The following is a 51,018-nucleotide window of genomic DNA, read 5'->3' on the forward strand; positions in this document are numbered from 1 at the left end:
TTTCTTTTGTTATGTTTTAGATATTTTGTGTAAATAAAGCCAGTTTTCCTAATAAAAACATTATTTAATGGACCTCAATTCCAAAATGCTAAATTAAAAAATAATAACAGTTTAGATAAATGACTGATTTTTTAAATAAACTTCAAAAACTGATTTTCGTTTGAAGGCCTTCTTAAAGTCAACAGCAAACGTACGTTTATGTTAGTTTTAGCCAGAAAACACTTTCAAAATGGTATTTGTACAAACTGTTCATTGCTTAAGGTTTCATAAAACCGTTAGTGAATACTTTTGAGGTTCTTTAGAAAAACAAAGTTTGACTTAAAGTTGATTGCTTTTTCAGAATAAGTAGGAGTCTTCGATGGAGTGTTGAAATCTCTCCTAGTCCCATTCATTATTAAGGAAAAAATGAGAAGACTTCATAATTTAGTAAAAGGAGCCTTGTCTGGGAGTCGGGAGTCTCCTACTGAGTAATGGGCCTGGCTCTGAGGCTGATTTACTGGTTGACCTTAAGTCAAACATTTCATCTCCCGCTATCTCAATTTTCAACATTGGATAACACATTATATAACAATGCCTTATCTCAGTTTCCTCATTTATTAAAATGATGATGTCTTCCTGCAAGGTTGGCATGAGGATTAAATGAGTTAATACGTCTAAATCACTGAGAATGCCCGGCACACTGTAGCTAGTATTAGTAGTTGCAGTATTACATGTCTTCTCTTCCCTTCTAAATCATAAGCTTCTTGAGGGCAGATATAATGTCTTACTCATTCTGGTATCTCTCAAAATACCTAGCAAAGTGCCTTGCATATAGCAATTGTTCAATAAATATTTCAGTAAATATTTATTAAACTTCAGGACAGACTACGTATTATCTAGCTGGTTAGAGTTGAGTTCATTAAAATTTAAAAAAGAGTTATCTGGAAAAGATAAGAGAAAGCATCTTTTGGGAAAACATCTGTGAACTAAGCATTCCCATGAGAAAGTTTCCCTCAGGTTGGAAAAATACTTTTAAAAAAATCTCCTCCCAGTAAGTGTAGGAGACTTCTGGTCTCTCCAGGCTTCAGTCTCCACTCTCAGAACAGCCTGGAGTATACAACTGTCTCAAAGAGCCTAGCCTCTCTCTTGATCCTTTCTCTTCTTCCTTCTTTCTGCTTCCCAGTCCCACGCTTCTCCCCAACCTCTTTCCTATTCCTCTGGAGGCCTCCTTCTCCCAGGAGGGCTAATAGTATATTCTCTATTGCTTTAGCTTTATTGTTTTTCACTCTGGAAACAGTGTGCTTTCAGGCTGTAATTATTTTCCATTTATAAATATTATCACTAAGAGAATAGCTAATAGCTTTTTGGTAATGCTATCTGTAATGCTGTAGCTGGCAAATTTATGTGGCAACTCAAATCTCGAAGTAAACAAGGTTTATAAATGAATTCCTCTAGAATGACATAAGATCTTACCAGACCCTAATACTGCTCAGATAGGAACAGCTGAGTTCATCAGCTAATAAGCCAGCAGTGAAATTAAAATTATAGTGGAACATTCTAAGCAGTCTTTGAGAACCATGACAAAGTAAAAGTAAAACCCAAGATGTGAATGTCAGTCGAACTGTGAAGAAGTCAGGTTACACATCCTCCAAGAGCCCATGTGGTTTTTTTTCCCCCAGTTAGCTTTCCTCATAAAAGCAATTCAGATAGAAATATCATTTAGCCTTCACAGCAAAGAGTTCAAGTACTTGTAAAGAAGGATTTAAGTCTCAGGTAGCTCTCTGCCCTCTATATAGGAGAAGTAGATGGAAATTTTTCTCGAATAGAAGTTAATGTCCACTCTGACGCCCAAGTTGTAATGACGATGTCATGTCAAAGATAGGATGGTGGCTGGGACTTATACAGAAGGGCTCTTACATAAAACCATATGCAATGGCCTTCCCAACATAGAGGAGTATTAAATATTAGCAAACACCTGCATTCTTTACCTGTGGAGATTAACTTTCTCTGGAGAGGTTGCATTACGCAATGATAAAGAGCATAAGCTCTGAAGATAGAATTTCATAGGTTTACACCAAAAAATGGTTTGACCTTTAAACTTTTTGAAAATGAATGTTGAAAAGCAAATGCTTTTATTTGTAGGATAGATAATAGTTGTGAAGACTGGATGAGTTCATACAACTAAAGTACCTGAAACAGGACCTAGCACACAATAATCAATAAACATTTGCTGTTATTTTGCAAAGGATTAAGTGCTCTGTTGCTAACCTAAAGGTTGGTTGTTCAAACCCACCTAGGGAATCTGAGGAGAAAGAACTGGCAATCTGGTCCCAGAAAGATTACAGCCTAGAAAATCATATGGGGCAGTTATACTCTGTCACATGGGGTTGCTATGAGTTGGGATCAACTAGATGGCCCCATCAACAACAATGATTATCTTGCTACTCTTATTATTATTATTCTGTGTTCTGACCCTTTGCTACCTTGTTTAGCTCAGGAACTGCCAAGCTGCTGCCACCAACTTAACTGTCCTGAAGAGGTATTCTGACAACCATCTCTCCATGACCCCAGTAAGAACAATTCCTTTAGCCCTAGAAGAAAGGAAATATTATTTTTAATGAAATGACCAAGTAAGAATAAAAACAAAATATAAAAAGGCAGATAACACAGAACACAGCATTCCAAAGCAACTTGTTACTACTTCTAAAGAAACTCAAGTCCCTAAGGATTCTTGGTAATCCCTGGGGCCCCTCTACTCCTGGAGGCACAAAGAATTTATCCAGCTTTTCCCTCCTTTACTGAGCTGTGGCTTCTGTTCTCATCTACTGGGTTCCTTTTCCCTCATGATTGGCCTCAGAATGAATTGAAGTCCTCCCCCATACTTCTCTGATCCATGCTATTTCCCCAAATTAACACACAATGCTTTTTCATTTAAGGGTTATTATTGTTAGGTGACCTCGAGTCGATATGGACTCATAGTGACCCCATGTGCCAGAGTAGAACTGCTCTATAGGGTTTTCTTGGTTGTAATCTTTAAGGAAGCAGAACACCAGGTCTTTTGAAGCCACTGGGTGGGTTCAAACCACCAACCTTTCAGTTAGCAGCTGAGTCCTTAACCATCATCTAAGGGAAAGGGGAAAAAAAAGGCAAAACACCAGGCTTTAAATTTAGATATGACTAAGGACTGGCTCTACCAATTTCTAGCTGTCAGGTATTTCCATAGTTCTGAGCTTGTCTCATGAGGAATGCTGTCACCATAATGCCTTTTCCACACGTTTGTGGGACAACCAAGGCAGATAATGAATATAAAGTGTCGAGGATCAAGTCTAGCACTTGAAAGGCACTCAACAGATGGGACCTAGAATAATCAGTGAGAGGGAGAGAGGTGAAGTCATTCACTGGTGCGGGTCAAGCAACACTTTACTGATGGCTTGAACTTCCCCTACATCACTTTTTCATCTTATTTTGCAGAAAACATGCACGCACAAAAATGCTGTTATTAATAAAGTCAAATTGGCTGCTGGACCTCAGGTCAATAATTCTGCTGCAGACAGCCCAGGATGGGCATAATCATGAAATTAAGAATTTCAGCAAACATAGACTGCAGTTTCTTTCCCCATTCTGGCCAATCCCAGGTGTTACTAATGAACAACCAGCTGTCTGAAAGCTTACCTGATTCTGCCATAAGAAGAAAAGAAGCTTCTTAAAATGTGGTTCCCTGATTCTGTGTATTAGCATCCCCTCTTGCAGTGAGGAAACATTGATAGGAACAAGCAAGCAGCCTTCTGGGACTGGGCATCCTAAATACTACTCAGATTATTCCATTTAAAAAAAAGAAAATTTTTCCCTGTCTGGGATAAGATTAAAAACATATAGGCGGTGGAGCCAAGATGGCAGAATAGACAGAAGCTTCCAGTGAGCCCTCTTTAAAAAGAAGACCCCAAAAAACGAGTGAAAAGAGTATATTTATGACAACCTAGGAGCCCTGAACATCAAAGGCAAGCTTAGAAAATGAACTGAGGGGCAGGGGGAGGAAGAGACAGTGCAGAAGTGGTGAGGAGTTACTGGACCTGAATCGTGGGGAGCCCTCAGGCACCATTCCCAGGAGCGTCAGGGGCAGGCTGGTACTAGCGTTCCACCGCAGTTTCCTCAGGGAGAAGCAGCCAGTCACACAGCCTGTTCACACATTCAGAACCAGAGAAGAATGGTGCTCTCAGCAAAAGTACTTGCATATATTTTACTGCACCCATTTCCCCCTCGCCCCCCGCTCCCAAGCTGGCTTCACCCGCAGAATTCCCTGGGCCTAAGATAGGCCCTGCTGAGTGCCTAGAGCCATCCTCCCAGCCTTGAAGAATGAATAAATTTGCAACTGGGGAAAAAGATAATTTGCCTACTCTACTAACTGGGGGAGCTCAGGACAGAAGCAGCTGCTGTCCAGGCATAAACAGTTGGTGGACTTTGAGTATCTTTCCCTTCTGCATGGACCTGTGTGGGCCTATTTCAGGAAAATAGGCCCTTGTTGTCAGACTACAACTCTTTCAGCTGTGCGGCAGAGAGGTGGGTATTTGATGTTTGACATTGCTTTGCCTGTTAAACAGGGTCCTCACCTACCCACATCAGGGGCCTAAGGACTGGTGGCTCCACTCAGGTCACCCAGCCACCGGTAACAAGGGCCTAAGGATAACTGGTACCTGCAAGTCTTTACAACCAAAAACACAGGGTGCCCATGGTCTGTCCACAGAACCCACCCACCTGTATGTTCTAGGGAACAGGGACACGCTTTCCTCAGAGACACTCTGGAGGTTGGTTCTCAGCCCCCTGCCTTGTTCAGAGTGTGACCCCCTGCTGCAACCAGATACTGGTACCTACACCAATCACCCCTGCCCCTCTAAGACTGTAGGACAGAGCCTGTACCACACACTTGATGATCAGCTGCCTGGACACCTGAGCTGAATTCATACAAGAAAAGTGAATGGACTCCTAGACTGATATACCTTATAACACCTCTAGCCATCTGGGGACAGGATGTCAGAGCTCCGAAGGTGAAAATAATCAAGCTAGCTCACTCAAGCAACCCATTTGGGCATATCAAAACAAAACAGCAAACAAACATAAAATAAACTAATACAATAACTTATAGATGGTTCAGAGAAAACAGTCAATATCAAGTCACATACAGAAACAGACCATGATTGCCTCAACAAGCTCTCATAACAAAGAATCCAGGGATCTTCTAGATGAAAGTGCCTTTCTGGAATTACCAGAGGCAGAATACAAAAGATTAATATACAGAACCCTTCAAGACTTCAGGAAGGAAATCAGGCAATATGCAGAACAAGCCAAGGAACACACAGATAAAGCAATTGAAGAAATCAAAAAGATTATTCAGGAACATAATGAAAAAGATAATAAGTTGGAAAAAACCATAGACAGATAGCAATGAGAAATTCAGAAGATTAACAATAAAATTACAGAAGTAGACAACTCAATAGAAAGTCAGAGAAGCAGATTTGCCTTCCAGGCAGAATTTCTGAACTTGAAAATGAAGCACTTGGCACTAATATATTTGAAGATAAATCAGATAAAAGAATTTTTTTAAAAATGGAGAAACCTTAAGAAACACGTGGGACTCAATCAAGAGAAAATAATCTACAAGGGATTGGAGTACGAGAACAAGGAAGGATAACAGAAAATGCAGAGAGAATTGTTGAAGATTTGTTGGCGAAAAACTTCCCTGATATTGTGAAAGGTGAGACGATATCTATCCAAGATGCTCATCGAACTCCACATTAGGTAGATTTTAAAAAGAAAGTCACAAAGACATACTATAATCAAGCTTTCCAAAACCAAAGATAGAGAGAATTTTAAGAGCAGCTAGGGATAAACAAAAAGTCACCTACAAAGGAGAGCCAATAAGAATAAGCTCAGACTACTTGGCAGAAACCATGCAGTCAAGAAGGCAACGGGATGACTTATTTAAAAAGTTGAAGGAAAAAAAATTGCCAGCCAAGAATCATATACCCAGCAAAACTGTCTCTCATATATGAAGGTGAAATTAGGACATTTCCAGATAAACAGAAGTTTAGGGAATTTCTAAAAACCAAACCAAAACTACAAGAAATACTAAAGGGAGTTCTTTGGTTCAAAAATCAATAATATCAGGTATCAACCCAAGACTATAACACTGGGCAGAGCAATCAGAAGTCAACCCAGACAGGGAAATCAAAAAAATAAATCAAGATTTTTAAAAAATGCTCAAAACAGCATAACAGCAATGTTATTATGCAAAAGAAGACAACATTAAAAAAATAAAGAAGACTAAGAAATGTCGTCATAGATCTTCCATATGGAAAGGAAGATAAGGAGATACAAAGAAATAAAAGTTCGGTTTAAATTTAGAAAAACAGGGGTAAATAATAAAGTAGCCGCAAACGAAACAAACTATGCTACACATCAAAATAAAATACAAGAAAAAAATAGAGACTCAGCAGAAACAAAATCAACAACAACAAATATGAGGAAAGGACAATATATAAAGATAATCTACTCAACACATAAAATTAAGTGGGAAACAGAAACTACCAACAACACAAAAACAAGACATCAAAATGATACCAATAAATTCATACCTATCCATAATTATGCTGAATATAAATGGACTAAGTGCACCAATAAAGAGACAGAGAGTGGCAGAATGGATTAAAAAACGTGATCTGTCTATATGCTGCCTACAAGAGACACATCCTGGATTTAAAGACACAAACAAAAACTCAAAGAATGGAAAAAAAATATACCAAGCAAACAACAATCAAAAAAGAGCAGGAGCAGAAATATTAATTTCTGACAAAATAGACTTTAAATTTGAATCCATAATAAAGGATAAGGAAGGACACTATATAATGATTAAAGGGACAATATACCAAGAAGATATAACTATATTAAATATTTATGCACCCAAAGACAGGGCTGCAAGATACATAAAAAAAAAAACTCTATCAGTGTTGAAAAGTGAGATAGACACCTGCACAATAATAGTAGGAGACTTCAACACACCACTTTCGGTGAAGGATACGACATCCAGAAAGAGGCTCAATAAAGACATGGAAGATCTAAATGCTATAATAAACCAACTTGACCTCGTAGACATATACAGAACACTCCACCCAACAGCAACCAAGTACACTTTCTTTTCTAGTTCACATGGAACATTCTCTAGGATAGACCACATATTAGGTCATAAAGCAAGCCTTAGCAGAATCCAAAACATTGAAATATTACAAAGCGTCTTCTCCGACCATAAGGCCATAAAAGTGGAAATCAATAACAGAAACAGCAGGGAAAAGAAATCAAACACTTGGAAACTGAACAATACCCTGCTCAAAAAAGACTGGGTTATAGAAGACATTAAGGACGGAATAAAGAAATTCAGAGAATCCAATGAGAATGAAAACGTTTTCTATCAGAATCTTTGGAACATAGGGAAAGCAACGCTCAGAGGTCAATTTATATCAATAAATGCACACATCCAAAAAGAAGAAAGAGCCAAAATCAAAGAATTATCCCTACAACTTTAACAAATAGAAAGGGAGCAACAAAAGAAACCCTCAGGCACCAGAAGAAAACAAATAATAAAAATTAGAGCAGAACTAAATGAAATAGAAAACAGAAAAACAATTGAAAGAATTAACAAGACCAAAAGCTGGTTCCTTGAAAAAATCAACAAAATTGATAAACCACTGGGCAAAATGACAAAGAAAAAAAGGAGAGGAAGCAAATAACCTGAATAAGAAATGAGATGGGTGATATTACAATACACCCAGCTGCAATTAAAAGAATCATATCAGATTACTATGAAAAATTGTACTCTAACAAATTTGAAAACCTAGGAGAAATGGACGAATTCCTAGAAACACACTACCTACCTAAACTAATACAAACAGAGGTAGAACAACTAAATAGACTGTAACAAACAGAAGAGATTGAAAAGGTAATCAAAAAACTCCCAACAAAAAAGCTTTAGGCCGGACGGCTTCACTGCACAGTTCTACCAAACTTTCAGAGAAGAGTTAACACCACTACTACTAAAGGTATTTCAGAGCATGCAAAAGGACGGAATACTCTCAGACTCATTCTATGAAGCCAGCATATCCCTGATACCAAAACCAGGTAAAGACACTACAAAAAAAGAAAATTACAGACCTATGTCCCTCATGAACTTAGATGCAAAAATCCCCAACAAAATTCTAGCCAATAGAATTCAACAACATATCAAAAAAATAATTCACCATGACCAGGTGGGATTCATACCAGGTATGCAGGGATGGTTCAACATTAGAAAAACAATTTTTTTTACACCACATAAATAAAACAAATGACAAGAATCACATGATTTTATCAATTGATGCAGAAAAGGCATTTGACAAAGTCCAACACCCATTCGTGATAAAAACTCTAAGGAAAATAGGAATAGAAGGAAAATTCCTCAATATAATAAAGGACATTTATACAAAGACAATAACCAGCATCATCCTAAATGGAGAGAGCCTAAAAGCATTTGCCTTGAGATCCGGAACCAGACAAGGGTGCCCTTTATCACCACTCTTATTCAACATTGTGCTGGAAGTCCTAGCCAGAGCAATTTGGCTAGATAAAGAAATAAAGGGCATCCGGATTGGCAAGGAAGAATTAAAAGTATCTCTATTTGCAGATGACATGATCTTATACACAAAAAACCCGAAGGAATCCTCCAGAAAACTACTGAATCTAATAGGAGAGTTCAGCAGAGTATAGGGATACAAGATAAACATACAAAAATCAGTTGGATTCCTCTACACCAACAAAAAGGACATCGAAGAGGAAATCATCAAATCAATACCATTTACAGTAGTCCCCAAGACGATAAAATACTTAGGAATAAATCTTACCATAGATGTAAAAGACTTATACAAAGAAAACTACAGTACACTTCTGCAAGAAACCAAAAGATACCTACATAAGTGGAAAAACATACCTTGCTCATGGGTAGGAAGACTTAAGATTATAAAAATGTCTATTCTACCAAAAGCGATCTATAGATTTAATGCAATTCCGATCCAAATTCCAATGACAATTTTTAATAAGATGGAGAAAAAAATCACCAACTGCATATGGAAGGGAAAGAGGCCCCGGATGAGTAAAGTAAAAAGAACAAATGGGGGGCCTTACTCTACCTGATTTTAGAACCTATTATACCGCCACAGTAGTCAAAACAGCCTGGTACTGGTACAACAACAGATACATAGACCAATGGAAGAGAATTCAGAATCCAGACACAAATCCACACACATCTGAGCAGCTGATATTTGACAAAGGCCCCAAAAAAGTTAAATGGGGAAACAACAGTCTTTTTAATAAATGATGCTGGTATAACTGGATATCCATCTGCAAAAAAATGAAACAAGACTCATACCTCACTCCATGCACAAAAACGAACTCAAAATGGATCAAAGACCTAAATATTAAATCTAAAATGATAAAGACCATGGAAGAAAAAATAGGGACAACTCTAGGAGCTGTAATACATAGCATAAACAGTATACGAAACATTACTAAAAATGCAGAAGAAAAACTAGATCACTGGGAGCTCCTAAAAATCAAACACCTATGGTCAACCAAAGACTTCACCAAAAGAGTAAAAAGACCACCTACAGACTGGGAAAAAGTTTTTAGATATGACATTTCTGATCAACGTCTGATCTCTAAAATCTACATGATACTGCAGAAAAGGCAAGCCAATTAAAAAATGGGCAAAAGATATGAATAGACACTTCACTAAAGAAGACATTCAGGTAGCTAACAGATACATGAAGAAATGCTCGTGATCATTAGCCGTTAGAGAAATGCAAATCAAAACTACAATGAGAATTCATCTCACTCCAACAAGGCTGGCATTAATCCAAAAAACACAAAATAATCAATGTTGGAGAGGCTGTGAAGGAATTAGAACTCTTATACACTGCTGGTGGGAATGTAAAATGATACAACCACTTTGGAAATCAATTTGGCACTTCCTTTTTTTTGTTTAAAAAGCTAGAAATAGAACTACCATACGATCCAGCAATCCCACTCCTTGGAATATACCCTAGAGAAATAAGAGCCTTTATACGAACAGATATATGCACACCCATGTTTATTGCAGCACTGTTTACAATAGCAAAAAATGGAAGCAACCAAGGTGCCCATTAGTGGATGAATGGGTAAATAAATTATGGTATATTCACACAATGGAATACTACGCATCAATTAAGAACAGTGAGGAATCTCTGAAACATTTCATAACATGGGGGAATCTTGAAGGCATTATGCTGAGCGAAATTAGTTGCAAAAGGACAAATATTGTATAAGACCACTATTATAAGAACTCGAGAAATAGTTTAAACAGAGAAGAAAATATTCTTCGATGGTTAGGAGAGCAGGGAAGGGAGGGTGGGTGGGAGATAGTAGATAAGAATTACTTTAGGTGAAGGAAAAAACAACACACAATACCGGAGAGGTCAGCACAACTGGACTAAACCAAAAGTAAAGAAGTTTCCTGAATAAACTGAATGCTTCTGAGGCCAGAGTAGCAGGGACCAGGGTTTGGGGACCATGGTTTCAGGGGACATCTAAGTCAATTGGCATGATAAAATCTATTAAGAAAAGATTCTGCATCCCACTTTGGAGAGTGGCATCTGGGGTCTTAAACACTAGCAAGCAGCCATCTAAGATGCGTCAATTGGTCTCAACCCACTTGGATCAAAGGAGAATGAAGAATACCAAGGACACAAGGTACTTACGAGCCCAAGAGGCAGAAAAGGCCACATAAACCAGAGACTACATCAGCCTGAGACCAGAAGAACTAGATGGTGCCCAGCTACAACTGATGACTGCCCTGACAGGGAACACAACAGAGAACCCCTGAGGGAGCAGGAGAGCAGTGGTATGCAGACCCCAAATTCTCATAAAAAGACCAGGCTTAATGGCCTGACTGAGACTAGAAGGACCCTGGTGGTCATGGCTTTCAGACCTTCTGTTGGCCCAGGACAGGAGCCATTCCCAAAGCCAACTCTTCAGACATGGATTGGACTGGACAATGGGTTGGAGAGGGAGGCTGGTGAGGAGTGAGGTTCTTGGATCAGGTGGACACTTGAGACTATGTTGGCATCTCCTGCTTGGAGGGGAGATGAGAGGGTAGAGGGGGTTAGAAGCTGATGAAATGGACACAAAAAAAGAGAGAGGAGGCAGCAAGCGGGCTGTCTGATTAGGGGGAGAGCAATTGGGAGTATGTAGCAAGGTATATATAAGTTTTTGTGTGAGAGACTGACCTGATTTGTAAACTTTCACTTAAAGCACAATAAAAATTTATATATATATATATATATATATAGGAAGTTTTTCTCCTCTCTAATCTCAGAGAAAGCTATGCTTTCGTGGAATCCTTGACCATTGAGTTTTCTGTGTTGCATTTTTAAAGAGAGAACATGGATCCAACAGAAAGGTGTTTAACTTGCAAGTGGGAATCTGGAATTCAGATTTTGGACATACTTCTTTTTGCTATATATGTTTAAATACTCTCAGAAAACATTTTTTTTAATGAACTTTTATTGAGCTTCAAGTGAACATTTACAAATCAAGTCAGACTGTCACATACAAGTTTATATACACCTTACTCTGTACTCCCACTTGCTCTCCCCCTAATGAGTCAGCCCTTCCAGTCTCGCCTTTCCTGACAATTTTGCCAGCTTCCGACTGTATCCTCGCATCCCCCCTCCAGACAGGAGATGCCAACATAGTCTCAAGTGTCCGTCTGATATAAATAGCTCACTCTTCATCAGTATCTCTCTCCTACCCACTGTCCAGTCCCTTTCATATCTGATGAGTTGTCTTCGGGAATGGTTCCTGTCCTGGGCCAACAGAAGGTTTGGGGACCATGACCGCCGGGATTCCTCTAGTCTCAGTCAGACCATTAAGTATGGTCTTTTTATGAGAATTTGGGGTCTGCATCCCACTGATCTCCTGCTCCCTCAGGGGTTCTCTGTTGTGTTCCCTGTCAGGGCAGTCATCGGTTGTGGCTGGGCACCAACTAGTTCTTCTGGTCTCAGGATGATGTAGGTCTTTGGTCCATGTGGCCCTTTCTGTCTCTTGGGCTCTTAGTTATCGTGTGATCTTGGTGTTCTTCATTTTCCTTTGATCCAGGTGGGTTGAGACCAATTGATGCATCTTAGATGGCCGCTTGTTAGCATTTAAGACCTCAGACGCCACATTTCAAAGTGTGATGCAGAATGTTTTCATAACAGAATTATTTTGCCAATTGACTTAGAAGTACCCTTAAACCATGGTCCCCAAACCCCTGCCCTTGCTCCGCTGACCTTTGAAGGATTCATTTTATTCAGGAAACTTCTTTGCTTTTGATCCAGTCCAGTTGAGCTGACCTTCCATGTATTGAGTTTTGTCCGTCCCTTCATCTAAAGCAGTTCTCGTCCACTAATTAATCAGTAAAAAACCCTCTTCCACCCTCCCTCCCTCCCCCCCCTCGTAACCACAAAAGTCTGTGTTCTTCTCAGTTTATACTATTTCTCAAGATCTTATAATAGTGGTCTTATACAATATTTGTCCTTTTGCCTCTAATTTCGCTCAGCATAATGCCTTCCAGGTTCCTCCATGTTATGAAATGTTTCACAGATTCGTCACTGTTCTTTATCGATGCGTAGTATTCCATTGTGTGACTATACCACGGTTTATTTACCCATTCATCCGTTGATGGACACCTTGGTTGCTTCCAGCTTTTTGCTATTGTAAACAGAGCTGCAATAAACATGGGTGTGCATATATCTGTTTGTGTGAAGGCTCTTATTTCTCTAGGAGTGGGATTTCTGGGTTGTATGGTAGTTCTATTTCTAACTGTTTAAGATAAGGCCAGATAGATTTCCAAAGTGGTTGTCCCATTTGACATTCCCACCAGCAGTGTATAAGAGTTCCAATCTCTCCGCAGCCTCTCCAACATTGATTATTTTGTGTTTTTTGGATTAATGCCAGCCTTGTTGGCGTGAGATGGAATCTCATCGTAGTTTTAATTTGCATTTCTCTAATGGCTAATGATCGAGAGCATTTTCTCATGTATCTGTTAGCTGCCTGAATATCTTCTTTAGTGAAGTGCGTGTTCATATCCTTTGCCCACTGCTTAATTGGGTTGTTTGTCTTTTTGTGGTTGAGTTTTGACAGAATCATATAGATTTTAGAGATCAGGCGCTGGTCGGAGATGTCATAGCTGAAAATTCTTTCCCAGTCTGTAGGTGGTCTTTTTACTCTTTTGGCGAAGTCTTTAGATGAGCACAGGTGTTTGATTTTTAGGAGCTCCCAGTTATCGGGTTTCTCTTCGTCATTTTTGGTAATGTTTTGTATTCTGTTTATGCCTTGTATTAGGGCTCCTAAGGTTGTCCCTATTTTTTCTTCCATGATCTTTATGGTTTTAGTCTTTATGTTTAGGTCTTTGATCCACTTGGAGTTACTTTTTGTGCATGGTGTGAGATATGGGTCCTGTTTCATTTTTTTGCAAATGGATATCCAGTTATGCCAGCACCACTTGTTAAAGAGACTCTCTTTTCCCCAATTAACTGACACTGGGCCTTTGTCAAATATCAGCTGCTCATATGTGGATGGATTTATCTCTGGGTTCTCAATTCTGTTCCACTGGTCTATGTGCCTGTTGTTGTACCAGTACCAGGCTGTTTTGACTACTGTGGCTGTATAATAGGTTCTGAAATCAGGTAGAGTGAGGCCTCCCACTTTCTTCTTCTTTTTCTAGAGTGAGGCCTCCCACTTTCTTCTTCTTTTTCAGTAATGCTTTGCTTATCCGAGGCTTCTTTCCCTTCCATATGAAGTTGGTGATTTGTTTCTCTATCACCTTAAAAAATGACATTGGAATTTGGATCGGAAGTGCATTGTATGTATAGATGGCTTTTGGTAGAATAGACATTTTTACTATGTTAACTCTTCCTATCCATGAGCAAGGTATGTTTTTCCACTTAAGTATGTCCTTTTTAATGTCTTGTAGTAGTGCTTTGTAGTTTTCTTTGTATAGGTCTTTTACATCCTTGGTAAGATTTATTCCTAAGTATTTTATCTTCTTGGGGGCTACTGTGAATGGTATTGATTTGGTGATTTCCTCTTCGATGTTCTTTTTGTTGATGTAGAGGAATCCAAGTGATTTTTGTATGTTTATCTTATAACCTGAGACTCTGTCAAACTCTTCTATTAGTTTCAGTAGTTTTCTGGAGGATTCGTTGGGGTTTTCTGTGTATAAGGTCATGTCATCTGCAAATAGAGATAATTTTACTTCCTCTTTGCCAATCCGGATGTCCTTTATTTCTTTGTCTAGCCTAATTGTTCTGGCTAGGACTTCTAGCACAATAAGAGCGGTGATAAAGGGCATCCTTGTCTGGTTCCCATTCTCAAGGGAAATGCTTTCAGGCTCTCTCCATTTAGAGTGGTGTTGGCTGTTGGCTTTGCATAGATGCCCTTTATTATGCTGAGGAATTTTCCTTCAATTCCTATTTTGGGGAGAGTTTTTATCATAAATGGGTGTTGGACTTTGTCAAATGCCTTTTCTGCATCAATTGATAAGATCATGTGGTTTTTGTCTTTTGTTTTATTTATGTGGTGGATTACATTAATGGTTTTTCTAATATTAAACCAGCCTTGCATACCTGGTATAAATCCCACTTGGTCGTGGTGAATTATTTTTTTGATATGTTGTTGAATTCTATTGGCTAGAATTTTGTTGAGGATTTTTGCATCTATGTTCATAAGGGATATAGGTCTGTAATTTTCTTTTTTTGTGATGTCTTTACCTGGTTTTGGTATCAGGGATATGGTGGCTTCATAGAATGAGTTGGGTATTCCGTCATTTAGAAAAGCTCTTTATTGTTCTCTGCTTGCTCTTTTTTCTTAGCATCTTATTTATGGATATGAAATCTAAAATACCTGAGCACTCTTCCCACCCCCCCTTTTTTTTTAATCCTGTTTTTTCACTCCTGTTTAGTCATCTTTAGTTTTATCTCTTCGTATTTATGAATGAAAGAAAGCTGGGCATGGGGATCTAGTATAAGCACTCTCCCTGCCATATTGATTTCTGATATTGGTTTCCAGATGTGCTGCTTCACTGAGTGGAGATTTTGAGGGTGTGGTCTGCACAAACAGGTGGGGCTTGTGGAATGTCAGGCTTAGCTTTATAGAGAGAAGAGGTGGAGCTACTGTGTAGGTGGGGCTTCCCTAAAAGTTAAAGTGAAGAGACTTGACTCAGGCATGCCAACATCCCACTTGAAGCCTCATCTCTCTGGCTTACAAATGCCAGTGATAAGGGAGAGTGGAGAGAGGAGAATTTAACTAGCGTACATCTTCTCTGGATATATTTTAAAATAAATCCTTCTGTTACAGGCCCAAGACCAATCCCTCCCCCTGAGCCTAGAGTCCCTCTGGGATTCTGGTTAGTAGATCATGGTACCCTAGCTCCCACTTGGTCCATCATGGAATACTCCAGGCTGTGACTTCCTCTGCTCTGATCCTTCAGTATACTCCCACCTGTTTTCTGTCTTACAAGAATGTATTGAAATCTCTCAACTATTGGTTATTCTTTCCCCCATTCTTGCTGTATTCTTGATTTTTTTTTTAATGTGCTCCTGAATTATTTCATTGGTGTTTTTGTAGGTACAGCAGTAAGTACATATACTCAGTCCAGCATCTTGAACAATTTTGACAGATCCTCTTTAATGTTGAAATGTTCTTTTTTATTTGTGCTAATGTGGCTTTCTGATTCTCAGTAAAATACTCTTTCCTTCATTTGTGTTTGATGATGTTGGCCTCATGACATGGAAATTATTGCACATCTAAACTCTTTAGAGCAGGGATTTACAAAGGAGCTTGGAGATAGTTTCTGATCCTTTTGATCAATAAATCAAGAACTAGCTGAATACCTTCATGCACTCTGGAATGTGATATACCTTTTGATACATAGAAAATATAACATATGGTTGCTGCCTTCTGGGAGTTTAAATGATAGCAGCAGAAACAAAGTTAAGAAAAATAATAATACAAGACAGTCTATAATTAAATTCTAAATTGTATAAAATAGGCTGATTGCATTTTAGCAGAGTGAGATCCATGAGGACTGGAGCCTATGTAGAAGACCCATAGAGGAGATGGGACCTGAGCCAGATGGAGGGCATAGCTGAAGAGAAAGTAGGCAGATGGGAATGATCAATGCATATGCTGAGAACCATGAGGACCACAAGGAGGCCAGCCTATTATGGTCGGATGAATGAGACAAAACCCAATCGAATGCTTGGACCAATTCTCTAGTCAATTAACAGTGACTATCTTTTTTTAAAATTTTTTTATCTCCTAAGTGCAAGGTATGGTGTTTGACAATGGATGAGAAGCAGGACAGGGCAAAAGAGGTATGAAAGCAGTCTTTGTCCCTTATCAGTTTATGTAAATAGATACAACAAATGGAAGCATGAAAATATATGTGAAGAGAACTCCCGTTTTAGGTTTCTCAGTTTTGTCATTTGTAAAATAAGAGTAGATCAGGTGATAGAATCTCTATGCCTCCTGTTGATGATTATGTCTTGTTATTTCATAATCACATTTACTTGTTACGTAATAATCACATTCAAAAGTATCTAAATTTGCTGGGCTATTCGGTTTTGGACCTAGAAGCTTTCAAACTGCTGGAAATGAATGACAAGGGCATGCAGAATTGAATTCATCAATATTCATTAGTTTTTCAATTATAAATATTAATGGATAGTAATATAATGATTAATCTTCTTGTTGTTTTGTAACATTATAATACGGTATTATAACACTTATTACTAAAGCAGTCTTATGGTGAAGATACATGAATTTGGCCAGAGCTGAACTTACTATTCTTAGCAGATCAAACATGTGCAAAAGCCATTAGGAAAATGAGAAAGGGAGGGACATCATACCCAGGGGTTTAGTGAAAAGGAGGTTAATAAGAGGGTTCAAGCTCTCTCATGAAGGAGAAATAGGTAAATTTGTCAGACTATTTTCTTATTTTCTAACAGGGTAGGTTAACTCTTGTTCTGTGCCTAGGAGGGAAACAGACTGGAGACTATAGAGAAAATTTAAAAACATATTTTGGTTTCTAGCGCCCCATTCTTTCAGATCCAAGGTGCCCTGAAATATGTCTGTATGTCCATCCTCACTATAGAATTGCATAACTGCAATCAAGAATTGCAAAACTTTGGCATTTTATTATATCTATTGGTTAGGAATTTATTCAGTTGCACGTAACAGGAAATCTGTCTATAATGGCTTAAACCAATAGGGATTTTGTTTTTAATCATAAAAAGAAGACTGAGGATATATACCTGATGGTGTCAGATAAGTGGCTCAAAGATGTCAGGGCTGGTACCTCTGGGTTCTCATGCCCTTTCCTTCCTGCCTGCAAGATAGCTGCTATAACAACAATCAGTTCATCCTTCTTTAAGACAGGATGAGTGAAGAAGGGCAGAGTCACAATAGCCAGAAGCCACTTCGCCTTCCCATCCCCCACCACCCCCCCAGCAGACTTCTGCTCATAGATCAGAAATGAATCACATGGTTATCTCTATATGACAAGAAGTCATAAAGCAAGGGTTTGGCTTTTAGCCTCTTTAGAAAGAGACCACAGCCTGAAGGGTTTGAAAATAGTTTTGAGTAGTCCATCAATGATGTCTGCCCCATTATAGCATAAATCATGTTCATACTTTGAACAAATAAATTCTTCATCTTATGGTTTTCCCACACAAGTGTTTGCCAAGATAGTTTATTGATGATATTCATTCACTTATCTTTTGAAAACCAGTATTAATAAATCCTCAAAAGAGAAGTCAGAAATCTGGATTTGTAACCTTAGGTATGGGAAGGAATATGGTGACAAGACAGGGTTTTTTTTTTTTTTTTTTTTAATTCCTCCAAAAATATTCAAAGTTTATATCATCCATAGCCTTGAAAAAAGCTAGTGTATATGATCTGAATATGCTGTACAGAGTTTAAATTAACTAAAAAAAATTAACTAAGTGTCAGTAAATCCATCTGAAACCTCAGGTATTTTTCTAACATAGGTCACCACAAGAAACACATACAGATGGACAGATGTTGATTAAGGTTCTTCTTATTTCAGTAGTCATGGTGCCCAGAAGAAGCAAGTCGACTCCAACTCATGGTGATCCCATATGTTGTAGAGTAGAACTGCCCTCCATAGCGTTTTCATGATTGTGACCTTTTGGGAGCAGATCGCCATGCCTTTCTTTCAAGGTGCCTCTGAGTGGATTAGAGCTGCCAACCTTTCAGTTAGTATCTGAGTGCTTAACTGTTCGTACCACCCAGACACTAGTGGATGATAATGTATTAATATCGGTTCATCAGCTGTAACAAAACTACCACAGGAAAGCAAGATGTTAATAATAGGAGAAACAGGTCAGGCGGAGGATGCAGGCAAGCGAGTCTACATAGGAACTCTGTATGTTCTGAGTAATTTTTCTGTAAGCCTTAAAGCTTGTCTTAAAAAAAAAAAAAATTATCGTCAAGCCGATTCTGACTTACGATGACCCCATGTGTTACAGAGTAGAACTGCTTGATAGGCTGTAATCTTTTGTTTCTTTCTTCTTTTCTTTCCTGTCCTTTTTCTTTTTTTAATTGTACTTTAGATGAAGGTTTACAGAACAAACTAGCTTCTCAATAAACAGTTAATACACATTGTTTTATGACATTGGTTAACAACCCCATGACATGTCAACACTCTCCCATCTCGACTTTGGCTTCCCAATCACCAGCTTTCCTGTCCCCTCCTGGCTTCTAGTCCTTGCTCCTGGGCTGGTGTGCCCCTTTAGTCTCGTTTTGTTTTATGGGCTTGTTTAATCTTTGGCTAAAGGGTGGACTTCAGGAGTGACCTCATTACTGAGATAAAAGGGTTTCCAGGGGCCATACTCTCAGGGTTTCTCCAGTGTCTGTCAGGCCAGCAAGTCTGGTCTTTTTTTGAGTTAGAATTTTGTTTACATTTTTCTCCAGCTCTGTTCAGGACTCTCTATTGTGATCCCTGTTAGAGCAGTCAGTGGTGGCAGCCAGACACCATTTAGTTGTACTGGACTCAGTCTGGTGGAGGCTGTCATAGTTGTGGTCCATTAGTCCTTTAGACTAACCATTTTCTTGCATCTTTAGTTTTCTTCATTCTCCCTTGCTCCTGAAGAGGTGAGACCAGTGGAGTATCTTAGATGGTCACTCACAAGCTTTTAAGACCCTAGATGTTACTCACCGAAGTAGAATGTAGCACATTTTCTTTATAAACTGTGTTATGCCAATTGCACTAGATGTTCTTAGAAACCATGGTCCTCAGCCCTCAGCCCAGTAATTCATTCCCTCTGGGAGTTCGAATGTGTCTATGAAGCTTTCATGACCTTGCCTTATAGGCTATAATCTTAATGGAAGCAGATTACTAGGACTGTCTTCCTCTGTACTGCTCGGTGTGTTTGAACCACCAACCTTTAGGTTAATAGTCGAGGGCAAACTGTTTGCGACAAATAGGGACCTCTCTAAAAACTAAAGTCTACTAAAAAATGACTTAAAAATGTTTTCTGAGAGAGGTGGCCAAGATAGCTGTCTAGGTAGACGCTACCTCGGATCCCTCTTGCAACAAAGACTCGGAAAAACAAGTGAATCGATCACATACATGACAATCTATGAACTCTGAACAACAAACACAGATTTAAAGAGTTGACCTGAGTGACAGAGACGGAGAACGAACAACTACGGGGAAGCAGCGACTGTTTTCGGAGCCTGGAGCCAGTGTCCCAGTCAGGTAACCTTGGCGCCGGGCTCAGGACTGGGTGCAGGGGAGTGAACACAACATCCTGTGACAGCGCAAACACGGGGCGCAGCCCTACCCCCCTGAACTGACCCTGGGAGGGGGCCCAGCCGGTCCGCACGGGCAACGCGGCGACGCGGCTGGCGGGAGGAGAAGTCACCAGGAGCCAGCGACTGGTTTTGGAGCCAGGAGTGCAGCATCCCAGCCGGGGAACCTTGGCGCGGGGCTTTGGACTGGGCGCAGGGGAGCTGAGCAGGACATCCTGTGAAGGTGCAAACACGGGTCGCAGCCCTACCCCCCTGAACTGACCCTGGGAGGAGGCCCAGCCGTTCCACGCAGGTGGTGCAGCGACGCGGCTGGCGGGAGGAGAAGTCGCTGGGAGGCAGTGACTGGTTTTGGAGCCAGGAGTGCAGCATCCCAGCTGGGGAGCCTTGACGCTGGGCTTTGGACTGGCAGCAGAGGAACTGACCGTGGCTTCTACGGGCCAGACCCTAGGGGGCAATCTCTACCCAGCCAGCACACATAGGCGACACGCCCCTCGGGAATCTCAGATAAAATAGTCATCCCAAGCAAGATAAGCAACTTTGTCTATATTCCGGGGTGCTACTCTCTCCTGTTTTTCTGAACCCTCCCCTGCCCTTCCCAGGTGGCTTCATTAACATTGGAATTTCCTGAGCCAGAGGGAGAACGGCTCTGCGGCTTTTCTTTCCCCTTTTTTTTTTTGGTCTTTTCCTAACCCATTCTTCTGGCCTGAGAGAAGCAACCACAAAAAACCCAGGGACCAAAAATCCTTCCCTAATTGGACTAAAAACACAGAACCAGCTCCAGCCAAGCATATGTGATCCATATCTCGGGCTTTCATCCCTACAGGGAACAAGGTGGCGCTTATAATGCAAAGGCATTTCTGATAGGGATCTGACTGCATTTTTTTTTTAGCAGATTTACTGGAAAAACAAATTTCCCAGGTCTGATATCTCTGCATATTCAACAGAGCCCTAACTGACCCACAACAGGGAACTGAGGGCTGAAGCTCCCCCGAGACTACCTAGCCTCCTGCCTTAGGGGTCTAATGAGAGTGACACCTACCAATCTGTAGAGGTACTTGCATTGGGGGCCTAAGGTACAGCTGCAGAGCCCTCCCACCAAGGTGCTTTAGGAATAGAGACACACCTACCTCACTGACACTTGGGGGAAGCCTGCCAGCATCCTGCCCCCCTGGAGTGTGAACCCCAGCTGCTAATAGAATCTGGTGCACACAACTATCACCACTACTTCTCAAGGTGGATAGGTGTTAGGGTGCATCACACACTTGATGACCCAAAATCAGATTCTACTCAAGAATAGTGAATAGACTCAGGCATATATATCTGGCAACAGCCCAAACCAGCTGGTAATAGGTCATAAGTAAGTTAAGGGCTACAACAATCAAGACAGCACAATCTAGTAGCCCATGCACGTATATTGAAAGAAAACAAAACAAGATAAGACTCAGTGAGCAAATATAGAATAAATCACTACAATATCTTAGTGATGGCTCAGAGACAGCAGTCGATATCAAACCACATAAAGAAGCAGACCACGACAGCTTCTACAACCCCCCAAACAAAAGAATCAAAAACTTTCCCAAATGAAGATACAATCCTGGAATTATCAGATACAGAATATAAAAAACTAATTTACAGAATGCTTCAAGACATCAGGGATGACCTCAGAAATGAAATAAGGCAAACTGCAGAAGAAGCCAAGGAACACACTGATAAAACAGTTGAAGAACTCAAAAAGATTATTCAAGAACATAGTGGAACAATTAATAAGTTGCAAGAATCCATAGAGAGACAGCATTCAGAAATCCAAAAAATTAACAATAAAATTACAGAATTAGACAACTCAATAGGAAGTCAGAGGAGCAGACTCGAGCAATTAGAATGCAGAGTGGGAAATCTGGAAGACCAGGGAATTAACACCAACATAGCTGAAAAAAAATCAGATAAAAGAATTAAAAAAAACAAAGAAACCCTAAGAATCATGTGGGACTCTATCAAGAAGGATAACTTGAGTGTGACTAGAGTCCCAGAACAGGGGGGAGGACAGAAAACACAGAGAGAATAGTTGAAGATCTGCTGACAGAAAACTTCCCTGACATCGTGAAAGACGAAAGGATATCTATCCAAGATGCTCATTGAACCCCATTTAAGACTGATCCAAAAAGAAAAACACCAAGACATATGATCATCAAACTTGCCAAAACCAAAGATAAAGAGAAAATTTTAAAAGCAGCCAGGGATAAAAAAAAGGTCTCCTACAAGGGAGAATCAATAGGAATAAGTTCAGACTACTCAGCAGAAACCATGCAGGCAAGAAGGCAATGGGATGACACATACAGAGCACTGAAGGAGAAAAACTGCCAGCCAAGGATCATATATCCAGCAAAACTCTCTCTGGAATATGAAGGCAAAATTAAGATATTTACAGATAAACACAAGTTTAGAGAATTTGCAAAAACCAAATCAAAGCTACAAGAAATACTAAAGGAAATTGTTTGGTCAGAAAACCAATAATATCAGATACCAGCACAACACAAGGTCACAGAACAGAACATCCTGATATCAACTCAAATAGGGAAATCACAAAAACAAATTAAGATTACTTAAAAAAAAAATGCTGAAAACAGGGAATCATTGAAGTCAATATGTAAAAAAAAAAAAAATTTTTTTTGATCACAATAATCAAAAAGAGGGACTAAATACAGGTGGCATAGAACTGCCATATGGAGAGGGATACAAGGCCATATAGGACAAAACAAGTTAGGTTTTTACTTAGAAAAATAGGGGTAAATATTAAGGTAGCCACAAAGAGGTATAACAACTCCATAACTCAAAATAAAAACCAAAAAAACGTAACGACTCAGCAAACATAAAGTCAAATACTATGAAAATGAGGATCACACAATTTACAAAGAAAAACGTCTCAGCAAAAAAAAAGTAAGAGGAAAACTGAAATTGTCAACAACACACATAAAAAGGCATCAAAATGACAACACTAAACACTTACTTATCTATAATTACGCTGAATGTAAATGGACTAAATGCACCAATAAAGAGACAGACAGTCTCAGACTGGATAAAGAAACACGATCCGTCTATATGCTGCCTACAAGAGACACACCTTAGACTTAGAGACACAAACAAACTAAAACACAAAGGATATGGAAAAAAATATATCAAGCAAACAATAAGCAAAAAAGAAGAGGAGTAGCAATTTCTGACAAAATAGACTTTAAAGTTAAATCCACCACAAAGGATAAAAAAGGACACTACATAATGATAAAAGGGACAATTGACCAGGAAGATATAACCATATTAAATATTTATGCACCCAATGACAGGGCTGCAAGATACATAAATCAAATTTTAACAGAACTGAAAAGTGAGATAGACACCTCCGCAATTATAGTAGGAGACTTCAACACACCACTTTCAGAGAAGGACAGGACATCCAGTAAGAAGCTCCATAGAGACACGGAAGACCTAATCACAACAATCAACCAACTTGACCTCATTGACTTATATAGAACTCTCCACCCAGCTGCTGCAAAGTATACTTTTTTTTCTAGCGCACATGGAACATTCTCTAGAATAGACCACATATTAGGTCATAAAACAAATCTTTGCAGAATCCAAAACATCGAAATATTACAAAGCATCTTCTCAGACCACAAGGCCATAAAAGTGGAAATCAATAACAGAAAAACTAGGGAAAAGAAATCAAATACTTGGAAACTGAACAATACCCTCCTGAAAACAGACTGGGTTATAGAAGACATTAAGGAGGGAATAAGGAAATTCATAGAATGCAACGAGAATGAAAATACTTCTTATCAAAACCTCTGGGACACAGCAAAAGCAGTGCTCAGAGGCCAATTTATATCGATAAATGCACACATACAAAAAGAAGAAAGAGCCAAAAGCAGAGAACTGTCCCTACAACTTGAACAAACAGAAAGTGAGCAACAAAAGAATGCATCAGGCACCAGAAGAAAACAAATAATAAAAATTAGAGCTGAACTAAATGAATTAGAGAACAGAAGAACAATTGAAAGAATTAACAAAGCCAAAAGCTGGTTCTTCGAAAAAATTAACGAAATTGATAAACCATTGGCCAGACTGACTAAAGAAATACAGGAAAGGAAACAAATAACCCGAATAAGAAACGAGAAGGGCCACATCACAACAGACCCAACTGAATTAAAAGAATCATATCAGATTATTACGAAAAATTGTACTCTAACAAATTTGCAAACCAAGAAGAAATGGATGAATTCCTGGAAAAACACTACCTACCTAAACTAACACAATCAGAAGTAGAACAGCTAAATAGACCCATAACAAAAAAAGAGATTGAAACGGTAATCAAAAAACTCCCAATAAAAAAAAGCCCTGGCCCGGATGGCTATACTGCAGAGTTCTACCAAACTTTCAGAGAAGAGTTAACACCACTACTACTAAAGGTATTTCAAAGCATAGAAAATGACGGAATACTACCTAACTCATTCTATGAAGCCACCATCTCCCTGATACCAAAACCAGGTAAAGACATCACAAAAAAAGAAAATTACAGACCTATATCCCTTATGAACATAGATGCAAAAATCCTCAACAAAATTCTAGCCAATAGAATTCAACAACATATCAAAAAAATAATTCACCACGACCAAGTGGGATTTATACCAGGTATGCAAGGCTGGTTTAATATTAGAAAAACCATTAATGTAATCCACCACATAAATAAAACAAAAGACAAAAACCACATGATCTTATCAATTGATGCAGAAAAGGCATTTGACAAAGTCCAACACCCATTTATGATAAAAACTCTCCCCAAAATAGGAATTGAAGGAAAATTCCTCAGCATAATAAAGGGCATCTATGCAAAGCCAACAGCCAACACCACTCTAAATGGAGAGAGCCTGAAAGCATTTCCCTTGAGAATGGGAACCAGACAAGGATGCCCTTTATCACCACTCTTATTGTGCTAGAAGTCCTAGCCAGAACAATTAGGCTAGACAAAGAAATAAAGGACATCCGGATTGGCAAAGAGGAAGTAAAATTATCTCTATTTGCAGATGACATGACCTTATACACAGAAAACCCCAACGAATCCTCCAGAAAACTACTGAAACTAATAGAAGAGTTTGACAGAGTCTCAGGTTATAAGATAAACATACAAAAATCACTTGGATTCCTCTACATCAACAAAAAGAACATCGAAGAGGAAATCACCAAATCAATACCATTCACAGTAGCCCCCAAGAAGATAAAATACTTAGGAATAAATCTTACCAAGGATGTAAAAGACCTATACAAAGAAAACTACAAAGCACTACTACAAGACATTAAAAAGGACATACTTAAGTGGAAAAACATACCTTGCTCATGGATAGGAAGAGTTAACATAGTAAAAATGTCTATTCTACCAAAAGCCATCTATACATACAATGCACTTCCGATCCAAATTCCAATGTCATTTTTTAAGGTGATAGAGAAACAAATCACCAACTTCATATGGAAGGGAAAGAAGCCTCGGATAAGCAAAGCATTACTGAAAAAGAAGAAGAAAGTGGGAGGCCTCACTCTAGAAAAAGAAGAAGAAAGTGGGAGGCCTCACTCTACCTGATTTCAGAACCTATTATACAGCCACAGTAGTCAAAACAGCCTGGTACTGGTACAACAACAGGCACATAGACCAGTGGAACAGAATTGAGAACCCAGAGATAAATCCATCCACATATGAGCAGCTGATATTTGACAAAGGCCCAGTGTCAGTTAATTGGGGAAAAGAGAGTCTCTTTAACAAGTGGTGCTGGCATAACTGGATATCCATTTGCAAAAAAATGAAACAGGACCCATATCTCACACCATGCACAAAAAGTAACTCCAAGTGGATCAAAGACCTAAACATAAAGACTAAAACCATAAAGATCATGGAAGAAAAAATAGGGACAACCTTAGGAGCCCTAATACAAGGCATAAACAGAATACAAAACATTACCAAAAATGACGAAGAGAAACCCGATAACTGGGAGCTCCTAAAAATCAAACACCTGTGCTCATCTAAAGACTTCGCCAAAAGAGTAAAAAGACCACCTACAGACTGGGAAAGAATTTTCAGCTATGACATCTCCGACCAGCGCCTGATCTCTAAAATCTATATGATTCTGTCAAAACTCAACCACAAAAAGACAAACAACCCAATTAAGCAGTGGGCAAAGGATATGAACACGCACTTCACTAAAGAAGATATTCAGGCAGCTAACAGATACATGAGAAAATGCTCTCGATCATTAGCCATTAGAGAAATGCAAATTAAAACTACGATGAGATTCCATCTCACGCCAACAAGGCTGGCATTAATCCAAAAAACACAAAATAATCAATGTTGGAGAGGCTGCGGAGAGATTGGAACTCTTATACACTGCTGGTGGGAATGTCAAATGGGACAACCACTTTGGAAATCTATCTGGCCTTATCTTAAACAGTTAGAAATAGAACTACCATACAACCCAGAAATCCCACTCCTAGAGAAATAAGAGCCTTCACACAAACAGATATATGCACACCCATGTTTATTGCAGCTCTGTTTACAATAGCAAAAAGCTGGAAGCAACCAAGGTGTCCATCAACGGATGAATGGGTAAATAAACCGTGGTATAGTCACACAATGGAATACTACGCATCGATAAAGAACAGTGACGAATCTGTGAAACATTTCATAACATGGAGGAACCTGGAAGGCATTATGCTGAGCGAAATTAGTCAGAGGCAAAAGGACAAATATTGTATAAGACCACTATTATAAGATCTTGAGAAATAGTATAAACTGAGAAGAACACAGACTTTTGTGGTTACGAGGAGGGGAGGGAGAGAGGGTGGGAGAGGGTTTTTTACTGATTAGTTAGTAGATAAGAACTGCTTTTGATGAAGGGATGGACAATACTCAATACATGGAAGGTCAGCTCAACTGGACTGGATCAAAAGCAAAGAAGTTTCCTGAATAAACTGAATGCTTCAAAGGTCAGCGGAGCAAGGGCGGGGGCCATGGTTTAAGGGGACTTCTAAGTCAATTGGCAAAATAATTCTGTTATGAAAACATTCTGCATCCCACTGTGAAATGCGGCGTCTGAGGTCTTAAATGCTAACAAGCGGCCATCTAAGATGCATCAATTGGTCTCAACCCACCTGGATCAAAGGAGAATGAAGAACACCAAGGTCACACGATAACTAAGAGCCCAAGAGACAGAAAGGGCCACATGAACCAGAGACCTACATCATCCTGAGACCAGAAGAACTAGTTGGTGCCCGGCCACAACCGATGACTGCCCTGTCAGGGAGCACAACAGACAGCTCCTGAGGGAGCAGGAGATCAGTGGGATGCAGACCCCAGATTGTCATAAAAAGACCAGACTTAATGGTCTGACTGAGACTAGAGGAATCCCGGCGGCCACGGTCCCCAGACCTTCTGTTGGCACAGGACGGGAACCATCCCCGAAGACAACTCATCAGACATGGAAGGGACTGGACAGTGGGTAGGAGAGAGATGCTGATGAAGAGTGAGCTATTTGTATCAGGTGGACACTTGAGACTGTGCTGGCATCTCCTGTCTGGAGGGGGGATGGGAGGATAGAGAGAGTTGGAAGCTGGCAAAATTGTCACGAAAGGAGAGACTGGAAGGGCTGACTCATTAGGGGGAGAGCAAGTGGGAGTACGGAGTAAGGTGTATATAAACTTATATGTGACAGTCTGACTTGATTTGTAAACGTTCACTTGAAGCTCAATAAAAGTTAATAAAAAAAAAAGAGCTTTTCTAGATTAAAAAAAAAAAAAGTTGTCATTGAGTCTATTCGTACTCACGGCGACCCCATACATGTCAGAGTAGAACTGTGTTCCATAAAGTTTTCAGCGGCTGATTTTTTGGAAGCAGATCGCCAGGGCTTTCTTCCGAGGTGCCTCTGGGTGAACTCAAACGCCAACTTTTTGGTTAGCAGCAAGTGCGTTAACCGTTTGCACCACCTAGGGATTCCAGATTAAAAATAGGTTTGCCAAAAAATAAAATAAAAATCAATAGAATGATAGAAAAATGAATTCCCGGAAAGGTTCCAGAATGTCAGCAAAAAAAATAATGAGAAATATAAACATGAAAGAAAATGCAAGGGAAGTAGAGATTTATCTCAGTGACCCATCATTTGACTCTTTCCCAGAGACAGAAAACAGAGAAAATGAAGGAATCATTTAATTCTCTGTGCCTCAGTATGTTTTTCCCCTTCTGTAAGATGAAGGCAAGGGGCGAGCAGTCTAAAGTCTCATCCAGTTTCAAAATTCCCTAAGAATGTACATGGATGGTTTGTTTATATATCCACTTTATCAGCACCAGAATATGAAGCTAAACATCCACAAGATGGCAGTCTCAGTACAGTTCTGTATAGATTCTGCTTTTTGCTTTTTAATTCTTCTAGTCCTGCTGGTAGAAACAACACAGCGCAAGGAGCTCAGCTAGATATTTTGAGGAAAAGTTCATAAGGCCATAAATAACACCCATAGGCCAGGCTCACCTGCCCACCTGCAACCTCCAAGTCCTTCCTAAACCTCTCCGGTCACATGTAAATTGCCTTGCCACAGGTCATCACAGATAAATTGCCAAAGTCCAGATGTGAACAAACTTCCACAATAAAAATCACAAAACCATAATTCTCTGATTTGGACCTTTGAGAAGTTCAGTCTGCTGCTCACTCTTCTAACCTTTCCAGCTACTTCTGAAATCCCTGGTAGCCTGCTTCATCAATAGCCCATTTTAGCTCCTTAGTTTCTGTATCAGTCAGGATTCCACCAGAGAAACAGTAAGGCATATATTCATACATACATGATAAAGATATAGATATATATATAAAGAGGTTTATTGCAAGTGACTGACTTACGCAACCGTGAGAGTTGGCAGGCAAGTCCAAAATCCAAAGGGGTAGCTGCTAGCTATTAGGAAGGGCAGGCTGGAAACTGAGGCTGAAGCTGAAGCTGCAGTCCAAGGGTAGAATTTTTTTCTCTCTCAGGGCACAGCGGCTGCAACAAAGGCCTCCAACATAGCAACGATTATGAGGATGGTGCAGGACCAGGCAACATTTTGTTTTGTTGTAAGTAAGGTTACTATGAGTCGGTGCCGCCCGGATGGCGTCTAACAACAACAAAGAAACATCTGTTCTGCTCTAAGACCTTTCAACTGATTGCGTTGAGCCGACCCAAATTATCAAGGATAATCTTTATTTAAAACCACCTGATTGTAAAAGTCAATTAGATGTACTAAATACCTTCACAGCAACACCTAGAGTGGTGTTTGAATAATGTAGCCTAGCCAGCTTGTCACATAAAACTGATCATCACAATTTCCTTTGTGGTTTTTCTTTTCTCTTGCTTGAGCTCTTTGGGGCAATGACTACTGCCCAAAATTCAGTGTTGCTAATGCTGCTTATGTCCATGTCTGTGGGACACACCCTTCGAGCAACTGAAGCTGTACAACCCATGCTGTTGAATCTTCTCATGTTCCCCTGTGCTCTTAAAATTTCCCCCAGATTTCAGTGACACGGACTTTCTTTATACTCTCTCTTCTTTGGGCCTCAGGGCCCAGGATAATCTGAGTGGGAGAAACCAGGACATACTCAAGAACTAAGTCTACTTTGGTTTTTTTCTTCCATTGTATCAGAAGGGAAGACAAAAGATCACATTCTTAGCACAGCCTACAAGGTCCTACATTGTGCCTCCCCTAGCTCTCCAGCCTCATTTCACAATGGTTTCCTTAGGCTTCCCTACCCTCCTGCTTCATCAGTCTTCCTTCAGTTCCTTGAATTTACCAGGCTCACTCCTGCCTTGGGCCTTTGCATACGCTGTTCCCTCTGCCTGGTGTATTCCCGTCCACACTACACCTTCATTACCCCATCTTACGTTTTTACATATGTTACTAAATATTTTATTATGTTATTCTTTCAGATCTCAGTTGTCATTTCTTCAAAGATCCCTGTCCTGACCACTGTGTCTGGTTATTTCCCCCTTGTATACACTTAGAGTATTACGTACCATAATTAACTCTAGACCTTACCAAAGTTGAAATTTGATATTTACAGATGTCATTCTTGTTTAGTATATTTCTCCTTGACTAGGGTGTAAGTGCATAACAGCAGGGACCGTGTGTGTTTCGGTTCACCATTTGTCTCCAGCACTTAGCAAGAGTACCCGGCACAAATCAGGTGCCCAAAAATTTGGGGAATGAATAAATAACTGCCCTTTATATCCTTTTTAGGGTCTTAGTCAAATAATTGATACTAAAAAAAAGTTTGTTAAATTAATGAATTTATTTGAATTTCAAACAAAAATGTCATCATAAAGTTGAATATGTTTTAACTGAGTTCACATATATCTTATCTCCAGAATATCTCCAAACAATACTACTTTTTTGCCTTACCATTGAACTGATAATTTACACTAGATTAAGTCTTTTTTTATTTTTTGCAAATAGTAGGTGTAATGCTAAAAGCTTTTAAGTTGATGTTCAAAGACCAGGGTTTTAATCTTAGCTCTACTCTCTTAACTTCACTAAGTCTGATTCCTTTGCAATGTAAAATCATATTACTAATTCATATATTGTCTTGTTACTTTGGAAATTAAACTGAATTAACGTAAAGCATCTGGCACATATCCATACCCGTTGCCACCGAGTCAGTTCCGACTCATAGCGACCCTGTAGGACAGAGTAGAGCTGCCCCGTAGGGTTTCCAAGGAGCACCTGGTTGACTCAAACTGCCAGCCTTTGGTTAGCAGCTGTAGCTCAACCACTTAGCCACCAGGGTTTCCTTCTGACACATAAGAGATATTAAGTAAATATTAATTTATTTTCTTCCTTTTAAAATAACTTTATTATTGCCTTATCTGAGAAGGCAGACAGCGAGATAGCTTAGCTAGATGCTATGCGTCATTTGATTTCTTGACTGCTGCTTCTGTGGGTATTGATTATGGATCAGAGTAAAATGAAATCCTTGACAACTTTTTTGTTGTAGTTGTTTATCATGATATTGCTTACTGGTCCAGTTTTGAGGACTTTTGTTTTCTTTACGTTGAGGTATAATCCATACTAAAGGCTGTAGTCTTTAATCTTCATTTTCAGCAAGCATGTTTGTGTCATTTGCATATCGAAGGTTATTAACGAGTCTTCCTCCAGTCTTGATGCCAAGTTCTTCATATAGTCCAGCTTCTCTGATTATTTGCTCAGCATACAGATTTAATAAGTATCATTCAAGGATATAACCCTGACACACACGTTTCATGATTTTAAACTACACAATATCCACTTGTTCTGTTCAAACAACTGCCTCTTGAACTATGTACAGGTTCCTTATGAACACAGCTCTGCTCTGGAGTTTCCATTCCTCGTAATGTTGTCCATAATTTGTTATGATGTACACTGTTGATCAATAAAACACAGGTAAACATCTTTCTGGTATTCTCTGCTTTTAACCTCTCCTTCTAACCAAGATCCATCTGACATCCCTCACTCCACATCTTTTTATGAATCCAACTTGAATTTCTGGCAGATCTTTGTTAATGTATTGCTGCAACCATTTTTTTTAAATTATGTTCAGCAAAATTTTACTTGCACATGATATTAATGATACTGTTCAATAATTTTTGCATTCTGTTGGGTCACCTTTCTTTGGAATGGGCACAAATATGGATCTCTTCCAGTCGGTTGACCATGTAGCTGCCTTCCAAATTTCTTGGCATAGGTGAGTGAGTGCCTCCTGTGTTGCATACGTGTACACTACATATAAACCAAACACATTGCGGCCAAGGCAATTCCAACTCATAGCAACCCTATTGGACAGAAAAGAATCGCCCCATAGGATTTCCAAGGCTGTAATTGTTAAGGAAGGAGACTGCCACATCTTCCTCCTGTGGAACGGCTGGTGGATTCAAACTGCTGACCTTTTGGTTAACAGCTGAGCTCTTAACCACTACGCCAACAGAGCTCCTTAAACTATACATAAAGAAACATATACTATATATATATATATATATATATAAAATATATATATATATATATAATAGTATATGTATATTGTTGTTGGAAACCCTGGTGTTGTAGTGCTATGGCTGCTAACCAAAGGGTCGGCAGTTCAAATCCACCAGGCGCTCCTTGGAAACTCTATGCGGCAGTTCTACTCTGTCCTACAGGGTCGCTATAAGTCGGAATCGACTGACAGCACTGGGTTTGGTTTTATATTATTGCTGTTAGTATTGGTGGAACTGGCCCCTGACTCATGGTGACTCATGCACAATGGGAACATGATCAGACCATTGTGAATAGAGTTTTCATTAGCTGATTTTTGGAAGTAGATTTCCAGGCCTTTCTTCCTAGTCTGTCTTAGTCTAGACGTTCCAGTGAACTCTGTTCAGCATCACAACACCACACAAGCCTCCACTGACAGACAAGTAGGTGGTGGCTGTGCTTGTAGTGCATTGGCCAAGAATCAAACGTGGGTCTCTCACACCGAAGGCCAGAATTCTACCACTGAGCCAGCACTGCCTTCATATGTATGGACATGCTCTGGCCATGTTTCCTACAAATAACAGGGGAAAATCCTCAAGAGGAGCTGAGGTTTTGAGCCAGGAGTTGGTCTTCTCCCGGGTTTTAATTCATTCCCTGCCCTTAGCTTGCTCTGTGATCCGAGAGGATATCACTTACTCTCCAGGAATGACCTGTAAAATAAGACTATCCCACTTCAAAGAGTTGATGTGAAGGATCACAAAATTAAACATAAGAATGATCACAGCATCGAGACTCTAAAGTCCTATCAGATTCTTAAGTGTGAAATAAAATTGGCCATCACAATGCTTCCCTAAGCATGTTCAAAGGTGTTAACAGAAGTCTTCAATAATAGAAAATTAGAAGTAAAAAATGGGAACTTTGTTAGTTAACGCCATAATTAATTATCCCCAATGCCCTTTACTCCACCTCTGGGCAGTACGTTATATTGTAGAGTCTTTAATAGAAAACAAACAGATTCATTTAAAATATGTTGTTGTTTTAGGTGCCGAGGAATTGGTTCCGATTCATAGCTACCCTGTGTACAGAAAGAAACACTGCCCAGTCCTGTGCCATCCTCACAATTGTTGTTATACTTGAGCCCATTGTTGTAGCCACTGTGTCAATCCATCTCGTTGAGGATATTCTTTTTCTCTGACCCTCTGCATTTAAAATATGAGGATACTTAAAAGCATGGAGCTATAGGATTCTGCTTAACCAGTAAATAACACGCAAGCAAGGTGCTAGTAGATATGTTTTTGATTGACATTTCTTATGAAATTTCTTATGAAATTATTTTTGCAAAAATATTCTTCCCCAAGTAGGTAGCCATATATCCTAATACAGTGTATTGAATAATTGATTTTTCCTACCACTTTGTGGAATTGCTACATTTATCACATTTTTGTGCTTTCCATCAAGTTACACTGATCTATGTTTAAATAATTACAGTTTCCTGACTTTCAGGAAGATAGAGATTGTATGTGGAAGTTTCAGCTGAACCTACAAACATCTAGATCTGCATAGCATTTTGCTCAGTCCTAAAGTGAGCTCTCATGAATACAAGGCCAATACACAGAAGAGTGCTTTTAGGGTAAGAGATAGCCATGCTAGGCCCAGTGTATTTTATTCATTCATTCAGCGAATATCTATTAAGTGCTTACTATGTGCCAGGCACTGGGTGCACAGCCAGGAAAAATATCACAAGGTCTCTGTTCTCATGCAGTTTACATTCCAAATGCTGGGGAGAGAGACAGTATGGCTGTGATCTTAGAGGATGGATTGGCAGGGGGCAGGGGGCAGGGGGCAGGGGGCAGGGGTGAGAACAGGGAGATTATTTTGAGGCCATTATAGTTGTTCACCCATATGATGGAGAGCAGTGGATAGATACACCTGAATTATTACTCTTCCTGACATAGTCCCTCACCTTTGTCTCCTCTCCCCTCAACAGCAACTATCTGTGCCATCATGGAGCTGATGGCTTCCTTCAGTGTGATCTCATACCAAACTGTGTCCCTGTGCTAGGCTGCTGGCACTTTAAGAGCAGGAGCTTCGTCATGATAGGAAAGACAATAGCAGTCATAATATGACCATGGAGCACTTATTATGAGCCAGGCAGTACACACCTTATCCCATGTAACTGTCAAAACACACACACATGAAATGGGTGATGTTTTTCTCCACTTTATAGATGAGGAAACACATTTGGAGAGTTTCAACTTATTTATCTCTGTAGCTCCAGAGCCTGCCTATCTCGCTTATAGTAGACCTTAGAAAACATCAACTGGAAGGTTCAATAAATTAAAAATATAGCCAAAGAAGAGTACTTGCTTCTTTTTCCTATTCTGATTATTACCTTCCTTGCTTGTGTCTCGCACTCTCTACCATGACACCATTCAGGCAAAGGAAACAATCTCAAGGGGATTGGAAAATAACTGAATATATATGTATAAAAAAAAAAAATTGTATATATATATATTTTTTCCCCTGGCGAGTTCCATTTCCTACATTTAGAAGAATAATTTATTCTGCCCAGTGTCAGCACTTCATCTGGTTCAATATCTGTAGACAGACATCATAACTTTCAATTAATCAATCTAGTTATCTCATACATGACCATGCTATCAATACTATAAGAAAATTAATACATCAATCTTTAAATTAATAATACTTTTTGGTTCTCAATTCAATGTCACCTCAAGTGGTGTAACACTATAGAAAAGAATAAGTAATAATTAATGTATGACAGTGTATCCGGAAACCCCAAAATAATAAAAAAATTATTTCAAATAATCTAAGAATTTATTAAATTAGCCAGGTATGTAGCTAATCTACAGATGTCAATAGCTTTGCTGTGCGCAATCACTGATTATTTATATTTATATAATTGCTATTTATACTGGGAATTAATTAACAATAAATGCAGGAGTTCTACATGACAAAAACTTCAAAACACTAATAAACCAAAACCAAACCCACTGCCGTCGAGGGGATTCCGACTCATAGCGACCCTAGAGGACAGAGTAGAACTGCCCCATACAGTTTCCAAGGAGCGCCTGGCGACTCAAACTGCCGACATCTTGGTTTGCAGGTGTAGCACTTAGCCACTACGCCACCAGGGCTTCCTCGAAACACTAATATTTTTAAAAATACTTGAAAAGGTAGATATATTAGAATATACTTGAATACCAAAACAAGACAAAACCCATTGCTGTCAAGTTGATTCCGACTCACAGCGACCCTATAGGACAGAGTAGAACTGCCCCATAGGGTTTCCACGGAGAAGCTGATAGAGTCAAACTGCCAACTTTTTGGTTAGCAGACGAGCTCTTCACCACTGTACCACCAGGGCTCCAAAACTTGAACACTTTTCTGTTATTTTACAGGAAACTTTGATAATATAAAAATGCCAGTTCTTTCTTAATTATTTACTTAATACTTTCCCAAAAACATACCAACAGAACTTTTTGATGGAGAATGGGAATGGGAATAGAGGGAGCTAGACAAACTGATTTTAAATTCAAGTGAAAAAAATAACCATGCAATAATATCCAAGAGATATAAGCAAAAGGAAACATAATGAGATGCTATTTCTGTACAATCTTAAATATACTCTAAAAGTGTAATTATTTAAACATAGATCAGTGTAACTTAATGGAAAGCACAAAAACGTGATAAATGTAGCAATTCAACAAAGTGGTAGGAAAAATCGATTATTCAATACACTGCGTTAGGATATATGGCTACCTACTTGGGGAAGAACATTTCTGCAAAAATAATTTTAAGGTAGACCAAACATTTAAAGTAAAATATGACAGAAAAAAAAAAATACCGGGTGAAAACATGAAAAGCTTTTTTTCATTGGAATGGGAGCAACTTAAGTAAAAGAAAATAGAAGTACAAAAAAATTTTGATAAGTTTCACTATATAAAAATTTGAATTGTGTACACGATACACAATACCATAAATGAAAGTCACAAAAGAGGGAACTGAAAAGGGGAAGTTATTTGCACCATAGATAAAATATAAAGAGATAATCAAAACAGATACATAGATAGATAGCTAGATACATAGAGAGATCTTTTAATACAAGTATCAACCAGCCCATAGGAAAACTGGCAAAGTACATCAACAGATAATTCCCAAATAAAGAAATAAAATTAACTTTTAAACTTAAAATTTGCTCAATCTAAGGCAAAATAAAATTTTAATAATATTCTGTATATGAGAATATGAGGGAAAGTGCACATAGTTGGTGAGAATTTTAAATAGTACAAATTTTGGGGGAGCCAATTTGGCAATATTCTTCAAAATCCATCCATTCTACTACTAGGAGTTTATCCTAGAGGTAAACCTGTGCAAATGAGGATTATACGTGCAGTTATTGCAACAAAGATGCAAAAGCCTGAAAATAACCAAAATTTCTGTCAATATGAGACTGAATAAGCAAGTTAGACTATAATCATACAAATGTAATCTATGCAGATATTTTTAAATATGACTTCTGACTCATAGCACCCCATGGAGAACAGAACTAAATACTGCCCTATCCTGTGCCATCCTCACCATTGTTGCTATGTTTCAGCTCATTGTTGCAGCCACTGTGTCTGTCAATCCATCTCGTTGGAGGGCTTCCTCTTTTTCCCTGACCCTCTACTTTACCAAGCATGACGTCTTTCTCCAGGAACTCATCTCTCCTGATAAGGTATCCAAAATACATAAGATGAAGTCTCACTATCCTTGCTTCTAAGGAGCATTCTGGTTGTACGTCTTCCAAAATGCATTTGTTTTGTTCTGGCAGTCCATGGAATATTCACTATTCTTCACACCATAATTCAAAGGCATTGGATTCTTCTTTGTTCTTCCTTATTCACTGTCCAGCTGAGGAGATTGAAAATATCGTCATATGGATCAGGCGCACCTTAGTCCTCCAAGTGACATGTTTGCTTTTGAACACTTGAAAGAGGTCTTTTGCAGCAGATTTGCCCAATGTAATACGTCATTCAGTTTCTTGACTGCTGCTTCCATGAGCGTTAATTGTGGATCCAAGTAAAATGAAATCCTTGACGATTTCAGTCTTTTCTGCATTTATCATGATGTTGCTTATTGTTGTGACGATTTTTGTTTTCTTTATTTTGAAGTGTAATCCATACTGAAGGCTGTAGTCTTTGATCTTCATTAGTAGGTGATTCAAGTCTTCTTCACTTACAGCAAGAAAGATGTGTCACTTTCAAAGATGTCAAAGATCATTAATGAATCTTCCTCCAGTCCTGATACCACGTTCTTCTTCATATAGTCCAACTTTTCAGATTACTTGCTCAGCATACAGATTGAATAAGTATGGTGAAAGGATAGAACCCTGGTGCACACCTTTCCTGATTTTAAACCATTCAGTACACCCTTGTTCTCGAACAATTGCCTCTTGGTCTATGTACAGGTTCCTCATGAGCACAATTAACTGTTCTGGAATTCCCATTCTTAGCAATGTTATCCATAATTTGTTATCATCCACACAGTTGAATAATTTGCATAGTCAATAAAACACAGGTAAACATTTTTCTGGTATTATCTACTTTCAGCCAAGGTCCATCTGATATCAGCAATGATGTTCCTCATTCCAAGTCTTCTTCTGAATCTGTTTTGAAATTCTGGCAGTTCCCCATCGATATACTGCTGCAATTGTTTTTGAATTATCTTCAGCATAATTTTACTTGCATGTGATATTAATGATATTGTTCAATAACATCCACATTCCATTGGATCACCTTTCTTGGAATAGGCATGTATATTGATCTCTTCCAGTCTGTTGACCAGGGTTGGCCAGGTAGCTGTCTTCCAAATTTCTTGGCATAGACAAGTGAGTGCTTCCAGCATTGCATCTCTTTGTTGAAACATCTCGATTGGTATTCTGTCAATTCCTGGAGACTTTTTGCCAACGCCTTCAATGTAGCTTGGACTTCTTCCTTCAGTACCATTGGTTCTTGATTATATGCTATTTCCTGAAATGATCGAACATCAACCAATTCTTTTTGTATAAGTGACTCTTTGTATTCCTTCCTTCTTCTTTTGATGCTTCCTGCAACATTCAATTTTTTTGCCCAGAGAATCTTTCAATATTGCAACTTGAGACTTGATTTTTTTCTTCAGTTCTTTCAGCTTGAGAAATGCTAAGCCTGTTCTTCCCTTTTGGTTTTCTAACTCTAGGTCTTTGCACATTTCATTATAATACTTATTTTCTCATGCCACCCTTTGGAATCCTCTGTTTAGTTCTTTTACTTCATCATTTCTTCTATTCACTTTAGCTACTGCATGTTCAAGAGCCAGTTTCAGAGTCTCTTCTGACATCTATTTTTGTCTTTTCTTTCTTTCCTGTCTTTTTAATGACCTTGTGCTTCATGTATGATGCCATCCCACAACTAGTCTGGTCTTCATTCATTAGTGTTCAGTGCTTCAACTCTATTCTTGAAATGGTCTCTAAATTCAGGTGGGATATACACGAGATTGTACTTTGGCTCTCATGGGCTTGTTTAAAATTTTTTCAGCTTCAGCTTGAACTTGCATATGAGCAATTGATGGTCTGTTCCACAGTCGACCCCTGGACTTGCTCTGACTGGTGATACTGAGGCTCTTTGTCATCTTTCTCCACAGATATAATCAGTTTAATTTCTGTGTATTCCATCTGGCAAGATCCATTTGTACAGTCATCATTTATGTTGTTGAAAAAATTATTTCCAATCAACAAGTCATTGGGCTTGCAAAATTCTATCATGTGTTCTCCTGTGTTGTCTCTACCGCCAAGACCATATTTTCCAACTACCGATCCTTCTTAGTTTCCAACTTTCCCATTCCAATCATCAGTAATTATCAAAGCATCTTGATTGCATGTTTGACCAATTTCAGACTGCAGAAGTTGATAAAAATCTTCAATTTCTTCATCTTTGGCATTAGTGTTTTGAGCATGAATTTGAATAATAATCATATTAACTGGTCTTCCTTGTGGGCATATGGAAATTGTCTAGTCACTGACAGCATTATATTTCAGGATAGATCTTGAAATGTTCTTTTTGATGATGAATGCAACTCCATTCCTCTTCAGCTTGTTCCATATGATTGTCCAATTCAAAATGGCCCAAATCAGTCCATTTCAGCTCACTAATTAGTAGAATGTTGATCTTCAAGCGTTTCATTTAGTTTTTGACAACTCCCAATTTTCCTTGATTCATATTTCACACATTCCATATTCCAATTATTAATGGATGTTTGCAGCTGTTTCTTCTCATTTTGAGTCATGCCACATCAGCAAATGAAGTGATGTTTGCTGATGTGGCATATTTGCTTAGTTCTCATAATATTAGTTTTTATGTTGTTTAGCTCTTACGTGTTGGTTTTTCCTCCTGCGCTAAATATTGGTCTTATTGATTGTTATTGTGTATGTGTGTTTTCTCTTCTTTAGTTGTTGAGAAAATTATTTCCCTCCTTTCTTCAGTTTATGATGATTTTTGCTTTTCTCATAGTAGAGGTCAACTGTTTACTGATTGTTTACTAACAGTTGTGTATGTTCACCTATGTTACAGCAGTCCAGAGGGGCATTTTCTCCTTATATACTATTTCCTACTCTGACTCTAATGCCACTGGAGTCTAGAGTGAGGGTGGGTGCCTAGATTACCAGCACCATCAGCCCCAACTTCTACCCAATAATATGAAAGAAGACCAGGGTGGAGGATAAGTGAGGGTTTCTGCCTCCACTGGCCAAGAGTAAAGCTCTTCCCTAGTCTCCCCTACTCTAGTCAAAAAAGGCAGCTGAGGACAGGGAGGGACAAGGGCTGTAGAGGGAGGCTGGCTGTGTGAGGCAATGGCAAGAGGTCAGCCCTGAACAATAATGGTATTCATTCAGCCCCACACTTCTTAGTGTGCTTCAGTCCAACTCTTAAATTCTGAACTCGCTGATGTTATCTGCAATTGAAGGAGCGTTTAATTGGGTTAGATCTGAAGTGGTGAGACAAGTCTATTTTACCAGTCAGGAGAACAGTCAGAACACATAAAACTTAGTCCCTGTTCTCCCACATATTACATGTGTCGTTGGTGGCAAGTAGAACAGGTTGGATAAGAATTAGTTCATTCCGAATGTGTAAAATATAGGCTTGGACTACACCTGGGTTTTCAAATTGGTACAAATATAAGAATCACCTGGACATCTTATTTAAATACACATTACAAGACCTCTTCCCTGGAGATTCTTATTCAGAAAATCTGGAGTAGGGTTCAAAATTTGTGTTTTTAACAAGTGATCATAAGTGGTTCTCATTATCAGGAAGCTTTCAAAAGATTTCAAAAAAAAAAAAACCCAAGCCCTAAAATTCTATGACTAAAATTTACTTTAGCTATTCTTTTCTTTTGTCCAATGTGTTCTTCCTATTTAATATTGTCCCTCCTCCACTTCAGTGTTTTGCATCAGAATCACCTTTGGAGGTTTTAAGCTTATCCGTCCATGCCCATTTTCCAGCTCTGGCTGAGAATCACTGAAAGCCGCAGTCCTTGCACCTGCTCTTCAGCACTAGTGTTGCACTGGATATTTCCCATTTGCCCTTTCCATCCCTCTCCACCCTTCTCTGTTCTCTGCTGCAGGATTGTCCTTTGCTGACTACACCAATGGTTCTCTTTGCTCTCTGACTTCCAGGGGGTTCAGCCAATGGGAGGCATCGACAGGAGAATGGAGTGTGGAAGAACAATGTTGGGGTATTTATTAGCCTTGCCCCCTTTCTTCTGCTTACCTTCAGGATCACTGCGGGTTGGCTCATCCCTCTTCTGAAGGCTACAGCTCTGCCAGGTGCTCCCTCTTAAAGTTGGAGGTGCTCTCTTTGGCTTCCTTTAGGCCTAAGTTGGTATGGCTTCCAGGCTGTTGTTAGCCCTGAGTTCCTGCACCAAGCTTTGTAGATCCTTCTTAATCCTTCCCAAGCCTTTGTAAATAGTCACTTTATTAAGTTTTCCTCAAATACCCTGTTTGAGGATGCCATCTCTTTGCTGCCAAGATCCTGACTGGGACAATGCCTTACTTTTATCTCTTCATATGTGCAGTTTATATATTAAGGGGTTTCTTCTGGTACTTAAAAATAATAGAATCTTATAGTTTGGGGGGAAAAAATAACTAAACCTGTTGCCATCAAGCTGATTGCAACTCATAGTGACCTTATAGGGCAGAGTAGAACTGCCCCATACGGTTTCTAAGGAGAGGCTGGTTGATTCATACTGCCAACCTTTTGGTTAGCAGCCGAGCTCTTAATCACCGTCCCATCAGGACTCCCCATTAGTTTGAAGGGACCTTAAATTATATTTGCTACCAAAACAACCAAACCAGTTGCATTGAGTCAACTCCAACACATTGCAACCCCATGTGTGCAGAGTAGAACTGCTCCATAGGATTTTCAAGGCTGTGACCTTTTGGAAGCAGATCATCTGGCCAGCCTTCTTATGTGCCTCTGGATGGGTTTGAATTGCCAACCTTTTGGTTAGTAGCCAAGTGCTTAACTGTTTGCAACCGTCAGGGTTGCCATATCTACTACAGCTTACCACTATACTGCAATCTTAAATGAAATAGGTCTGCTTTATCCTGCTCTTTATAACTTTTTAAATATTTGCTACCAGTTATCATTAACCATTATTAGTTCTTTCAACATTTCCCCTATGACATAGTTTCTAGATCCTTCTCCATCCTGACTATTGGTTGTGTTCCTTTGGATGTGTACTGTTTTGTCAACATTATTATTTCAATAAAAGAAACATTTGCAAAGGAAGCTGAATGTTGTCCAGAGTCTTACTCAGCTAGGGAAGAATCCAGACCTCCCTAACTGAAAACACACTGGAATGAACAAGGAGAGACAGACTCATTGGCTGTCAACTGGGGCAGGGGATGTGAAAGGCCAGGGCCAGCTTTGGTAGGAGTGAAAGCAGGTGTATTGGTACAGGCAGGATTTCCTGCCAGAAGAGGAAACCCACATACTACTACACTTCCTTTTATGTCATGGTTCCACTATTGAATTTGCACCTTACTTTTCCTTTTGTACCTCTAGTCTTCTGACCAGCAGGTAAGTTGGTGGTTTGTGCAAAATAGTTAGCACAAAGCCTGGCTTACCGTACTGCAGCAGAAGAAATTTTCTTAAGTGCTGAGCTTCTCTAATTCCTATGCTCAGACTCTGAGGATCTCAAATTCACAGAATTATAAGTACCAGGGAGCTTAGATATCTAATTTGGGTAGTGGAAAGGTTCAAAAGGTGAGATTTTGTCCAAGATTATACAGCAATTTAATGGCAGATGCAGGACTAGAACCCATATCTCTTTCCTATCTATCATCCTGTCTCTTTTTTCAGTTTGTTTACCACATTCTTTTACCACAGATTACAAAACTGAAATGAAGAAATTAACACTGCTAGTACTGAAGCATCCGAGTCAGACTGAGGCAGTATTTGTATTGCCCAATTGCTTTGGAAGTATTGGGGAAAGAAAGCTATTTGCACACTTCATTTGACTAAACTTCAGGAGTGAAACAAATCACCATTTTGTCTGGAGGGTTCAATTGCCTATTCTATGCCTCCGAGTCTAAACCTTATAGTATACAAATCACTGAAATTGAAGGTTTAAAGACAATTTCTTACAGATGTGCACAAAGCCAGTCAATATAGGCACAGATAACCTGTGACTTCCACATTAAGCCACTGGATGGAGTCATTTCATCGAGGGGATGCTGTGAGAGGGAACTTTCCTGAATCAAGTCACCGAAAAAGGCTCACAGTGCTGAGAGTTCTGAGTTAAATCCTTATTCTTCCACCAATTTTGAACCATAAAATTTAAAACTTCATGGGACCACAGGGATAACCTAATTCAGTAACGTTTAGACCCAGAAAGTGCGTGATATACGAATTTATGAAGCAGCACCAGGGCTTCACTCTTGATCTTGTGTTCTTCCGCATACATTGTGCTTATTTCCTGTATGATGCTTCTTTGTTCAATTGGTTCTCAGAACAGGGAGTCAGGTGTTTACATACAGCGTTCAACACTACTTCACAATGAGATTCGAGGTAACATCTCATTTATTAAATGAGAAAGGGAAGGAAGTGGCCTGAATGTTCTTTTGAAAGTCTACAACTAATTCTAACGAATGCCTAGCAAAAATAGATTTGCAGGACTATATAAGCAAAACATAAGAAATGTTCGTTGCTTCTACCAGCTGATAGGAAAAGGTAGCAAAATTTGAAATGCCCCAACAGAAGTAGCTTCTCACCCACTATTCTGATCTGAACTATACTGCAAGAGAGAATAAGACACTAGAAGAAACCTTAGAGGTAACTGATGGGAAATGGCTGTGTAAGCCAAAGAAACCATTTCTGAACAGCTGAATTTCAAGGCTCTGACAAGTCAATAGGGCAAAAATAATTGAAGTTACTGCAGGTGCTGTTGAGAGTCTCAGAACCTCTGATGCCTCAGATAATACCAAACTGAGCCAGCTCGTGTAATTCCAAGTGACTGAAAGCTTCCCAGGGACAAATCACGGTGATATCTGCAAGAAAGGGAAGAAGAACATGTAAGCCAACTTCATTCCTAAAAGAGCCTCTTCTGCTCAGAAAGACATCCTTCAGGCAGGGATGCCTTTCTGCTCTCTTGTATTCATTGTCCAGTCACTGGGAAGTTATCCAGCCCAGGAAAGGTCAGACAATTATTTATTCCTCTGCGTGGCTCTGACTCCCACAGAACAGGGCCCCCTAGGCATCTCAGTTGGTATCATTCAGCATACTCTTTGGAGAGTTGACCTCCAGGTTTTGACTAGGACTATCCTGCGGGAGTGCAGCTCATTGATGGTACAGAGGTTCCCCAAAGCGTAGCCACTAAGAAGGGAATTCTAGTCAGGCCAAGGGTTAAAATGACAAATAGACGCTCTTTGCAAAATTCCCATGGTCTGGAAATCCACAGTCTCCTAACACCCTTACCCAATCCGTATAGGTTCCTTAAACTTCTTAGACTTACTCTTCAGTTACTTTACCTTTTGAAATGTCTATATCCAAGTGCAGGGTACCCTGGTAGCGTAGTGGTTAAGAGCTATGGCTGCTAACCAAAAGGCCGGCAGTTTGAATCTACCAGGTGCTCCTTGGAAACCCTGTGACGCAGTTCTACTCTGTCCTATTGGGTTGCTGTGAGTCAGAATTGACTCAACAGCAACATGTTTGGTTTTTGGGTTATATCCAAGTGCATTCTTAGAAGCAATCTTAAGGCTTTATCTAATTCAGCCTCTTGGTTCAGGCAATTAGACGTTATTATCCCTGAGTTACAGAGAAGCTCACTAACACCTAGAGAGGTTAAACAAACCCATCGCTGTCATTGAGTCTATACCAACTGACGGCAACCCTATAGGACAAAGTAGAACTGCCCCATAGGGTTTCTAAGGCTGTAAATCTACAGGAGTAGACTGCCACATCTTTCTCCGGCAGAGCCACTGGTAGGTTCAAACTGCCAACCTTCCAGTTAGCAACCAAATGCTTAACCACTGCACCACCAGGGCTCTTTAGAGAGGTTATCAACTAGTTAAAAATCACACAGTTATAGAGAAGCGACTAGAATCCATGTCAAAAGCCCTCAAACTTTCTCTCATTGTGAACTTCCTCACTATTCCAAATATATTGGCAGAGTTAAGAATATCTTCCAGAGTCTAAAGTGAATTTTCTGGCCTTCTCTAGACCTGGAAAAATACAGAAGCAGTTTATTTAGAATAGGAAATGAGCTTTATAAAGGGGTTGGAACAATTTATTTGAGATCCAGGAGTGGCATTCAGCTGCAAAAAACTAATACACGGAGAATTTCCTGGTAAGACACTGTTTACTTCGAGAGCCACCATTTATCAACAGTGTATTGGATGCATTCAGTGTGCACAGCCCCCTTCTGAGTGGTAGCGGATGTGTAAAAAGAGGAAGGTAGAAGGGGGAGTGGTTTGTCCGGTGGTGTGGAAAGCTCTGCAAGGCCCCATCCTTATTTCCAACAGCTTACTCTGTGGACTTAGATCGTCACTTTAATTTCTATATGTCTCAGATTTCTCCTCTGACCAAAAAAAAAAGAAGCTGGGCTAGACTAACTCCAAGAATCATTCTACCATAAAGGTTTACAATTCATCATTATATGTCCCCACCAGTTGTTTAACAAATCAAGACCAATTCATTAAACTTTGAGCCTAGTCTGATTTTTTTTTTTTTTTAGGGTCTTTGCACCTAGGCACACACTTGTTTCTTAGGACGTTGAATTATACCCTTATATTTCTACGTCCTCAAACAATCTGCTATATTAAGTATTTCTTATCACCTTCAACTATACCTTGAAGTTTGAAGTACAAAAAAGGTAGATTTCCCAAGAACAAATTTCTTACTTAATCCCTTGGGTGGCTCACCTGTTCCTAGCCCCTCCATGCCTGGGATGTCATCTCCGAACCTATGAAAAATAAATAAACAAATAAAAGACAAATTAGCTATCAGTGCAAAAGGACCCTAGATTGATGCACTTGGAAAATTTCCTGTTTCAAGGGGGAAGAAGAAGAGGCTTAAGTCTTTATATTTGTAAAACTCCCATTGTTTGCTTTGAGCCAGGGCAAAGAAAATGGCATGCAGGCAGGTTTTACACAATATGCCCCTTGGAGAGATGTTTTTCCCCTCTAAAAATGTAGTCTAAGACAAGAGACAAAAAGAATTATTGGTGGAAAAATTTAGTCAAGATTCTTTTTTTAAAATAGAAATTAGACTGAGAAAGTAATACGTGAAGATATTAAATAATGATTAATTCATCAATTTATTCACTTATTCAAAAGCATTTATTGAATATCTGATAATGACCAGGTATGGGAATTAAGGAAAAAAACAAACAAATGGTGTCTGAGGGGTCTCAGCCTTAGGAAATGGATATAAATAAGTAAATGTGATATAAAATGAGTTATGATAGCTGAACGTACAAAATTCAAACCTAGAAATTCTCATATAGTTTGCCTAAGATAGTCAGTAACGACTTCAAAAAGAAATTAACGTATGAGCTACATGTTGAAAAGGGATAGGGTTATGCCAAGGAGAGAAAGAAAAAAGCAAAGAACTGAAGGCATAAGATTTGAAGTCATAAAAGTAGAGTATGTGCTGGAAATGGCAGTGGTTCTGTATTCCAGACTAGAGCACAAGGTGTGTAGGTGTGATGGTTAATGTTGTGTGTCAACTTGGCTGTGCCATGATTCTCAGTGGTTTGGCAGTTATGATGTAGTTTAGCTTTTTAATGATGTAATCACATCCATAATGAGATCTGATATAATGTGATCACCTTTATGATGAGATCTGTTGTAAGTGACCAATCAGTTGAAAGAATTCCTTGAGGGTATGGCCTGCATCCAATATAGGTGGACTTTCTTGCAAGGCTCACTGGCTTTTACTTGCTCTGGATTTTGCAACTGGCTCTTGTTCATCTGACCTCTGGTTCTTGGAAATTAAGCTAGCAGTTTACCTGCCAATCTGGGGATTTGTCAGCCTCCACAACCTGTGAACCAGAGGCGTGCTATCTAACCTTCTGATCTTGGATTCATTGGCACCTGCAGCTGTGTGAGTCAGGAGAAGCCTCCAGCCTGACCCCAGATTTGGGACTTTCCGGCTTCTACAACTACATGAGCTATTTCCTTGACATAAATAAATCTCTCTCTATATGTACTGATATGCTGCAATGGTCTTGCTTCTCTAGAGAACCCAGCCTAAGACATTTGGTACCAAGAGTGGCTCTAGAGAAATAAAACCATTAAGGGTGAATTTTCTAAATTGTTACTCCAGTCTGGTTAGTCTTTTAAAGGTATTGATGACTCTGTTTCTAGTAGTTCAGAGGACACTGCTAATCCATGTCATAAGGTGGCAACAGAAATACACAAAATATCATCACCAATAGATCAGATATTGGTGAGAAGCAAGATTTTGGGTGATTACGTGTTTGAAATCTTTCTACAGTTTTGTAATAATGAAAAGTATAGGGAAGCTGGTTGGTTCACCAAAGTAGTGAAAGAAAAAGATGAGCTCAGGGCTTCAGACTCAAAGCTCAAGTGCTGCATGAACAACCTCAAAGTTTTCACTTGTGCCTTGAAAGAAACCCTATTTCTTGTAGTAACAGAGCTGATACTGCCAAAAGCCAAACCCACAGTCTTATTGTAAGAGTAGCTGAATTATAACACCAACCGAATTCCCAACCTTGAGTAGTGTCTGAAGTTAAAGTGAGGGTATTGTTTGGGAAGAAATGGGATCCTAAAACTTGGGATGGGAGCATATGGGCAGATAATCAGGAAACTGGGGACGTTGAGCCCCTAAATTCCATTGAATCACTCCTGCCAACAGAGCCAGCCCTCTCACTCACATCTGAAGAGATTACTCCATCTTTATCTACTAGGCCACCCTCCCAGATAAAACTATTAGCTCTTTCACCCACATCTGATGACATTAATGCAGCTCTGTCTGAAGAGCCTTTGTCTGAGTCATTGCCTGGGGCAGCACCTGAGACAGATGAGTTACAAAACAATGCCGAAAAACACATGATGCAGCAAAGATTGAGTTAGAGAGGAAAACAGAGGACAGGTTGGAAATTTTGTAAATCTGTTAAATATTGTGAGCATTAATTTCTCCAAACCAAAGCAGCCTTGTGGGGAGGGGAGGGAAAAGGACAATAGAAAGCTTCTCTTTTCATCTTAGTCTTACCCTTTCACACCTTTCTTAGGAGGTTTGCTTTTGAATTGGCGGGTCTGCCTCTGCTTGAACTTCGGGGGGCCCTTGCGTGGGGTGGTAGGACCCTGGCTTGAAGCTGGAGGAACCAAAGTAGTGCTGTCACTCATTTCAGTGGTTCTTGTGTGGCTGATGTTTCCCTTCCAGGCGCCTTAGACAGTAATGAGAGAAGATTCTTTAAGGTAGGGGGACCATTAGTTATCATGGTCACTGTGCATTGTCACTGTAAACCAGAGAAGAAAAGCACTTTGATAGAAAAGCTCAGTATTTTTGCTGACACAAAAGTGGAGAAGTTATTTTTTAATAGCATTTTAAAGAAAAATATGGTATAAATCAATGGAGACCCTCAGCATAATGGAGTGTAAACTGACAATTTATAAAAACTCAAAAAATTCAAGTAGACTGTTTCAAAAAGTCTGCCACTAACTCTCTATGCAAATTTATTATAATGATGTACTTCCCCTCTGTGATCAGCAGTTTTCCCATCTGTAAAGGAAGGGAAATAGACTAAATGGTGTCTATAAAATAATAAAAAAATTATTTTATAGTCTTCTAAAGCTCTGATATGTTCTTTAACCAGCTGCTGTCTTATCAACTCCCACTCATGCCAACCCCATATGTGGCAGAGTAAAACTGTGCTCCACAGGGTTTTCAGTGGCTGATTTTTCACAAGTAGATAACCAGGCCCCTCTTCCTCTGGTGAACTTGAGCCTCCAACCTTTTGGTTAGCAGCCGAGCACATTAACCATTTACACCAACCAGGGACTTTGATATGCTTTCAAGTTTTACGTATTTTTCCATCCAGCTGCAAAATAACATAATTTTAAATGTTTTTTGAACACATTTTATGGGCTCAGTTTTTATTATAAACTCACTGTTGTAAAGTCAATTCTGACTCACAGAGACCCTACAGGACAGAGGAGAACTGTCCCATAGGGTTTCCAACACTGAAATCTTTACGGAAGCAGGCTGCCACATCATTCTCCTGTGAAGCAGCTGGTGGATTTGAACCTCTGAACTTTCAGTTACCAGCCAACTGCTTAACTACTATGTCACCAGTTCTTAACAGACTTAATTCATCTTCACATTATCAGTAGACTTCTCTCCTAGTTCTCAAGGATGACAATGTCATCACCTAGACAGGGGGAGCTCTGAGCAGAGATACCAACACCCATGAGTGTATTCAATATATATATTCAAGACACACACATTCAAATAGGAAAATCAGTGCACGAAGATTAAAGAATAAGTTTGTGCTTTAATGCCATATCCACACACAGGTTCTTTAGCCTCACATTTTTCAGAAATTTTCAACATTTTCTCCTATTCAAATCATCCAGTATGGTCTTCCCAGAATTTCACTCTGGCTGCAGAAATGCACACTGTTATTCTTCAAGTACAAATCAAAGAAAATGATTGCTAAAGTTTTTTTTTGTTTTTTTTGTTTTTTGTTTTTTTTAAGGGATGTGCTAATACAACAAATGGCAATTTTTTTCTTTCTCCTTTTTAATGGCTGAAAATACCCTGGGAAGAAAGATTCTGAAAAGCCCCAAAGATAAGCCATTCCCTAATCTACTTTGTGGTAGCTTTGTTTGCATGGGATTCCTTATTTCATCCATTATAGACTTAAGCGCTAATATTCTCAGCTTCAGCCCTCCCGGACAATCTGGCCTGTGCTAACAATCTCTCTCTTTCCCCACCACACTCCATGTCCTGCAAATCTTAATACTGTGTAACTTCAAGTTCATCAACATTTTGTTATTTCTTTCAAAATCAGGTTTAGATTATCTTTTCCTTCAAGGATAATAATTTTTCCTTATTTCCTTTCCCCACCTACCATTTCCATTCTCTCCTGGCAGTGTTATCTTTTTCACTAGAAAGATGTGTACTAATCTGTGAGTTGGAACCAGGGATGCTGGGCTTCTTCAGGGATCTTGTCTTTATCCCCACTGCAATATGCCTCATAAAGGCACTTTTTCAGTTTTTGTTCATTTCTGTTGCCTTGGAACCTAGAACAGTATCTGGGGCAGAATAGAATTTCATATGTATTTGTTGAATAAGAGAATGAATAAATTAATACCTCGAGCCTTGGACCATGAGATCCTGACCCTGTGATTTCTCTATCACACCAGAGAAGGCACCAGCTGGTCTTCACCTCACAAAGCCTCGGTGGCTTTCGTACATATGCCACCAGCTCCTTTGTTCGCTGAATCCAATTCTCGTGCTCATGACCCCCTCTCCAGCCCCGGTCGACAGGCAAGGTTTGTGTCTACTCCCCAGTGTGGTTGGGACCATGGTGGGCAGCCAAGAGCAGCATGATGCCAGAGGGTACCACCACTAACTGACACATCCCACCTCTGCCAGACCCACAGAGGAAAAGTAGAGAATTTCTCTCAGATCTAGTTTTTGGACTATCCAGTTCTTTCAAGGAGCTCTGATGGCAGTGGTTAAGAGTTTGGCTGCTAACCAAAGAGTCAGCAATTCAAATCTGCCAGAAACCACCAACTTGCCTTTCTCTCATCTGGAGAGCTGACTAGGATTAGGGTTTCCAGATGTAGCAAATAAAAATACAGAACATCCAGTTAAATTTGAACTTCAGATAAACAACAAATAATTTTTTCAGATAAAAAATGTTTTTGTAGACATATGTATAGGGATATACTTATACTAAAAAAAAAAAAGTTGTTTGTCTGATATTTAAATTTAACTGAGTATCTTCTATTTCACCTTCAAACCCTAACCAGGATCCTACTGTGTTTGGTCAAGAGTTTTATAATGAGTGCCTAAGGTGACCCTAATCAGTCAAATTACTTTGTAGGGATAAGACATTGTAACAAGTATGCCCTTAAAATCAGATAGACTCAGTTTCAAATTCCTGCTCCATAAAATTGGTTATGTGACCTTGCTTAAATTGCATAACCTCTCTGGGCCTCATTTCATCTGTAAAATGAATCAAATAATACCTTCTTTTTAGGGTTATGGGGAAGGTTAAGTGAGATAATGTAAGTACAGTGCAAAGTGGTCAAAAAAAGAGTAACTATGTACTAGACCTTCTGGAAGTCAGGAAAGCCATGCGAACAAATCTCTGGTTGTAACACTTATCCGCCTAGACTCTCCTACTCTCCTTCCTTCCGGGTGAACTACTAAAAAGCCTCTGTCAGGCACCAGGGATGCAATTGTCATAGACACAGCCAAATCTTCCTCTGCTTCCCTCAATCCTGCTGATTATTCCCTTACTCCTGGTCTCAAAATTCTGTCTTAGAAGTCTTCCTTGGA

At 39.4% G+C, this 51,018-nt stretch overlaps 1 protein-coding gene and 1 long non-coding RNA gene across 2 annotated transcripts; both read right to left on the reverse strand.

The window, feature by feature from the left end:
- Positions 1-335: 335 nt before the first annotated feature.
- Positions 336-29,915, reverse strand: LOC135231228 (uncharacterized). The gene is made up of 4 exons (XR_010321888.1): positions 28,833-29,915; positions 27,772-27,930; positions 4,050-4,155; positions 336-2,570 (listed from the first exon to the last, which is right to left on the reverse strand). It is a non-coding gene; the product is annotated as an uncharacterized LOC135231228 (long non-coding RNA).
- Positions 29,916-41,301: 11,386 nt separating this feature from the next.
- On the reverse strand, positions 41,302-48,659 carry PDE6H (phosphodiesterase 6H). Its single transcript, XM_003405673.3, has 3 exons — positions 47,719-48,659; positions 45,405-45,445; positions 41,302-43,532 (listed from the first exon to the last, which is right to left on the reverse strand). The coding sequence occupies exons 1-3, from the start codon at positions 47,850-47,852 to the stop codon at positions 43,456-43,458; spliced, it is 252 nt and encodes an 83-aa protein (XP_003405721.1). The 5' UTR covers positions 47,853-48,659; the 3' UTR covers positions 41,302-43,455.
- Positions 48,660-51,018: the final 2,359 nt, after the last annotated feature.

Source organism: Loxodonta africana, chromosome 4 (genome assembly GCF_030014295.1).
Source record: "Loxodonta africana isolate mLoxAfr1 chromosome 4, mLoxAfr1.hap2, whole genome shotgun sequence".
NCBI lineage: Eukaryota > Metazoa > Chordata > Mammalia > Proboscidea > Elephantidae > Loxodonta > Loxodonta africana.

Coding starts and splice junctions, on each gene's coding strand:
- PDE6H (XM_003405673.3), bottom strand. CDS start 47,852: ATGAGTGACAGCACTACTTTGGTTCCTCCAGCTTCAAGCCAGGGTCCT. Junction 45,446..47,718: donor CCTAAGAAAGGTGTGAAAGG/GTAAGACTAAGA, acceptor TATTTTTCATAG/GTTCGGAGATGACATCCCAG. Junction 43,533..45,404: donor CATGGAGGGGCTAGGAACAG/GTGAGCCACCCA, acceptor CCTTTCTTGCAG/ATATCACCGTGATTTGTCCC.